At 36.0% G+C, this 72,089-nt stretch overlaps 2 protein-coding genes across 4 annotated transcripts; one reads left to right on the top strand and one right to left on the bottom strand.

Moving 5' to 3' along the window:
• The first annotated feature begins 43,850 nt into the window (after positions 1 to 43,850).
• Positions 43,851 to 48,657, top strand: LOC129870756 (protein STRUBBELIG-RECEPTOR FAMILY 2). 3 transcript variants are annotated; one of them, XM_055945617.1, is made up of 17 exons: positions 43,851 to 43,978; positions 44,137 to 44,238; positions 44,315 to 44,444; positions 44,534 to 44,605; positions 44,684 to 44,749; positions 44,843 to 44,914; positions 44,989 to 45,060; positions 45,248 to 45,319; positions 45,400 to 45,465; positions 45,542 to 45,607; positions 45,698 to 46,026; positions 46,569 to 46,831; positions 46,922 to 47,187; positions 47,391 to 47,538; positions 47,651 to 47,790; positions 47,868 to 48,024; positions 48,238 to 48,657. In XM_055945617.1, exons 2-17 carry the CDS (start codon positions 44,151 to 44,153, stop codon positions 48,439 to 48,441), a joined length of 2,211 nt encoding a protein of 736 aa, XP_055801592.1. In that variant the 5' UTR covers positions 43,851 to 43,978; positions 44,137 to 44,150; the 3' UTR covers positions 48,442 to 48,657. The 3 variants fall into 3 exon arrangements, with proteins under 3 accessions (XP_055801592.1, XP_055801590.1, XP_055801591.1); XM_055945615.1 differs by having other exon boundaries at positions 43,853 to 43,978; positions 44,312 to 44,444; XM_055945616.1 differs by lacking the exon at positions 43,851 to 43,978 and adding an exon at positions 43,986 to 44,029 and having other exon boundaries at positions 44,312 to 44,444.
• Positions 48,658 to 49,217: 560 nt separating this feature from the next.
• Positions 49,218 to 54,067, bottom strand: LOC129870722 (CDK5RAP3-like protein). Its single transcript, XM_055945570.1, has 10 exons — positions 53,922 to 54,067; positions 53,681 to 53,815; positions 52,907 to 53,001; positions 52,723 to 52,817; positions 52,484 to 52,619; positions 52,255 to 52,407; positions 51,567 to 52,121; positions 51,127 to 51,335; positions 50,221 to 50,353; positions 49,218 to 49,520 (listed from the first exon to the last, which is right to left on the bottom strand). Exons 1-10 carry the CDS (start codon positions 53,980 to 53,982, stop codon positions 49,398 to 49,400), a joined length of 1,695 nt encoding a protein of 564 aa, XP_055801545.1. The 5' UTR covers positions 53,983 to 54,067; the 3' UTR covers positions 49,218 to 49,397.
• Positions 54,068 to 72,089: the final 18,022 nt, after the last annotated feature.

Below are 72,089 nucleotides of genomic sequence, written 5' to 3'. Positions count from 1 at the left end.
AAGTTTCGAATAAAGGTTATATGATGACGAAAAGGATGGCTAGTGCAAGGAAATAAAGGGTAATATGGAATTCCTTACGCCCAACCAAAAATGGAAAGGAGTTGAAGGAATAATACAGAAGTTCTAATAGAGGCACTCAAGATAGATGCGATTAATTAAGTATAAGGATCGAACAAAAAGAGAAATAGATAGTTACGAACTGTAAGTATAGTATGATGAAAAAGTAATAAGATAAGGCCCCTACTACCACGAAATTGATATGGTTTTAAGCAGGATTAGAAATGAGCCTTAAAGCACACAACAAAGGTGCAAACTCAGGAGGCGTAAAGAAGTATGGTGTACACGTGACTCTACTCTAATGATTAGTGGTATCCACTGGAATAAAGTTAGTATAATGACGAAGCACAAAACATGAGTCATTAAAGTATAAGTACAGTCGAGTGGGGAATGTGCACCAATTATGAGCCCTCCCTAATTACTGATTGGGATGAATGGAATATGGCTTTGAATGTACTGCTACATTACGGATATTACTCAAATATCAATTGTTAGAGGAGATTTTATACGATACATTGCGAATACTAAATCACCCTATGGGTATGCTAGGATTTCCTAGAAAGGCAACCTAACGTGGGGATGATTTAGCAGAAGATGTAGATATGGTACAGCACGTTAAATATGTTGGAATAGAATCATTCGCGTGTAAATAGCTGAAGATATACGGAGAATGACATAGGTACACCCTAAACGGGAGGAAGTGGACAAAAGAAGTATAAGCGTAAAAGAAAATCAACTGATGCTATCGCATGTAAATGGGGACGCTTAAACGTCAAACGAGACCCCATAAGAGATGGATATGATCATACCCAAACTGATGCACCGGATTCCGTCAAAACTCCGAAGTTAAGCGTGCTTGAATGAGAGTAGAACTGGGATGGGTGACCCCCTGGGAAGTGAGAAAGAGAACAAAACAAGTATGACAAAAAGAGATTATAAAGGCGTTTTGGTACAACGACACATATAGAACAGAGTAAGCCAAGAGCAGAAAAGATTATGACTGAAATACAACGCACCTCGTGAAAATGGCATAAAAATAGTTGTGCAGCTTATGAATATTGGCATACTAAGAGCGAGGTCAAATAATTACTCGATAAAACAAAGTAAGTAATAACAATGTGATTACCATATTTAGAATCTATTGAGGAAAAGTGTAAGATGGTTCGAGGCAGAACTATTCAGATATAATCGGTATTAAGGACAAGAGCCATAGTGGAGCCTTGACCTCGACTAAAGGAGGTAAGCCACTAGTATAGAAACGCTAAGGAATTTTCTGGACTGCTCTATGTCCGTACACACGCTTATGTAAGGATTACAATATGATGTATGGTAAGAAAACTGGAGAAAAGATCTGAGTAAAAGAGAAAGATAGCATACCTAAGGTATTACAAGTTGGATTAAGAGGAGTTGTACAATAGCTTAAGTTAAAAGAAGCATCAGTAGTCTGATAGCCTATCTCAGGGAATGGAAACCCCGAATCTGAGGTAGAAAGCAGTTAATATGTATTATAGTACGAGCTAACCTCACATTCTAAGGAACTGGGAGTTCATACGGGCTATGGTAGATGGGCTGACAGAATCAACCTGTTCCCCTCCAGTTAGAAAGTCATATTCAGCTGAGGGTTCTGCGAAATGACATAGTGGGGAAATAATAAGATTTCATGGAGTCCCCACATCTATTATCTTAGATAGAAAAGTTCAATTTACAGCTAACTGTTGGAAATTATTTCGAAAGGGATTGAGGAACCCAGATGAATCTTAGTATGACATTTTGCCCTTCGATTAAGGGACAGGCCCAGATGTGACCCACTAAATTATTGATGAAGTAAAGCTTATTCCGGAACAAGATATCGATTAGCAGCCTAAAGTCAGCAAGAAGGGGATACATTGATTCTTCGCAGAGCATTTTTAGAATAGATAAAGCTCCCTATGAGTAGGACCTACCGTCCGATTTGAAACAATACATTCAATTTTCACAGATCAATGCTCCGTAAGAATGGGAACGACGCTCCCAGAATATTTCCCGTGGAGGAGGTCCACATAATAGGGAGTTATCCTACGAGGGGCAACCTATATCCATCCGGAATCAGCGGATTAAACGGGTTGCGAACTAAGGACATAGCTTCCGTCAAGGTATTGTGGCGGAATAAGAATCGTGAAGACATAAACTGGGAGATTGAAAAGGACATGAAACACAAGTGTCCGTACCTATTCCCGACGTCTACGGATAGCCCCAGTCTTGGAACTCATATATTAATTACTTGGATGAAAATGTATGTCATTCCAGTAGAAAGGCATCTCCCTATGATCCGTATAAAGTCTTAAGGAAAGTTTTATTCAACATTCGGGGACGAATGTTCTAAAGGGGGGAAGGATGTTACACCCCGCACTCTTGAGCTCGGAACGTCTTCTTAAGTTCCTTAGATACTATCATGTGAGCCGGATAAGCTACGACACCATCAAACAACTCTAAGGAAAGAAGATTGTGATACCTCGCGAGAAGGGAGGTCGGAGATAGAGTCATAAGAATTCGGAAATAGTTGGAGGCTAAGAAATGAGTCGTAGGACTCGATTTACCTACGTAAGATACTAAGTTAAGAGTCTTATACACTTAAGTTGCTTAAGGATATACCAAGCTTACGTAGTGCGGATTACATGAGCTCTTAAAGTAAGACGAGATTACGAACCCGCGAGGAAGGGAAAAAGATGACGCGTGGCAGCCAATGGAGGAGCGACACGTGGCAGCACCTCAAGCAAGCAGGTGATGCACCTACTTAGAGTCAAGTAGGTGATGCAGCTGCTTGGGGGAGGTGGGCCCCACTGCCACGTGGCAGCCCCACCCTTCTTGCATGGACACGGTGGCCCAATAGGGGCTGGACACGTGTCCCTCTTAGGGGCTGACACGTGTCACCCCTTGGGACCACCTATATAAGTTTATATGTATCCAAAAAGCTTCAGTTCATTGAAAAATTTCCAGCAGCAACGTGAGAAAACAGACCCTAAGAGCTAAGGAGAAAATTTCGACGGCTTGGGAGAAAAAAATAGGTAAGTCCCGTTTTCGTTCCGTAAATTAATTAATTAGCGTATACTACGATGATATGGAAGTATTAGTAGTACAAAATTAGGATTTGGTGCAGCAAAAATCGGACAGCAAGCTGCCACGATGTTACAGCATGCTGAAAATATTTCCGAGGCGCGATTTTGGCGAGTTCTAGCCAATTTCGAGAAAGGTAAGTTCTTACCCTCTAATTTGAAGTTTATAATGTTAAATTATGGTGTATTACACACCTTAGGACCTGCTGGAAGTTGGTGAAAAGGTTTGAAAAGTTCGGCATTCGAAATAAACGAATTTAGAATCGCTATAGTTAAGTTGTTGTCGAAATAAGGTGTTGTACGCGTAGGGGCTGCTGCTGGTTGTGTTGTGGCGTGTTGCAGGGTCTAAAATTTATCTAAATGAGGTGTGGGAGCTGCTGGTTGCAGCCACAGGCTTTGCAATTAAAGAATTCGCGAAAGAAAGATTAAAAACTCTAGTTTTGGTATCTTAGTTTCGAGTGAATTGTTGGGGGTTTATATTGTATGATTTTGGTCGTAATATGTATATATATGGTCTGCTGGTTGCATTGTTGGTTGGCTGCAGGTTCTAAGGACATGGTTGGGAATTCGGATAGGGCACATTATAGGGGAGGTGCTGCCCAATTTTCGTTAACGCCTTAACAAACTAAACAACTAATCGAGGAAACGACTAAGGGAATAGATTCCATTACCACTAGGGTGTAACCTAAGATGCTGGAAAATTAAGAAGAGTTGATATGCATATTACTCTCCTGTTTAATAGGTTCAAAGGATGACGAGGCGAACAGGATAAAGAGAAGTCCATACAAGGTATGTGAAGCTTTCCTTTGGCGTGTTTTTGGAATAGATATGTAGAACTATTCTTCTTTTCTTTTGGCATGTCTTAGATATAAGTTATGAATGATATGTATACGATATTTGGGATTTAATCCATTCATAAAGCCCTGAGTATGAGTCGAGACTCTTGTTTACTTCTTGATATTAGAACTCCTATAATAGCTGAGTCATTTCCTTTTAGTCTTCTATGTGATGAAAATTAATATATGTAAAGCCTATTTCTTCTTTCCTTTGGAATGGCTTAACTTTAAGTGAAATGGTATATGATATAGGTTTAGAGGTAATTCCATTTATGAGCTCTGATTGTAACTCGTGACTTGTAGTCACTCCTGAACATCAAGAGTCTGAAAGTAGTCAAACTACTATTCTCGAGCCTGCTATATAATGAATAGTAAGTAGAGGTACTAGCTCCTCTATTTAGAGGCTCTGAAATGATAAATGTCGTTGATTGCATGAGTTGAGTCTTTGACTAGATAAATTGTGTTTCTGATTGCATAGACTATATTTCTGATTGCATGAATTATGTGGCATTATTTTGATGCATGTTTGTGATCCCTGAAGCCCCAACTGATATAAGCCCTAATGACATCTAAAGGGATACCTCAGATAATTACTCCCCCAGTCTTCAGGTGACGGTTCACTTGACTGTTTCATCGAGTCTTAGATAATAACTTAGTTGCATATGGTTTCTCACTACTCTACTCGTGCATACTGTAACCCATCCTTCCTCGAGTCCCACGATGGGCCGGGATATGTTATCGTGCACAGTGTTACTACTTCTTTCACCGCGTCCCGGGCCGGATGTGTATAGTTCCACGCACGAGGAGACGATGCCGTACGTGAGGTGTGATATATGTTATATGTTATGACGATACGATTATTCACCGAGTCCCGGGCCGGCTGTAATATGATTGTATATATGGTGAAATAAGGAAGGAACACCGAGTCCCTCCTTAGAGGGCCGGGTACATATGTATATTATGATGGTACGCTATAGACGTACACCACTCCATTCACCGAGTCCCTCACTAAAGGGCCGGATACTTTATGTAGGCATGCATATGAGATTAAAGCAATACATTGTGACCCTAAGCCCCGCAGTGAACCGGGTTTGATACAATGATATACATGATGAGATGATACCGTATACATTGGTATGATACCGTATACGATGATATGATGAAATAAAATGCATTATGATATGATGATATGTGATTATGAAAAATTGATTATAACACCGAGTTTACTAGAGGGTCGGGCACAACATATGATGATGTGTATGATTTACGTGTCCTAAGGTGCAGGTACAGTAATCCATTTAGTTATTATACTTGTCCCCTGCATCCCTATTTCAGTTATGATCTCAGTTACGATGTGTTATGCTTTACATACTCAGTACATATATCGTACTGACCCCCTTTTCTCGGGGGGCTGCGTTTCATGCCCGCAGGTACAGATGTTTATTCTGGAGATCCATCAGCATAGGAGTTCCTCTCAGCTGAGTCGGAAGTGCTTCACTGTTCTGGAGCCTAAATTTTGATGCTGGTCACTTAATGTATATATTTGTACATTCAGGGGTACGGCGGAGGTCTTGTCCCGCCATATGTTATTGTTACTATTCTTAGAGGTCTGTAGATAGGTGTATATATGGGTTATTTGTGAGTTAGTTTCGATGTTGCCTATTCGATATATTGTGAATGTTTTTGTTATAGCAGCCTTGTCGGCTCGCATGCCCTTTCATGATATGATACAAATGAAAGAGGCTACATATAAATGAGAAAGTTTAAAAAGTTTTAACTCATTGGGGTTTTTTTTTAGTAGTATCCCCTTGTTCATAATTCAGTATGACTTTAACAGATAGGTAGGTATACGGGGGTCCAGGTCGGACCCCAGTCGCGGCCTACGGGGTTGGGTCGTGACAGTGAGCACATACTTTACTTTGTGATAGATATAGTAGACATCATATGATATATCTTAAACGTTGGAAGAGGGACGTTGTACCTTTGTGAAGCGACCATTAAGCATCATAAATTATGTGAGCTATACCATGGAGTCCCGATGTTACCCCTACATCAGAGGAAAGTGGGGGAGACTATATGCCAAAGTAGACTCCATCATGCCTAAGTGGATCCACTAAGCAGTTGTGTGAACTAGGTACTCACCCTTAGTTCTTAAACTTGGGTACTCACCTCCAAGCCTTTATATTTCGAGTACTCACCTCTTTGAGATTTCTATATTCCCTTCTAATCCCTTTATACCTATGGAGGCACATAATTCTGGGACATGGGTATTCGCCCCTAGTCAGACACGGTGCTAGGTAAGATCTCATCATAATAGAAAAATCATAAAATATACAGTCAACTCCACGGGATAGTTTAATACTTCAAAATAGTTCTAACATATAACTTGAGAATTCAAAACATCCCATTCGATAGAATACCTCATTAAAACCTTTCATTTGATTCAAATATGTGAGAATTTTCCTTATCACATAAGAATCCATTCTTTGGAAAAGAAGCCCTTTCATTATCATGCATATCATTTTATTTTATAAGACTTCCTTTAATCAAAACATAGGTATTTACTTCATAAACTTTCATTTGGAGTCAAGCTTTTAATTCAATTTTACTTTAACATAAGGAAAACTAGGTGGGTACATTCCATAAAACTTTCAAATCTATTTAAAGGAATCTTGCATGCATGAGAGTGATAGAAAATGCATCAAATTTCACATCTTAAAACAACCCACCATACACACTTTAAACCCACTTTTAAGCCTTCATATAGGCACTTTAGAAAATCGATCATTTCATGGAATTGAGAGTCAATATATATGAATATAAGTAATTAAACTTCAAATATATCATAATCTATGCATTTTGAATTATCACGTAAAAGCCCATAAGATTTATCATTTAAAATTAAGATGCTAAGTTGAGGAAATATTTGGGCTCCATGGGTGGAAGAACCTATGTATGAAAATCCACATACCTTGGGGGAAACAAAATCCCTAATGAAAGCTTGAGAAGGAGAGGAGACTTGAAGATGCGTTGAGATGAACCCTAGCTTGGCTTAAAACTATTGGGAGAGTTTGAGAAGAGAGAATTTGTGTTCGGGGAGTTGGAGTGAAAGAAAATGAGGCTTTGAAGGGTTTAGGCTCTTTAGTTAGGTGAATGTTTCCCTCAAAATGACACCAGTTTGGGCTAAAATGCTAGAAAAGACCAAAATGTCCCTTTAAAGATTTGGCCAGAACTGGCTTCACAAGAGACTTTCACGGTCCGTGATGCCATCATGGACCGTGGTGGGGTCCCTTGGTAAAAGTCTTGGAAAAATATTTTGGAACATTTTGCAGAGAAGTCTCTGAACTTTCTTCACGGATGGACAGTAGTGAGATTCACGGAAGACCTCCACATGTCATGGTGCTCTCCTCTCAGAGTAGCTTTACTAGAATGGTCATAACGTTTTACTCCAAACTCCAAATGAGGTAACCTTAGTGGATTTTAAAAGAAGACTTAAAGACTTTTAATTAGATAGGTCATAAGCCATCTAACTCTTAATATTCTAAGAGATATGGTCTCTTGAAGTTGACCCTTATACGGACTCATCAAAAAACCTAATCGATAGACATTCTTTGGACTTGGTTGGTGTTAGAGTTCCCTTATGAACCTAAACCTCATCTACTACCCTTCAAATACTTAGGAATTAATTGTAACTCATATGTAAAATTAGCAGTCATCGAGTTTAAGCCTATATACATATGAATAATGGTTCGAATTTTAGCACAGAAATATTTAAGGAGTTATAAATAGCACCTTTAAAATGCATAAACCATGAATTTTTCAACTCAATCACAAAACATAGTTAAAAATTGATTTCCTGAATATGCATGCATATGAAAAGACATGGAAAACTTGAAACATACGGATTCGTAAGAGTAGACGGGAGGAGCCAACACTGCATCTAACATGGAAACTTAACCACTCGAGTTCTAAAGTTAATCATGGCCAAGAGAACATGAAGAAAACCCATACTGAAGATAACATCAAAGCCGAAGAACTTACAATATACCAGATGAAGTACCATATTGAGTTTGTTCACAAATCTCTCTTCCTCTCATAGAACAACAACAACAACAACAATAATAACAACCCAATAAAATCCCACATCATGGGGTCTGGGGAGGGTAGAGTGTACGCAGATCTTACTCTTACAAAGGTAGGATAGCTATTTCCGAGAGACCTTTGGCTCAATACAAATATAATAAAAAGGTCAAATATGGTTAAAAAATTCAAAGAGCTATGAGATAACAGATAACGAAAGCATCACAAATAAAATAGAGTATAAAAAGTATTATATAATAACAAAAATAACAAAAATAATAGAAATCAGAGTGCAAGCGATCATAATACAATACTACACCTACTAATAGGGAAGAATAACAAGACTATAAACTAGCATTCTACCCTAATGTGTGTCCTCCATGCCTTCCTATCTAGGGTCATGTCCTCCGTAAGCTATAACTGTGCCATTTCCTGTCTAATCACCTCTCCCCAATACTTCTTCGGTATACCCCTACCTCTTTTGTAATCATCCATAGACAACCTCTCACACCTCCGCACTGGGTCACCTGAGTCTCTCCTCTTCACATGCCCAAACTATCTCAGTCGCATTTCCCGCATCTTGTCTTCTACTGAGGCTACTCCCACCTTGTCCCGAATAACCTTATTTATAATCATGTCGCTCCTAATATGCCCACACATCCATCTCAACATTCTCATCTCGGCAACTTTCATCTTTTGAATATAAGAGGTCTTAACTGGCCAACACCCCGCCCCATAAAACATAGCCGGTCTAACCACCATTTTGTAGAACTTACCCTTAAGTTGTGGTGGCACCTTCTTGTCAAATAGCATTCCAGAAGCGAGCCTCCATTTCGTCCACCCTGCCCTAATATGATGTGTGACATCATCATCAATCTCCCCGCTGCCTTGCATAATAGACCCAAGATACTTGAAACTACTTCTGTTTTGGATGGCCTAGGCACCAAGCCTAACTTCCACGCCAACCTCCTGGGGTATCCCACTGAACTTTCACTCAAAGTACTCTATTTTGGTCCTACTCAGCTTAAACCCTTTAGACTCCAAGGTACGTTTCCAATCCTCCAGCTTAGTGTTAATACCACTACGAGTCTCATCAACCAGGACTATGTCATCCGTGAATAGCATACACCATGTCACCTCACCTTGAATTTGTCGCATCAATCCATCCATCACCAAGGCAAATAAAAATAGACTAAGAGCTGATCCTTGATGCAACCCCATCATAACTGGAAACTGCTTTGAGTCCCCTCCTACTGTCCTTACCCTAGTTTTATCTCCCTCATACATGTCCTTGATCACCTAATGTACTCCATAGATACTTTAGCCTCTAAATATCTCTATAGTACCTCTCATGGCACTTTATCGTAAGTCTTTTCTAGGTCAATGAATACTATATGCAAGTCCCTCTTCCTCTCCCTATACTGCTCCACCAATCTCCTTATAAGATAGATGGCTTCTGTAGTTGAGCGTCCCAATATAAATCCGAACTGGTTATCTGAAATAGACACGCCTCTCCTCACCCTCATCTCTACCACTCTTTCCCACACTTTCATAGTATGGCTTAGAAGCTTGATACCTTTATAGTTATTGCAACTTTAGATATCCCCCTTATTTTTGTATTGAGGGATTATTACGCTTGACATCCATTCTTTAGGCATCATTGCTGTCTCAAAGATGACATTAAATAACCTAGTCAGCCACTTCAAATCTACCAAGCTCGCACTCTTCCAAAATTCCTCAGGGATCTCGTCGAACCCGGTCACTCTTCCGCAATGCATCCTACGTATAGTACCCTTAACCTCTTCAACCGTAATACTCCCGCAACACCCAAAATCGTGATGCCTCACTGTATGATCCAAATCTTCTAACACAATCTCTGTATCACCTTCTTTATTCAAGAGTTTATGGAAGTATGACTACCATCTCTACTTAATGAGAGTTTTATCTACCAATAATTTTCCATGCTCATCCTTAATGCACTTTACTTGATCCACATTGCGTGCCCTCCTCTCCCGCACCCTGGCTAGCTTGAACAATTTCCTATCCCCTTCTTTCTCTTCTAGTTCAGCGTAAAGACGTTCAAAAGCTGCTATTTTTGCTATCGAAACCGCCGACTTTGCATCCTTCCTCGCTATCTTATAAAGTTCTTTGTTCGTCCACTTCTCCACCTCATCCGTTCTTTCTATCAATTTCGCATACGCCATTTTCTTTACTTCCACCTTCTCTTACACTTCTCCATTCCACCACCAGTCCCCTCGATGCTGACTATGACTACCTGTCGAGACTCCTAACACTTCCCTTGCTACAACCCTAATACAACTAGCTGTCTTATTCCACATACTGGTCGCATCCCCACTACTATCCCAAGCCCCCATGTCCTTCAATTTTTGTCCCATATCTAGGGCACTATCCATGGTCAAACTCCCCCATTAAATCCTAGGTCGATCATCCCCAACCCTCTTCTTCTTTTTCATCCTGATCCCTAAATCCATCACCAAGAGCTTATGTCGGGTTGTAAAGTTGTCTATCGGAATGACCTTACAGTCTTTGCACAGACCTTTATCATCCTTCCTAAGGAGTAAAAAGTCTATCTAAGTCTTAGACACCATACTATGGAAGGTTATCAAGTGGTCCTCCTTCTTTGGGAAACTCGAGTTGACTATCACCAACCCAAAAGCTCTTGTGAATTCCAAAAGTGAAACTTCTCCTCGGTATGCTTTCCACTAACTTATCCAAATTCTCCCAAAAGTGCCTTTTCTCCTCCTTGCCTAGGCCCGCCTCCGGCGCATAGGCACTAATAATGTTCAAAGTTATCCCTTCAATGACCACCTTAATCGCATCATCCTATCATTGATTCTTCTAACCTCTACCACCTGGTATCGTAAATCACTGTCTACTAAAATGCCTACCCCATTCTTATACTTCGATCTACTGGAGAACAAAAGTTTATACCCATCTACCTCCTTAGCTTTAGAACCTACCCATTTGGTCTCTTGGACACAAGCTATATTAATTTTTCTCTTTTTAAGAATCTTAACTAGGTCTATGAACTTTCTCGTTAGCGTGCTAATGTTCCAAGAACCTACTCTTAGTCTAGACGCTCTTTTAATCCACTTACCCCTCCTTACCCTCGTCCCCCTCCTCTCTTAGAAGATGCTAGATAATCCCTCATTTTATGTCCAACTTCTCCCCACCCATAGAAACTATTATTTTTGGTCATGCACTATCCTAGGTGATTCTTACAACATTTTGGACAGGTGGGAAATAGACATCTATCCTTTTTTGAAATTGGGCACTGAATCGCTAACAAAAAATGAACAATTATCTATTTCAGTCCTCTTAGATTCCCCTCTAGACATTTATTTCAACTTCTCGTCTTCTATTTTCTCAGAATATTTCATGAGCCTAGAAATCTCCATCTCGTTGATAAGCATTATGGTTCAACACTCTTTTATCACCAAGTCCTATACTCCCAAAATAAACTTACTCATTTAGGCATGGAGAGTCGGCTACTAAAGAAGGAGCATACTTGGAAAACCATATGAACTTGAGGGCATATTCTCTCACACTCATATTACATTACTTGAGATTGATAAACTCCAACAACTTTTCCTCCCTCAATTCAAGCAAAAAGAAGCAGTCGAGAAATGCAACCTTGAAATTCTCCCAACCTATAGGACCTTTTTAACCTGTTTCAGCCTTCCATTGATTGTACCACCCTTGAGCAACACGCTTAAGTTGGTAGGCAGCCAAATCCACCTTCTCCTGCAAAGACACCCCCATGATAGAAACAATCTTATGAACCTCATCAACAAATTCTTGGGGATCTTCATCAACTTTGGACGCATAAAATTTGGAAGGATTCATCCATGTAAAGTCTCTAACCTTTGAAGCTGTTTAACAACATTTTAAGGAGCCACCACCCCTTGGTTCACTTGAGTATTCATGGCATGGGCTAGCACAGAGATGATGGTTTAATATTTAGCATGAGTAACTTGATCGACTAGAGTATAATTAGGAGCTTGAAGGGCTTGTCCCTCATTAGCATCAACCCCTTTTTGGATTGGATCTCTTCTTGGAAGTATTTTATGAAAATCGCAAAGAACTATTGTTAGAGGGAAAAGACTAAAGGTATAGTCTATCGCAAAAAAAGGATAATGAAAGAAGTAAATATTTCCTGAAATGCCTCATAGCCTCCTACTCATAGATGTCGTGTGCTTCACATCCATGAATAAAACTCTACTTGACGCGGCATGTTGGACTCCTTAGGACACTTCAAAACCTTATGCTTTGATACCAAGTTTTCACGACCCAAGCTAGGCCCTAAATATGACACGACGATTAGAATTCCCAAAGAAACACCAACCAAGCCTCTTAGCATATTATAAGCATACATAGGGTAACAATAAGCAGAAACTCATAAGAATCCAAGTAAATAACATATTTAGATTGAAGGAATACAACATATACTTCATGTACATATTCAACATGCCTGTACATGACTACCTAGGCAGAAACTAGGACATATTCATAGCTCACTCTCAAAGGAAAGAAATGACATAAAATAGAATAGTTGCAATGTACCAACATAGTCTAAGAAAGAGAAAAAGGAAAGATAGACTTGGATTTTACTTGAAGAATGAGGACTCACCACACAATCTTCAACAATCACCAACTAGCCACGAGAAGAGGATGGAGCTTACATCCTTACATTTTTATTTACTATAGGCAATGAATTATGCATTAGTACGTTTGAATGTACAAAGTATGTAGGAAATGTAATGCAAAATAAAAAAATTTGGTGCAAATGAACATTTCAAATAGAATGATATTAGAGGTAGTAAAACCATATGTAGACATGAAGAGGGTCAATGCACAATAAACCATAAGAGTATCATGTAAAAATAACGGACAGGATTAGTCAAGTAAATCTTTATAAGGACCATGCATATATGGGATGTTAAAAGTCATTTTAAGAACCATATGTCTTTTTGAGAGAAACCATTAACCGACGTGAATCATGTGAGCTAAAACTTTGAGTTCAGTGTTTAACTCACACACTGAAAAGAGAGCGACACAAATGGCCAAGGTAAGGACCGTGATGCCTAAGTGGATCAACTAAGATATTAAGGAATGAATCCTCAACTAACGGATGATCCTTCTTGAGGAATCAAGCCTCTACTAATAGGTGATCCTTCTTCCTACGGTGGCATGTAGTTATGGGATAATGATATTTGTACTAACGGTCTCATGCCTTTACTAACGGGTGACCCTCTATTCCAAGGTCCTCTCGGTGCTTGGTTAACTCTCAATGGAATATCATACATCATCATGTATCATACTAGTCATAAATCTTAGTTCATAAGTGTCTTAAAATCATAAACTTGTCATGTGGAAACGCAATCAAAAGCTACCAATCCAATTCATAAAACATGTTCATAGGAGTAGCTCATTACCATGTCATTCATGTAATGTGGGTGTAGGCCTTCCATCATTATGAATATTATTTCATAAAGAGTATCATTAAGGTGTTAAGTAACCATTAAGGATCTTAAGTTACCCTTTTATTAAACTTACTTGAACACTTGAAATTCCATGATCTTGATTTATACTTGAAATTTAGGTGAAAACATGAGTTCACCATTAATTTAATTAGAAATCATTAAATTAAATTGAAAATATGCATAATCATATAATTTATATCAATTCATAAATAATTCAAGAAAAAAATATCAACAAAAAGTATAATTGAAATTACCTATCATCTATATCGTGAACCCTAAAAAATAATGTAGTAAATTCATAGAAACTCTTCAATTGCATGCAATAATCATCAATTCATATTAAAATTGGTTCATAATCATAATTTAAATCATAATTCATTTTATTAAAATTGATAGTCAAACCCATAAAAATACATACTTAAATTGATTAAAAAGAGTTGAGAATCTAAAAGAAACTTAAAGAAATTTTGATTTTTTGATGAATATCTTGAGAGAATTGCTTGAATATCTCCAATGATTATTGGAGAGCTTTTGTAAAGAGAGAATTATTTAAAATAGATGAATTATGAAAGAATGAGGGAGAATAGGAGTTTAGGGTAGTTTATAGGGTCAAATGAAGTCCTAAAAATGTCTAGGTTCATTAACTAATAGTTAGAGAAATGTCTTAATATCCCTTACTTTAAAATTAAATTTGGATAAAAATAGGAACCCAAGTTCGTGACGCGTTCTTGTTTCTTGACAGGTTAATTTTGAGAGAATGAGAATTAGTCTAGATTTTTGACTTGTGGAAAATTTGCATTGTTGGGGAGCTGGTACGCATCGCGCATCCTTTTGGAAATACAATTTCTTGAAAAATTTATATTCTGACATACTTGACCTAAAACTCAATTGAGGTCATTTTTACAGTGATTAACCTTGTTATCTCATATTCCAATCTTCAAACTCCTAGGATATTACATTATATCCCCCTTGCGAACATTCGTCCTCTAATAAGACTCTAACTAGAATGAATAGAGCATAGAAAAAGGACTATCAACCCAACATGAATACAATGACACCTTTAAAATGTACAAGTCATGAAACTTTCAACTCAATCACAAAACATAGTTAGAAAAGATATGGAAAAGTTGAAACGTAGGGATTCAAAAAAGTAGCCGGGAGGAGCCAGAACTTCATGTAACAAGGAAACTCAACCACTCGAGTTCTAAAATTAATCATGGAAAATCAAACATGAAGTCAACCCATACTCAGGATAACATCAACGTCGAAGAATTCACAACATAGCAAATGAAGTACCATACTGAGTTTGTTGATGAATCTCTCTTTCTCTCTTAGAAACCACTAGATAATCCCTCCTCTTATGTCATACTTATCCACACCCATAGAAACCATCCTTTCTAGCCATGAACTCTCCTAGGTGATTTTTACCACATTTTCGACAGGTGGGAAAAGGACTCTATCCTTTTTCAAATTGGGCACCGAATTGCTAGTAAATGATGAACCACTATCGGTTCGAGTCCTCTTAGTTTCCCTTCTAGATCTTTCTTTCAACTTATCTTCCTTTATTTGCTCAGCATATATCATGAGCCTAGAAATGTCCATCTCATTGATAAGCATTGTAGTTTGGCATTCTTTCATCACCAAGTCCGATACTCCCAAAATAAACTTACTTGTCTGGGCATGGGAGCCAGCTACCAAAGAAGAAGTATACTTGGACAACTTTGTGAAATTGAGGGCATATTCCCTCACACTCAATTACCTTATGTGAGATTGATAAACTCCAACCCATTCACCTACCTCAATTTGAGCGGAATGAAGAGGTCAAGAAATGTAACCTTAAAATTCTCCCAACCTATGGGACCTCCTTCAACCCTTTCAGCCTTCAATTAATTGTACCACACTTGAGAAACACCCTTGATTTTTTAGTCCACCTTCTCCTCTGAAGATATCCCCTTGATAGCAACAATCTTATGAGCCTTATAAACAAATCCTTTGGGATCCTCATCAACTTTGGACCCATAAAACTCGGGAGGATTCAACTTTATAAAGTCTCTAACCCTTGAAGCTGGTATAATCATATTTAGAGGAGCCACCACCCCTTGGTTCAATTGAGTAGTCATGGCTTGGGATAACATAGAGATGGTGGTTCGAAATTCGGTATGAGTAAATTGATAGGCTAGAGGATTATTAGGAGTTTGACGGGTTTGACCCTCATTAGCATCAACCCCTCTTTGGATTGGAGATCTTCTTAGGGGCATTTTTTGAAAATTACAAAGAACTATATTTAGTTGGAAAAGACTACAGGTGCACTCTATCACATAACATGGATCATGAAATAAGTAAAGATTTCCTAAAACACTTCATAGCCTCCTACTCTTAGGTGTGGCGCGCTTCACACCCATTAATAGGAATCTACTTGATGTAGCATGTTGGACATCCTAGGACACTTTAAAACCTTGTGTTATGATACCAAGTTTGTCATGACCCAAGCTAGACCTTAGGTGTGATAATGCTATTAGAATTCTCAAAGAAATGCCAACCAAGCCTCATAGCATATCATAAGTATAAAAAAGGTAACAATAAGCGTAAACTCACAAGAATCCAAAGACATAGCATTGCTAGATTGAAAAAAAAACATAGACTCCATACACATATCCAACATGCCTCTTCATGACTACATAGGCGGGGAATAGGATATATTCCTAGCTCACCATTAAAGGGAAAAAATGATATATAATAGAATAGTCTCAATGTACCAACATAGTCTAAGAATGACAAAAAGGAAATATAGACTTGGATTTCCCTCGAAGAATGAGGACTCTCCACACAATCTTCAACAATCACCAACTAGCCACGAGAAAAGAATCAAGTGCCTGTCCCTACATTGTGATATAATATAGGCAATGAAGTATGCATTGGTATATTTGAATGTACCAAGTATGTAGGCAATGTATTGCATAATAAAAATCATTTGGTGCAAATGAACATTTCAAATAGCATGAAAAAAGATGTAGTAAGATCATAAGTAGATATGAGGAGGATCAATACGCAATAAACCATAAGAGTATAATGTAAAAGTGAAGGATAGGAGTAGTCAAGTAAATTATCATAAGGACCATGCATATGTGGGATGTTAAAAGTAATTTTAAGAGCCATAAGTTTTTTTGAGAGATACCGTTAATCGATATAAACCATGTTAGCTATAACATGGAGTGTTTAACGCACACACTGAAAAGAAAGGGTCCATACTTCCCAAGGTAAGGACCATGATGCCTAAGTGGATCCACTAAGCTATTAAGAAATGAAGCCTCAACTAACGGGTGACCCTTCTTCCTACGGTGGCACATAATTATGGGATAATGGGATTTCTACTAACAGTCAAATGCCTCTACTAACGAGTGATCCTCTATCCCAAGTACCACTCGATTCTAGGTTAACTCTCAACAGATTATCATACATCATCTTAAATCATACTTTTCATAAATCTTAGTTCATACTTGTCTTAAATTCATAAACTTGATATGTGGAAAGGAAATCAAAAGCTACCCATCCAATTCATAAAACTTGTTCATAAGAATAGCTCATGATCATGCCATTCATATAATATGGGTGTAGGCCTTCCATCATTATGAATATTATTTCATAAAGAGTATCAATAAGGTATTAAGTCGCCATTAAGGATCTTTAGTCACCCTTTCATTAAACTTATTTGAACAATTGAAATTCCATGATCTTGACTTATACTTGAATTTTAGGCAAAAACATGAGTTCACCATTAATTGACTTAGAAATCATGAAATTGAATTGAAACATGCATAGTCATATAATTTACATCAATCCACACATAATTCATCAAAGTAATATCAATATAAAGTATAATTGAAAATACTCATCATCCATGTCATGAATCCTGAAAATATAATGTAGGAAATTTCATAGAAAACTATTCAATTACATGCAATAATCATCAATTCATATTAAAATAGGTTCATAATCATAATTTAAATCATAATTCATGTAATTAAATTTGAGATCATCAAATCCATAAAAATACATACTTGAATTGATTAAAAAAGTTGAGAATATTTTAGACTCCATGGATGAAAGGTACTCTTGGGTGAATTCCCACATACCTTGAATGAGAATCTAGAAGAAACTTGAAGAAATTTTGAGTTTTTGATGAAGATTTTGAGAGAATTGCTTAAATATCTCCAATGGTGATTTGAGAGCTTTTGTAGAGAGAGAATTATTTGAAATAGATGAATTGTGAAAGAATGGGGGAGAATAGTGTTTAAGGGTAGTTTATAAGGTCAAATTAGGTCCTAAAAATGTCTAGGTACATTAACTAATTGTTAGGAAAGTTTATAAACTAGTCTTACTTATAAACTAAATTTAGACAAATATAGGCACCTAAGTCCGCAATACGAAATTGGTCCTTGTTAGGCCAATTTTATGCAAATAAGAATTTGGCTAGATTTTTTACTTGAGGAAAATTTGCATTGTGGTGGAGAAGATCCGCGATGCGGACTTGTCCTGCACCCTTCTGAAAATGCAATTTTTTACAAAATTAATCTTTCGAGATACTTGAACTAAAAATCCTCTGAGGCCATTTTTGCCATGATTAATCATTTTATATCATATTTCAACCTTCAAACACACCTGGGATATTACACTTCCTAATGGGACTTGTAAGAGCTTAAAAATTATGAAAAATCTTAGGGTTTAGGCTTAGAAAGGATGATAAAATACCAAATAAACCCTCTTAAAAATTTGGGCGGAGCAATCTACGGTAGCCATCAACAGTTTGTAGATGCTTCTACGAGCCGCAGAAGTCATTCTTAGAAGCTTGACTTAAATTTTGGGGTTTTTTGAATTTTGGATTTACGGACCCTTTTACGGTCTGTAAACCCTTCTACAAGTGATACAAGTCATCTGTGGAAAAAGTATTGAGACTAGGTTCCAGGGCTTATGTTTACAGAACCTTCTATTGTCGGTAAACCCTTTTAGTGTCGTAAAGAGTGGTCGTGAAAAATATACTGAGGGGTGAAGTTTTTGTACATTGATATAAGGACCCATTTAAGGTTCGTGGATTGTTCTACGCCTCATAAATAGTCTCTTCCTGTACAGTTGGACATTTCTTAGTTTCAAGACTTGATCAATAGATCAAGTCTATAGCCCCGTAAAAGGTTCTACGGCCCATATACTTGGTCCATAAACCTCAACCCCTTAATTTATTTTCTAAAGTTTGACTCCACAAACCCATCTAGGTCTATGGATGCTTTTACGGGTTGTAGATGGCATCCGTAAAATTCTACTTTAGCAGAAACTAAAGTTTTTTACTAGGCTTTTGGGACTGAACTCAGTTAGAATATTTTTGGGTGTTATAATATCTCCTCCTTGGATTCATTCATCTTCTAATGATGGCCAAGAAAGCAAATTGCAAAAGGCGCAAATACAATGCACAAATTAGAACACTTGAATACACGAATCAATGCAGAATCAGAGATAAGGAGAGGAGTATTACCTTCAACATCAACATTAGGATGAACAAATAGATGAGGATATTTTTCTTTCATATCTTCTTAGGCTTCCCATGTATCCTCTTTAACAAAGTGATTCCTCTATAAAACCTTGATTGATGCAACCTCTTTAGTGTTCAACTTGCGAACCTGAGGATCAAGAATCTAAACTAGAATCTCTTCATAGGACAAGCTATATTTCACACCAATATTTTCTGTAGGAGAATGAGTGAAGAATCTCCTAGGAAATTCTTGATAATATAAATGTGAAACACTGGTTGAAGAGACACTAACACATATCGTAGCTTTAACTCATAAGTGACACTACCAACTCTCTTAGAAATTTGATTGTCCAATTTAACGGGAACCAAGTTTCCCCTTCTTCCCAAATCTCATAACACCATTCATGGGTGAAACCTTCAAATTTACCTAATCATTTTCTTCAAACTCTAAATCTCTTCGTTTATCATCAGTGTAGGACTTTTGGCAACTTTAAGCGGTTTTCAACCATGCTTGGATAATCTCCACCTTTTCTATACCTTGATAAAGTCTAGACCTATCAACTCAACTTCACCAACTTCGAATCAACCAATCGCAAATCTATGTATTCTCCAATAAAGAACCTCATAAGAAGCAATCTAAATATTCAAATGATAATTATTATTGTATGCAAACTCTATAACAGGAAAGTATTCATTCCAATTTCCTTTGAAGTTAATAACACAAGCTCTCAATATGTCCATTAGAGTCTAAATTGTATACTCTACTTGACCATCTATTTGAGGATGAAATGAGGTACTAAGATTCACCTTTTAAACCAAACCTTTCTGACACGAATTCCAAAACTCAACGATGAACTGAGTGCCTCTTTGAAATAATAGACAAGGGAACTCCATAAAGTCTGACTATCTCATGGATGTATAATTTGACATAGTCTTCTACTGAATCTGTAGTCTTAACTAGGAAGAAATGGGTTCATTTAGTAATCCGATCTACAATCACCCAAATTGAGTCATACTATTGGCGAGATCGCGGTAAGCTAGTGATGAAATCCATGTTGATCATCTCCCATTTTCATTCTAGAAGTTATATATTTTGAGTCACACCGAAATGTCCTTTGGTACTCAACTTTGACTTTCTAACAATTTGGCACTTAAAAACAAAATCTGCAGTATCTCTCCTCATGCCACTCTACTGGTAGACTTCTCTCAAGTTATGGTAAATTTTGGTGAAACCTAGATGAATAGAATACCTGAAGTTGTGGGCCTCTACCATGACCGTATCTTGGAGACCATCAATATTTGGATCACACACTCTACCTTCATATTTCAATACACCATCTCCCCCTTCTCCAAAATCCATCACCTTTGCTTATGAACATCTTCTTTTAACTGAAGTAAGATGGGGTCTTTGTCTTTCTTTTCCTTCACTTCTAATAGTAGCAAAGACTCATCCCCATTCTGCATAATAACATCAGCTTTATCTGAGCCCACAAGGCAAACTCCCAAGCGTGCAAGTCTATGCACTTCCTTTGCCAACTCTTTCTTTCCTTCTTCAATATGAGAAGTACTCCCAATAGATAATCTTCTAACAGAATCAGTAACAATATTAGCCTTACCTACATTGTAGAGGATGATCATATCATAATCCTTAAGCAACTCAAGCCATCTCTAATGTCTAAGGTTTAGCTCTTTCTAATTGAAGACATATTAAAGACTCTTGCGGTTAGTGACCATATCCACATGCACCCTATAGAGATAATGATTCCACATCTTAAAGAAAACACCATTGCTGCGAATTTGAGATCATGAGTTAGGTAGTTACTCTCATGGATTTTATGTTTTCTAGAGGCATAAGCTATAACTTTACTATTCTACATCAAAACACAACCAAGCCTAACTCTAAATGCATTGCACTATACCACAAAAGCCTTTGTACCTTGTGGTTGAGGCAACACTAGAGTAGTAGTCAATATGTTTTTCAATTGCTAAAAGCTTTTCTCATAAGCTTTAAACAATTAAAACTTAGTCTTCCTCTAGGTAAATTTAGTCAGTGGAGATTATATGAGTGAGAACCCTTCTACATCTCTTCAATAGTAGCCGGACAAACCCAAAAAATTCCTTATGTTAGTTGGGGATGTGGGTCTGGGCCAATTCCTTACTACCTCTATTTTCAGCAAATAAACTCGGATACCTTCACTGAATACTATGAGGCATAATAATCCCATGGATGGTAGCCAAAACTCAAACTTTCAAACCTACCATGTAACTCCCAATCCTTGAGAGTTTGGAGAACAATTTTAAGATTGTTGGCATGCTCCTCCTCATTTCTGGAGTAGATCAAAATGTCTTCAATAAACACAATAATGAACATACCCAGATACTGCTTAAATTCTATGTTCATGAAATCTATTAATATTGCAGGAGTGTTAGTCAAACCAAAAGACATAACAAAGAACACATAGTGACCATAATGGATTCTGAAAGATGTCTTTGGAATGTCCATTTTTCTCATTTTCAACTAATGCTAACCATATCTGAGGTCTATATTTGAAAAATAAGTGGCATCTGGAAGTTGGTGGAATAGGTCATTATGGCGACCTTACTCAACTAACGGAACCATCTTTCTTTTTTATGAATAAGACTGAAGCATCCCAAGGTGATACACTACATGATGTAACCCTTATCAAGGAGATTTTTCAACTATTATTTTAACTCTTTCAATAAGGTTTGAGTTATTCTATAAAGCATAATAGAAATGGCTTGAGTATCAGGAAGAACATCTATCCCAAAGTCTATCTCCATGTTGAGAGGGACTCCGGGAAGATCAATGTGGAAGATATTTGGAAACTCTTTCACAACTGAAACTAACTCAAGGGATGGTGTCTCAATACTGAAGTCTCTATCTTGGACTATGTGATATATACCTTCCATATAAATTATCTTTTTAGCCTTAATGTATGAGAGGAAATGACCCTTAGGCACAACTGGACTACTCTTCCATTCTAAGACTAGCTTATTAGAAAACTAAAACTTGACTACTCATGTTCTACAATCAATTGAGGAATAAAAACATGAAGTCAATCCATGCCTAGAAAGACATCAAAATACACCATGTCTAACTTGACTAAGTCAGTTATGGTATCATTATGACAAACTAAGATAATGTTATCACGACCCAGACTAGGGCCTAGCCATGACATGGTGATTGGGAACCCGAAGGATTTCAACCAAGCCTCTTAGCATACATCACATTCATATGGTAAGATAAAACATAATAAAAACAAGAAAAACAATAATCTCAAACATGGAAGTCTAGAGATGAAATGAAACTCAGGTCATATGTCCAAACAGACTATATCAACTCTATGTGTAAACATGCCTCTATCATACTAACATAAGTGGGAGAATAGAACAAGCCACTATCTCCCCAAACAAAAAGAGAACGTCAAAAAATAACAACATAGTCTAGAAGTAGCAAGAAAATACTAGCTCGATTAGTAGTTCCCGAAGTATGAGGACTTACCAAATAAAATGAAAAAGTCTTTTATCTAGACACGAGAGTGTATAGGATGATCACCGATCCCTACAAGATAACACAATGTAGGCAAATAAAAGTATGCGTTAGTAATATTAATGTACTAAGTATTTGAGCAATGCAATACATGACATAAAAGCAATGCGGTATGATTAAGGCTAGACCATTAGACCATTTACACATAATAGTGAATCATCAGTAAGGCTAAGGTCATTTTAAACCATAATGCAACCTTATGAAGGGTACTTGCACAATGCATGGATAGTCATGAGTTATAATGAGGAATCATAAAAGATCTTAAAAGTTCAGGTAGTAGTTAGGATCTTAAATCATATTAAGAGTCGTAAAACCATGAGTGAGAGAACATACTTTACATTGTGAGAGACATATTAGCTATAGTAGGAAATACCTTAAACATTGAGATAGGAACCGTGTACCTTTGTGAGAGCAACCATTAACTGACATAAACCATGTGAGCTATAACAAGGAGTCTCAATATTTACCCATACATCAAAGGAAAGGGTGAGACTACTTTCCAAGGTAGACTCATATATTCCTATGTGAATCCAGTAAGCTATATGAAGGATCAAGTCTCAATTACGGGTGACCCTTAAGGAATCAAGCCTCTACTATAGGCAATCCTTTATCCTACGGTGGCACGTAGTTATGGGATAATGGGATAGTACTATAGGTCTCTTGCGTCAACTATGGGAGAGAATGCCTATCCCAAGTTCCACTCGGTGCTAGGTAATCTCTCAATGGAATAGATAAATCATAAGTCAACATCATGTGGGAGAGGCCATATCTACTACCCGTCCAATCTATATAAAGGCATAATCATAGAATAGTTCCTTCATCTTATCTTATGCATGGTGTGTAAATACCTTTCATCATTACATATATTTATTCATAAGAAATATTTAGGGTCTTAACTCACCCTATCATTAACTAGCTTGAAACATCATAAAAACATCATTCATAACCTCATTTGCATAAATCATCGTTAAACTAATTTATATGCCTTGTCAATCATTCATAAAACTTTTATTGTATATAACTTGAAATTTGAGATCACAGCTTGTAAATTTGGATAAAACATACATACATGTTCAATTGACTTGGAAATCATGTAATTTGAGTGAAAACATGCATGACCGTGTACTTTATATCAACTCACAGAAATTTCTTAAAAATGACATCAATTTGAAGCAATATTGAATGTAACCATAATCCATATCATAAACCTAAAGATCAATGGTAAGAAATTCATAGAAAATTATTGAAATCATTATTTATTATCTTCAATAATCTTTTATAAGTCTCAAACATCATTTATAAGATCTTTCATTGAAAAACTCTTTGAAACTAATCATAGTTCATGAAAACCACCATTTAAAATAGTATTATGCATGAAAACTTATAGAATAACTTGAAATTATGAAATTAAGATAGAATCATGCTTACAATAATCATTGGAATCAAGTAAAAACATAATTGACACAGCCCAATGCAATATTATCAATCTAGGATTAAAGAATAATTGAAATTGAAGACCCAAGGATAATTTCCCTCGTACCTTGGGTGGATTCCTTGGCTGAATCTTGAAAATTGATGGAAGAATTGGAAACCTTAATTTATCCATCAATGAAGTCTTGTAGGAGAAGAAGAGAGTTTTAAGAGGATATTATGAGGGGGAAACTAGTTAGTGGAATGATATATTACTTTAAAACACCCAAAAAATAACTACAGATATGGTTAAAAGCCTTGGGAAACGACCAAAATAACCCTAGAAGATGTGCAGGATTTTTTTGAGAATTTGAATTCTTTGCAGAAAACTCTACAGGTCGTAGAGTTGAGTTGTAATCTTTTTTTGGTCTGGCAGCCTCTAGTAAAATGGTCATAACTTTTTACTCCAAGTAGAAATGAGGCAAACTCGGTGGTGTTGGAAATAGGACTCAAAAATATTTAGTTTAATGGGTCATGGAAACCTAATTCGTTATATTCTAGGAGATGTGATCATTTTAAGTTGACCCAAGTAAAATCTTTTACCAAAACTCAATCGGTAAGGAAGCTTTCAACTCATCTTTATGCTAGTGGATACTTGTGAGCTTAAAACATCTCCAAATCTATTATAGGACTTAATAATTGACCTTAATACCTGTGCACAATTAGGAAGCACACATTATGACCCAGCGGATGGCTTCTACGACTCATCATTTAGTGTATGGGTCGTCAATATGAGTCTTCAAAGTAGTGCTCCAAAATTATAAGCTATTGGAATGAAACTTTGTCCCTAAGAATTGTTTCTATGAGTCATTGACACTTACACAAGTTGTACAAATGACTTGTCAAACCTGCCTACACTCAGCCAAAGATTAAAATTTAGGACTCCCTTCTTCATCTCCAAATGATGACTCATCAACTATTCTATGATTCGTCTTGTTGAGTCATTCAAAAAGTACTGAGGCTCATTATTTTACCAAACTCAGACATTGATTCTATGACTCACTCCTACAAATCGTAACCTTTTCTATGAGTTATTCCTCAACTCGTAAACTCCCCTCCAGAGTTGACAAATTTTCCAACCTCAAAGTGGATTCCTACATGCCACTCTTACTACCCATAGTAGTCCCTACAACTCGTAGGAAAAGTTGTAAACTCTGGGACATTTCCTTTTCTTACAAATAATATCTCCGGGGTCTAACAATGTCACAACCCAAACTAGGGCCTAGACATGAAATGATGATCGGTAACCCGAAGGATCCCAACTAAGCCTCTTAGAATATATTTCCTTCCTAAGGTAAGATAAAATATTATAAAAAATATGCAAAAGAATAATCTCAAATATGGAAGTCTAGAGATGAAATAAAACTCAATTCATATGTCCAAATGGACTACATCAACTCTATGTCTAAACATGCTTCTATCATACCAATATATGTAAGGGAATAGAACAATCCACTAGCTCCCCTAACAAGAACAGAACATCTAAAAATGACAACATAGTCTAGAAATAGCAAGAAAATACTAGCTCGATAGGTATAGTCCCTGAAGCATAAGGACTTACCAAATCAAGTGACCAAGTCTTTTATCTAGCCACAAGATTATGTAGGGTGATCGCCGAGCCATACATTATGACACAATATAGGCAAACAAAAGTATGCATTAGTACTTTGAATGTACTACATATGTGAGAAATGCAATACATGATATAAAATCAATAACGTATGATCAAGGCTAGAACATATAATAAGTAGACTATTTACATATAATAGTGAATCATGAGTAAGGCTAATGTCATTTTAAACCATAATGCAACCTTATGAAGAGAACTTGCACAATACATTGATAGTCATGAGTTTTAATGAGGAATCATAAAAGAGCTTGCAAGTTCATAAGTAGTAGTAGTAAGGATCTTAAATCATAGTGAGAGTCGTAAAACCATGAGTGAGAGAAAATACTTTATGTTATGAGAGACATATTAGATATAGTAACAAATACCTTAAATATTGAGAGAGGAATATTGTACCTTTGTGAGAGAAATCGTTAAGCGACATAAACTATGTAAGCTATAACATGGAGTCCGAATGTTTACCCATACATTGGAGGAAAGAGGGAGACTACTTGCCAAGGTAGACTCATATATGCCTATGTGGATCCACTAAGCTACATGAAGGATCAAGCCTCAACTACGGGTGACCCTTAATGAATCTATCCACTACTATGGGCGATCCTTTATCCTATGGTGGTACATAGTTATGAGACAATATGATATTACTATGGGTCTCTAGCCTAAAAAATGAGAGAGAATGTCTATCCCAAGGTCCCACTCGGTACTAAGTAAGCTCTTAACAGAATAGACAAATCATAAGTTAACATCTTGTGGGAGAGGCCATATCTACTACCCGTCCAATCTTTATAAAAGTATAATCATAGAATAGTTCCTTAATCTTATTTCATGTAAGGTGAGTATAGACCTTTCAACATTAAATATATTTATTCGTAAGAAATATTTAGGACCTTAAATCACCATATCACTAACTTCCTTGAAACATCATAAAAACATCATTCATAACCTCCTTTGCATAAAGCACCTTTAAACTCATTCATATTTCTTGTCAATCATTCATAAATCTTTCGTTGGATATAATTTGAAATTTGAGATCATAGCTTATACTTGTAAATTTGTGTAAAACATGCATACATGATCAATTGACTTGGAAATTATGAAATTTGAGTGAAAACATGCATAATTATATACTTTATACCAACCCACACATATTTTGTGAAGATGACATCAATTTGAAGAAATATTGAATCGGCCCATAATCCATATCATAACCCAAAATATCAATGTAGGAAATTCATATAAAATCATTTAAATCATTATTTATAATCTTCACCAATCTTCCATCAGTCTCAAACATCATTTATAAAATCTTACAATGAAAAACCCTTTGAAACTAATCATAGTTCATGAAAATCACCATTTAAAATAGCATTATGAATGGAAACTTATAGAACAACTTGAAATTATGCAACTAAGGTAGAATCATTCTTCAATATTCATTGGAATCAAGTAAAAACTTAATTGAAAATGTCTAATACAATATCATCAATCTAGGGTTAGAAAAAAATTCAAATAAAGAGATCTTTTGAGGAAATCCTTGGGACTCCATAGGTGAAAGGAACCCAAGGATAAATTCCCTCATACCTTGGGTGGATTCCTTTGTTGAAGCTTTAAAATTGTTGGAAAAATTGGAAGGCTTTGGTGATCCTTCAATGAAGTCTTGTAGAAGAAGAAGAGAGTCTTGGAATGATATATTCCTTCAAAACACCCAAAAATAACTTAGAATACGGTTAAAACATAGAAAAATCTACGGGTGGTAGAGTTGAGTCATAATATTTTCGGATCTAGGAGACACTAGTAAAATGGTCATAACTTTTTATTCCAAACTCGACATGAGGCAAAATCGGTGGCGTTGGAAAAAGTACTCAAAGACCTTAAATAAATAAGTGATGAGACACCCAATTCATTATATTCTAAGAGATATGATCATTTTAATTTGACCCAATTAAAATCTTTTATCAAAACTCAATCGGTAAGGAACCTTTCAACTCATCTTTGTGGTAGAGGATTCTTGTGAGCATAAAATATCTCTAAATATATTATCAAACTTAAAAATTGACCTTAAAACCTGTGCACAATTAAGAATCACCCTTTATAACCCTACGAATGGCTTTTGTGACTCGTTAGTTAGTATATGGTCGTCACTATGAGCCATCAAAGTATATGATATAATCATGCATGATTTTATTTCATAAGGCACAGGTACAGCGATTTCTTGAGTATCATACTTTTCTCGTGTATCTCTATTTCAGATGGATCTTATTTATGATATGCTATGTTTTATATACTCAGTACATATATTGTATTGACTCACTTTCTTCGAGGGGGCTGCATTTCATGCCCGCAGGTACAGATATTCATTTTGGAGATCCGCTAGCTTAGGATTTCCACTCATCTATTTTGGAAGTGCTCCATTGTCCCGAAGCCTAGAATTTCGGTGTAGATATTTTAATGTATATATTTATTTATCCATGGGTACGGTGGAGCCCTGTCCCATCATATGTTACTATTGATGTTCTTAGAGGTCTGTAGACATATATGTGGGTGGTATATAGATGTTATCCAGCTGTACTAGTATGACATATATTTTGGAACATTTCTATTCATAGTGGCAGCCTTGTCGGCTTGCATATATACATGTATATTTTGGAATGTAATGTGTAGTGGCAGCCTTGTCGACTTACGTACTATGTTATCTTGTATATATATATATATATACGGCAGTTTTTAGGTGATGTTTTGCCCTTATAAGTCCCCTATCATGTTTAGTTGCTGATTGATTATAGATAATAGGTGTATATACGAGTGTCCAGTTTGGGTACCAGTCACGGCCTATGGGGTTGGGTCGTGACAAAGTGGTATCAGAGCAGTTCATCCTCAGAATGTCTACAGACCGTGTCTAGTAGAGTCTTGTTTATCAATTTGTTGTGCACCACATCTATAAATAGGAGGCTACAGGATATTTAGGATATTATCTTTTCTTTCATATCTAAGATCGTACGATAGAGCTCAGCCATAGGACATGAAATTCCTTTTTCTAACCTTTGATTTCAGCTCAAGAACAACATCGTTAGAAGAAAGCGACTGATGATATTGGAAGCTACACAGTATACAGGTAAGTGATGGGGCGAAAGAGGCATTCTAAATAAGATAAGAATATTAAAATATGGTTGAAATATAAAGTTGAAAATTGAAAGAAAAAGTAGACAGGAAAGTGTAACAGGTGCAGTTCGAGTTGGACATACGAGGTAAGTCCATCATTTTTATACTATTGTTGATATTGGGCGCCCTGTGTGGCTATGATATATATATATATATGTATATATATATGTTGGCCCTATGAGGCATTGATTGTATTTCCTGCGTGTAGGTTTTGAGATAGTAAGAAATACAGAGGAAACTCTGCCAAATTTTGTCTAGAAATAAAGAGAAAATGGGACATAAGTTCATAAGATTTTTTGAAGGTTGATACCGGCAAGGTAAATTTATTATGTTGGAGTAAATAGTTAAGAGATACCCTCCATGTCATCCGTAAGGGGTACTATTATTACTTGGGAAATTGTATTTTGAAAACTCCTATATGAGTAGCAAAGTTTAAAATTTATTTGAACGGACCAAGATACTTTCCATCCACAATTTTGTCTTAAAAGAAACTTATGTTGAAGGGCAAACATGTTCGGTAATTAAGTTTTACTTTTGTTGAAAAGTACAAAGCATGCAGCAAGTACTTTATGAATTAAATAATTCATTAACGATTCAAGAATAATCAATGAGGTGCACCAAGCACTAATAAGTCATGTGGTGCCTATCGGATTCTAGTTTTCTTCTGGTGGTGGTTGGGAAATGCTTCTGGATAATATTTCATTAGTTCTTAACCAACTAGTTGGAGATGGAAATTGTGAAAGGAAAACATAAACTTGTGGGCTATTTAGGACTATGTATTTCATATATTGTTGATAAAATGCTAAGATGATTCGGAAGGACTTGTGATACTAAGAGATGATTTAGAAAAAATTGATAGATCTTGATAGAGTGATATATTAAGGTACCGACTGAATTGATAAGATGGGATAAATTGTGACGAGTTATAGTTAAAAGAAGTAATAGTGTGATTAAGATAAGAGTATACAGGAAAAAGAATTGTGACAGATATGAATGAATTGATAAGACAGTTTGTGAGATATTAAGGATAAGATTGACTAGAAAGGGGAATAAGGTTAAGAAGTGCTATGTCATAGGACGGAATACGAACATGATGTAATGTGAATACCATAAGGATTGTTATAGAAATGAAAGGAGTACTAAAGGAAGCACCCAAGATAAAAATTAATTAAGTATGAGTATGGGACAAAAAGGGAAATAGATAGCTACGAACTGAAGGTGTAGTACGACAGAAAGGTGATAAGATAAAACCACTATTAGAACAAATTTTATATGATTTTAAGTAAGATTAGAAGTTAGTGTTGGATACACGACAAGGGTGAAAGCGCATAAAGCATAAAGGAGTATTGTGTATATATGACTTCACCTCGGAAAAACAGTGAGATCCTTAAAGGACAAAGATTGTAGATTTTCGAAACAACTGATGCATTGTGAACCTATTAGAGTAACAAGTGGTATCCGTTGGGATAAATATAGTGTTATAAGAAAGCTTGAAACACTTATTACTAGAATATAAATGCTACCGAATGGATAATTTGAAATGATTATAAATACTAGCTAATTATTGATTGGAATGAATGGAATATGGCTTTGTATAAATTGCGACATTAATTATATTACTGGAGTACCAATCATTAGACCAGATTTTGTACTATATATCGGGAGTTCTCAGCACCTCATGATTGTGTTAAGGTTTATTACATGGGAAATTTAAGTTATAGATGATATAAAGGAAGATATGGATATGGTGTAGTATACCATATGTATTGGAAAATAATCATATGCATTTGAAAATTTAAAATGGGGGCATGGAGTAGAAAATAAATAGATAATGACATGGGTACACCCTAAAGGGGGAAGTGGATAAGAGAAATGCAAGCGTAAGATAAAATCAAACAACATAACAACACGTTAATGAGACACTTAAACTTCAAGTGAGATCCCATGCTGGAACGAGTTAGCAAGATCCAAAAGCCAACAATAAATGAATAAAAGCCAAGATGATATCTGAGATAGTGCTGAGAAGTATTGGTAAAGACCTTGAACAGTATGACATCAAAGGATGGGTGCATATAAAAAGGAATGAATACGACAAGAGAATAGTAATGAGTAACTTAAAGATATTGTAAAGGATAGCAAGGCTATACTGGATTAAAGGTTAAGATGTTGGCAACAGAGTTATTGGCTACTGATATTGTGACATACAAGTAGCAAAAGACAAAGGATAAGAAATCTCTCCTATGGTAGAATATGAGAAAATTGAATGGTAAGTAAAGGAAGTGGAACAAGTATGACAAAATAGACTGCAAGTGCGTGTTAGTACAATGAAATATGTAGAGAAATCCAAGAGAAGGAAAGACTATGATTAGAATTGAACCCACTTTGTACAAATTGTACAAAAATAGTTATGCAACCTACGAATATTGATATGTTAAGGGTGAGATCAAGTGATTACTTGATAAAAATAATAAGAAGTCAGTAATAGCAATGTGATTGCAATATTTCGAATACATTAAAGAAAAGTATAATATGGTTGAGGCAAAACTATTGAGATATAATTACTATTGAGGGCAAAAGCCATAGTTGAGCCCTAATATCAACTGAAAGAGGTAAGAGAAAATATAGGGTCTGCATAAAGACTAATATGGCGACACTAAGGTATTTTCTGGGCTGATTCTAGTAATGGTAAAGTTTTTATTCGAGGAGTTGCTAAATCCTCTATCATGGAAGAGGTGAAGCAACGCCAGTATGAAGACCCTATTCGGTCACAATACTGGGATGCAACCCTTCAAAATAAAAAGACCCCATTCGAGATCACACCTGACGGAGTGCTAAGATATAGGGGCAGATTATGTGTACTTGAGATTGTAGGGATACGGCAACAGGTTTTGGGAGAGGCACATTATGCTCGCTATTATGTTCATCCAAGGTCGACAAAGATGTATCATGACCTTAGATGTTTATACTGGTGGAATGACATGAAGAAGGACATAGAAGAGTTTGTAGCCCAGTACCCAAATTGTCAACAGGTTAAAATTGAGCATCAGAAGCCTAGCGGACTATGACAAGAGATGGAAATCCCGACTTGGAAGTAAGAAGCAACTAATATGGATTTTATTATAGGCTTACCTCGCACTCTACGAAAGTATGATTCCATATGGGTGATTGTAGATAGGCTGATAAAATCAGCCCACTTTCTTCCAGTTAGAACTACATATTCAGCGGAGGACTATGCAAGGTTATATATCAAAGAGATAGTAAGACTTCATGGGATTCCCACATCTATTATCTCAAACAGAGGAGCTTAATTTACAGCTAGCTTCTGGAGATCATTTCAGAAGGGATTGGGAACACAAATAAATCTTTGTATAGTATTTCACCCTCAGACTGATGGGAAGGCTGAACGTACTATTTAGACGCTAGAAGATATGTTATGGGACTATATTATTGACTTTGTTGGATGATCATTTGCCACTTATTGAGTTTGCCTATAATAATAGCTACCATTCTAGCATCCAAATGGCACTGTATGAGGCTTTATATGGCAAGAAGTGCAGGTCACCTATTGGTTGGTTTAATATTGGTGAGTCTAAGTTAATCGGACTTGATATGATTCAACAAGTTGTTGATAAGGTGAAGCTTATTCGGGAAAGGTTATTAGCAGCCCAGAGTCGACAGAAATCATATATAAATAATCGACGTCGACCCTTAGAGTTTTAGGTTAGTGATTGGGTATTTTTGAAGTTGTCACCCGTGAAGGGAGTAATGAGATTCGGTAAAAAAAGGAAAGCTTAGACCGCGATACATTGGCCCTTATTAGGGTATTCGTAGAATAGGCAAAGTTGCCTATGAGTTGGACCTACCATCTAGTTTGGAAGCAGTACACCCTATCTTTCATGTGTTGATGCTTCGCAAATGTATTGGTGATCCTTCTATAGTATTCCCCGTGGATGATATCCAGGTGATGGAGGAGATGTCTTACGAGGAAAACCCTATAGCTATACTTGATCACCAAGTCAGAAGGTTACGTACTAAGGATGTGGCTTCCGTCAAAGTATTATGGAAAAATAAAAATAGAGAAGAGATGACCTGGAAACCCGATGAGGAGATAAAGGATAAGTATCCTCACTTGTTCTCTACGCCTATAGGTACTCTAAACCTCTAGATTAATTATATTGATTGATAGATGAAACTATATGTTGTTGCAAAAAAATATCCCCCAAGTTCCATATAAGAATTTATGAGGCGGGTTTAACATTCGAGGATGAATGTTCTACAGGAGGGAAGAATGTTTTATTCTATATTTTTGCATTTTGGACTATTCGTGAGCTAACGGATATAAATTCAAGGACTTTTAATTTTGAATTTTAAAATGACATGATTTATTGTAAATGATAAGTTATATGGATAATATATGTTAAGTAAAATACATCTCAAGAAGGACCCTTGATTCAAATCAAAGTAGAAGCCATCAAATATTTTTTCTTAAAGTCACATTTGCGGGTAAGCTGACTTCGGAAGGCAATAACCCCTTTAAAATTTGGTAATTTGGGAACACTCTCAAAATAAAAATTGTAGACAATTGAAATATATTTCCAACCATATATTGTGGGTCTAGAGGAGATATTGGTATAAGGAGATATGTATCTTTTAAGGCAGAAGGGTCAAGCTGAATAGTGGATTCAACCCAACCCGATTCCAACTCGGGTAAGGCCCAATACCCACATTATTTAAGGAATATTTTCATCTTCCTTCTTCATTATCAAACAAATAAATATCTAGAAATTTCCAGAGAGAGAGAGAGGAAGATCTTAGAAAAAAATACCAAATCCGACCAAAATTCGAGTCTCGAAATCCAAAGCTCATGAAGAGAAAAAGTGTTGTACGTCGCGTTGCCTTCAATTTGAGCTAAAACTCAGCCAAAATAACACATGGTTTCTGCACACTTGAGGTAATATTAAATTTCCTTTTTCATTGTTAACAAGTTTATTTAGAGTTGTAACAGATTAGAATGGAGAAAATAGTGTTATAAACTCGTTTGGTGATTTATTGAGATTTATGGGTTAAGGGGTTGTTTTAGGTGGATTAAATGGATGGATTTAGCTTAATGATGATGTATAATAATTGTTGATATTTTTTTGATGTTTTTGATGAGTTGTTGTTCTTGAATTTGGAGGAATAAGATGTATGGAGATTGTAAGTGTTCAAATCCGTTTTTAGAATTGCGTAGCTTGTAGTAATTCTTGAATATCTCATTGTGTAGACCTTTGATTTTAGAAAATAAATATGTTTTGGAAAGATAATACACGTACCTACAACTCTTATGTTTATATTGGATCCTATATCTACTGTTATTATGTCAAAAAAAGAGGATGAATTATAAGACAAGTTATGTCCAGATTCTTGATTGAAACATCCCTCATGTATAGCTGTTAGTGTTTTGATGATATCGTTTTTTACAAAATGAGTTTTGAATTGATTTCTTTTGGATTGAAAACTTACGACATATATATAAAAGTTTAATGAGGTCATCAAGTTCAGTTTTGCCATTTTAAATTTCAAAATTTAGATACAACTTGAGGTACTCGGCTTTCCAAACTTACTGTTTTGGTAACAAAATTCGGGTGGCAACATTCTAGGTTTATTGTCAATAATAAATCTTATTTTATGTCAATAATTTATATTGTTGATTTTACTTGATGATTATATGGTTGTTTTAGAAGTGGGAAAAGTGAGCGGTATAAGGGAGGTGTTGTCCAATTATTTTAAAAATAACCTACTAACGATAGAGTACGTTTTATTCCTATCCATAGCTTAACCATAGTTCTTAACGTTTTAATATAGGTTGAGACAATATTGGGCAGCATATACGTATAAACGCTAAAGGTATGTAAAGACTATCCCTTCTTTCTTTTGGTATGATCCATATGACATCAACGGATGACGAATGCATAAATTCCAAAGAACCTCGTATTCTTAGATACACTAGGATGGCTAATGTTTTTGATTTCCTAAAACTTATATCATTATGACTTGATACATGTGTATGACTCCGGCCATCCTATTTGGTATAATTCATATTTTGGTATACATGATGATTCTTATTAACTCCTTAATGTTAGAACTCTTACAATAATTGAGCTATTGCTTCTCAAGTTTTTTTTCTATACGTTGGGAAGTAGTAAGCATGTAAAGCTAGCCCTTTCTTCTCCTTGGCATGATCTTTATGAAACAAATATACGATTTTTATATGATTCCAAGAAAGTTCCTATTCTTAGAGCCACTTGGATGGCCAATGATCTAGATTTCCAAAAGTAATATTTTGATGCAATCCATAGTGACATTCAAAAGGTACTTGATATGGCTATTCTCTTGATTTTTGAATGATAGCTCATTTTGATTATTCCATTGAGTCTCAAATATGATTCAACTTGCATATGATTGCTCACTACTCTGCTCGTTCATGCCTCAATTTATCTTTCACCGAGTCCTGGGCTGGGTATGTATTCATGCACAGTTTCACTGCATTATTCACCGAGTCCCTCACTAGAGAGCCGGGTACGGTATACATATATATATAATGATATGATATGATGACATGATGATGTGATGATGGCGCTGGGCCCCATGATGGGCCAAATATGATAGATGTATATGACAGATTCATCAAGTTCATAATGGGCCAAATATGATATATGATATAATCATGCATGATTTTATTTCATAAGGCACAGGTACAGCGATTTCTTGAGTATCATACTTGTCTCGTGTATCTCTACTTCAGATGCGATCTCATTTATGATATGTTATGCTTATACTCAGTACATATATCGTATTGACCCCTTTTCTTCGGGGGGAGCTGAGTTTCATGCCCGTAGGTACAAATATTCATTTTATGGATCCGCCAACTTAGGATTTCCACTCAGCTATTTTGGAAGTGCTCCATTGTCCCAGAGCTTAGAATTTCGGTATAGATATTTTGATGTATATATTTATTTATCCATTGGTATGGCGGAGTCTTGTCCCGTCATATGTTACTATTGATGTTCTTAGAGGTCTGTAGACATAATGTGGGTGGTATATAGATGTTATCCAGCTGTACTAGTATGACATATATTTTGGAACGTTCCTATTCATAGTGGCAGCCTTGTTGGCTTGCATATATACATGTATATTTTGGAATATAATGTGTAGTGGCAGCCTTGTCGGCTTACGTACAATGTTATTTTTTGACGATTGTGACTCCCCAAGAGACAGGTGGTTTTGATATATATATATATATATATATATATATATATGGCAGTTTTGAGGCGATGTTCTGCCCGTATAAGTCCTCTATCATGTTTAGTTGTTGATTGATTATAGATAACAAGTGTATATATGAGTGTTCAGTTCGGGCACTAGTCATGGCCCACGGGGTTGGGTCGTGACAGTAACATTCCTCAAAATCCTAACAAATACCATAAGAACCTTGGGAATAGGCCGCTCACATAATGCATTGTCCTTAATCTTTTTCGTAAATTCGAGTCCAGAATATTTATCAAGGGGTCAAAACTTGCGGAAAAAAGGTCTCAATGGATTTTTAGGACACGTATATCAAAACATAGATTTTTCAAAAAAAAAACAACATTGTACAAAAAAAATAATAAAAAATATACCTACTCACCTACACATCCTACATACACACAGACGTACAAATACAGGGAAAAAAAGATGAGAGAATAAAGAAAAAAAGTTAGTTCATCACACCATTCGAGTTCTTGTTCGTTAGCTTCGATTTGGATCTTGTATAAGAGTTTCGCGTTTGCTAACTCTTGAAAATCATTAGAATATAGCAGTTGTTTTTTGTGATAATTAATCTTCGCAAAAGATGACTCTTAATGTTTTGTATAGTTTAATGAAACGATCGTACAAAACTTGATTCTAATGTTATGAAATTCTTCAAATTGCATGTGCTATTATGTGATACCATTTTTTGATGTGTACCATGAGTTGCTTTATGAATTTGCTAATGCTTAAACAAAAACGTAAACGTAATGATTTTTAAGGGCAAAATAAGAAAGCGTAATCACTTTATTGAGTCTAACCTGGTTAATTACCCAGTTGCAAATAATTTATACATTTATTATTATTTTTAATTAAAAATGTCTATATCCAACAATTCCACAAAAGGTCCCCAAACTTAGTTGCAAAATTGTTTAAATGCAGTTTATTAATTTATTTAATCAAGTCATTTATATTAGATACTTGTTGTTTCACATGTCAACCAAAAATGAAAGTTTTTCTTTTGGATGGTCACTGCAAAATATTTTCCACTTTTCAAAATCGAAAGAATTAAAATTACCTCTTTAATTCTTTATTGTTTATGTGCTGATCTTTGTTTCATTTTATTTTTCTTCATGGGATCTAATCAATAGTATACAATTATTTTTTTCTATTTTCTACAATATAAAAAACATTGTGGCAAGGTTAGAAAGTGTTGCTACCAATACACCACACACTAATAAAATAAGATAATTTTAAGCAGTTTTTAATATATCAAAGAAGGCGGGTAATAATTATTATTATTATTTTGTAAAACTCATATGTATAATATATTCAAAATTATTCCAGCCAGATATAAGTCAATCAAGCAATCGTGCTAGAACCACGGAACTCGAGGGGTGCCTAATGCATTCATTTCCTTCAACAGAATTTCTTACCTAGATTTCAAGTTCGCAGACCAATAAAAATAAAGAGTCAACTTTCTTTTGATTAGAAATTTAAATAAGCTGACTTGGAACACCAAAACTCAATTCCAAGTGGCGATTCTGATTTAATAAAATCATCCTTTTTTCAAAATGTAACTTTAATTGGAAAAACTATTTTTCAAAAAACTATGTTCTTCTCTGAAGAGTGGGGTGGTGAAAATGGGGTGTGACAACATCAATTGCTATATTTTTATTTTTTATATATAATTTTATTAATTGACGCGATACACACGTGCAAAACTCTTATATAATAAATACATGAGAAAACATGTCGTAACTAAATATTATTATTTTTCATAAATATTTAAGAAATTTCTGGAAGAAAATTAAAAATTGCATTGATTTCAAATTTAAATTGGATGCCCTTGAACACAAGATCTTACAACAAAATACTCAAATTTAGGCTCATAAGCCTTTAAAATTGGATGAAAGACAATCTTAAACACCCAGAGTGTTACAGGCCGTTCATTAGTCATAGTCATAAAAACTTGGGCAAATTTAGGATTACGCATTTAGGAGGGAGAATAGAGCGCTTTTCACCACCACCCCAACAACTCATCCAATAATATAAAGCAAGCAGTCATACAAATTAAATTATTCTTTTATACGCTAGTAATGTTAAAATATTTTATATTACAGGTTATTCAACAATTAGTTACAAATAAATTGTTTAGAAACACATATGAGTTACTTATTTTTTTATAAAGAAAAGGCCAAACCCATCGGCGGCCCCTTAAAGTTGGCACCAACTTTCACTTAGACACCTAAACCAGGAGATGTTCATTTTAGACACCTTATGTAAGGGTCGAATGTGTCATCTTGGCACTTTTTACACAGCTGGCACCTCGCGTGTTTTTCACCTATCTGAGGCGCGTAGAAGCTGATTTCTAATCTGATGTGGCATTATACTTGGCCTAAAATGATCATATCTCTCTTAACTATATATTTATACCCTTTCTTCTTCAATTTTTCCCTAATTTCTTAGCTTCTTTCTCTGATTTGGAAAAAGAAAAAGGCAAAAATCAATTTTCTCTTTTCTTCTTTATTTTTCTCTCTTTCATGTCACTCTTCTCCTACACTTCCATGTCGAGCTTCTCCAACTCTTCCATGGCCTCTTTGGATGAATGTCGATATTGTAAATTTGGTAATGAAGCACTATTAAAGACTTCTTGGACCCAACTAAATCCAGGTCGTAGATTTTTTACTTGTAAACTTTTAAAGGTAAAGTAATTCTTTATGTTAATATTTTTACTCATATATTGTAACTTTTAGTCAATGTGAATCTTAGATCTCCATTTATTTTCGGTAAGTACAACAAAAGAGGAATAAGTATTTTCTATTAATTGTGGGCTTCTAATTTTATTTTTTCTGATTGATTTTGTAGAAAATGGGTGGCTGTAAAAAATTTTATTGGTATGAAGATTGACACCCTCCTCAAGTAAATAAGTTGATCTGGGGTTTGTTGAAGAAATTCAAGGCTTTTGATAAAAAAAAAATCGAGCAAGAAATATATTTATTGTTGGTGTGATCTCTACTGGGTTGGTAATGTTTGGAATATGGAGATTGAAGCCTAATTGTTAAAATGTGTTATGTTGTTCAGGTATAGGTGGTGGTCTAGTATTATTTTGATGTTGTTGTTGCTATAAAGTTGTCTATGTTTTGGATGAAATGAATCTTCATGTTGTTGTTATTGCTGTAAATTTATAGCTAGGTCATATTTGTATGTATTTTGATGTTATTGTTGTATACAATTCACAATTCACATTTTGTTGAAGTGAATACATATTTCACTTATTAAAAGTTCAAAATCCTATAAATTGTTAGATATTGTGGTAGCTTTTCATTGTCTTCATCAATGATATTCTGCAAAATATTTGAGAAACAAGGCGACAATTGCATTATGTGACATGAAAATTTAATACCAAAAACATTTAATAATATCACAATGTAACTCAAAAAAATAATCCACAATGAACTCAAAGTTAGCATTATGCTAAATATCATAATCAGTGGATTGGTTTAACAAGGTTACAATCCTCAAAAGTGTTTATTACGTTACATAGCAAAAAGTATTCAAAATTGGTGCTGCTGTTACTTCTTCTTTTTGTTTGTCATTTGCTGCAACTAGGAGGTAGTGACAGCATCTCTATTTTTCAATCTCAAGCCTCTAGGCTTAAAACCAAGGTCTATGTCTGTTGAACTTGCATCCTTAAAATTTAAACATGTTGGTAGAATTCTTTGAATTGAAGTCCCTGGCTGTTTTTACAGAAAAAGAGAAATCAAAATTAGTAAGTAAGCTACACTTATTAAGATTAGTATGTAATCAAAGGAGAAAAAAACATACATTGAGTATTTGGGTTCCACTTGCACTTGTGAATATGTCAAATTCAACATTACTTGATCCACCATATGATAGCTTTTTGTCCCCCCTCCAATTGCAACTCCTCCTCTCTTTTTTCCAATAATCTCTTTTCTCCTTTGAGGTAGTTGACTTGTTATTCCTCTTATAAAAGGAATACTTGTATCCACATATGATGGTGGTTCGCTTGAGATTGTATCATTCACCTCTTAACTCTACTTGTATCAACACAAACTGTTATTGAAGAAGCATGCTTGCTTGATGTTGTTGATGCAGGTTGGCTGAATGTTGTTAGTTCAGGTTGGCTGAAGTTTTTTGGTTTAGGTTGGCTGAAGTTTTTTGGTTCAGGTTGGCTATTTCCTTGTGAGATTTGACCAGTAAATTATGAATTATGGGTAGCTACTTCTGAACTTTGACCAGCAATCTGAATATTTAAGCATAAAATATATGTTCTCTAAAAATTCAACAAGTGATTAAAAAAGACACAAGCAAGTATAAATTATGTTACCTTGCAATATCTCTTGTTATGACCTTGTTGTTTACACATGGAACAAGTCTGTTTCACCCCTTGTTTGGACATTTTTCCATACTTCTTTCTTGGTTCATCTTTGCACTTTCTTCTATTTCTTACAGGTCTGCCAGGCATTGATTTAGGTTTAGGAGGTTCAATCCTTGGATTGTTAGTTTCAGGCCACATCTTCATATTTGAAATTGGTTGGATGAAATGACTATAAGACTTTAAGAAGGTATCCTTCTTATACCAGTGCTCCACAAGATGTTCAGGCTCCTGTTTTATGTGGCACAAAGCAGTAATAGCATGTTGGCATGGAATGCCTCTCAGTTGCCAAGTTCTACAACTACAAACTCTGTCAGCAAAGTTAACTGTATGCATGTACTTCCCTTCTCCAATCTCAAACCCAACATCAACATTCCAAAGCACCTTGTATGTCCTAGACTTGTCTGTATTCTTCTTTAAGATAAGTCTAGCCATAGGTGCAATATCAGATATCCAAGTGTTGGCAAACTTAATCATGTCCACAGTTCTTGTCATTATCTTTATCCTAATTTTCTCCAACATGGTTATTATAGATTTGTGTCTACATGATATGATCCATGATTTAAAGGTCTCACACATGTTATTTTCAACTAGATCACATTTGGAATTCTCTTGAAAGAATGCCCTAACCCATGACATTTTTGGATAATGTAATAAGTCAGCACAAATATCCTTACCAAGTTTGCTCATTTTATAAAGCTCATTCTTGAACTTCACTTCAAAACTTGCCTTTGAACATCTCCAGAATTGTTTTCTCCTTTCCTCTCCCTTCCAGGCTTGATTCCAATTAGACAAAATATGTCTAGCACACCTTCTAACTTCAGCATTTGGTAGCAGTTCATCAACAACTACATGAAAACCATGCAAAGAAAATAAAATGCAATTCAATACTTAATAGATAATCTATTAACTTTAGCAAATGTAATAGGTAATTACCTTTGGCATATCTGCCATCACAGTAAGACCCTGTCCAGTACCCAACTGCAGGTCCTCTTTCAAGTAATTGATAAAGAAACTCCAACTATGCTTAGTTTTCTTATCTACAACTGCCCAGGCTATGGAAACATCTAATTGTTTCCATTCTTATCAACTGCTACTAGAAGTTCACCCTTAAGAAACATCCATCAAATCCTATTATTCTTCTACATCCTTCCTTCCACCCCCTTTTCATTGCATCCAAGCACACATAGAAGTATACAAATAAATTATTTCCTGGTGCAGTTTCTCTATCCATTCTTAAAAAAATAGAACTATCAGGATTGGTCTGTTTTATAACCTCAGCATAATCACATAATCTTGCAAATTTCATATTCCAGTCACCCATGGATTCTCTAAGAATCATTAGCTTTGCCTTGTAACAGATGGTCCTACCCACATACAATCCTAACTTCTCCCTGCACAATTCTTGTATTTCCCAAATCTTTTTGGATAATTGTTTAGTTATTTCATCCTTGAATTTGTTTTCTAGGATTTACTTGTACACATTTTTTTCTTATTTGATGGAGAACACTTATGTATAGGATGGTAGTTCTTGATCAAAAAGTTACCAGAATCTCTATCAATTGCACCATAACACAACCATTTGCATTTTTCTTTGAATTTGCATTTTGCCCTCACTCTATGAATTTCATTAGGCCTTAACTTAATCTGATAATTATTTTCTACTGTATAATTTGCCAAAGCCTTTCTAAATTATTTAGCATTTTCAAAATCATTCCAAGTTCAAAAATAGCAACTTCACATTCAGCATCATACCTGATATTTTTACTCTTCCTTCTTCCTGGTTGATCAACACCCCTAACAGCTTCTACATTTACCACATCTGTGTTATTATCACTATCACAGTCTGAGCTATCAATACACTCTTCATCTCCTCCTAATCTGCCAACATATCTATCCTTCTTATTTCTTCCAATATCTTCAAAGCCTCTATCAATACCAGCTTCACCTACTGGTATTTCTTCAGGTACTTTCTTTTTTCTCTTAGGATTAAGATTTCTTTTATTCCTTCTTTCAGATCTAAAGGATCTCAATTCTTCATCAATATCTGAACTATCTTCATTAGGAATGGCATTTATATCTGAGTCACTACTATGCAGATCTGACTCATTCACATTTGAAACATCCTCAGTCTCATTCACCTCTGAAACAGACTCATTCTCCACATTTCCAACATCAACAGAGTCTGGTCATGCTAAAAGATCAGCTGGAGTTGACAATTCCTCTAACTCATCAATTTCATGGACCACATAAACATGAAAGTCATCATCATCTATTAAGTCTTTCACATAGTCTAACAACTGAATATCAGAAGTAACTTGGACAAATTCATTGTCAATTTCATTTTGACAGTAAAAACCCTTCACATTTGTTTACCCAAGGTCTTCAGTGTATGAAAGAAACTCGACAAGGCTAAAATGATCTTTATCAATGGCAGCGGCAAATACTTCTATTTCTCCTCTGTAAATAGGGTTAGGGTCTGCGATAACATGACCCCCATGATGAAAACATGTCAATATATAGTCGTCCATATCTCAAAAAGAAGACCCCAACACAAGGAAATACCCAAAAAGCCCCTTACTTTATCAGTGCAATTTCCAAAAAAAACCTAGTTACAAAATGCTAAAAGAGAGTGGACATAACCAGAACATACACCTTCTTCTTCAAGGATGAAACATGCAAACATAAGAAGTAGTTGATAGAAATGTCAAAACGCCCAATAAAAATGCAATCTCCAACACTTGATTTCAATATTTAAACCTGGAAATTGACAACATAAACTAACATAACAGTTAGTACTAACTAAGAATTGAATGAAAATCAAGAAAGATTGAACTTTCATATTCTTACCTAGGTTTTAATTGGTGAACTTGAAGATGGGTTTCGCCTTTGAACTGAAGAGACAATGGAGAGAAAATGGTGTTGAAGATCAAGATCAACTTTTGACCATTTAATCTTAAAGTTATATGACGTGTAAAGAAGACAGTGTTGACATGATATAATTGGTCAACTAATCCATGTGGACGAAATTGTAATATACGCTCTTGACTCCAACTTTAAATTATTTAAAAAGTGTTAAGATGACATATTCGACCCTTACATAAGTGTCTAAAATGAACATCTCCTGATTTAGGGGTCTAAGTAAAAATTGGTGCCAACTTTAAGAGGTCACCGATGGATTTGGCCAAAAGATAAATATGATAAAGTTAGATGGGTTGTATAGAAGATTTTACATCTAAAGAAAAAGAGAAGTGAAAAGGAAAAAACTTTCCCGGTCTCCCTTGTGGGCACAATTTCTATTTAACTAACTAACTAACCGTTTTACTCTATTGGACTCGAAAGATTCTTCACTGTTATTCAGTTACATTTTCAGAATAGTAATTTCTTTCTTTCTGGGTATGTTTATCTCTTCCTACTTTCTTTAATTTTGTTTTGTGTTCTTCTCTGGTAAGATTTGGAAGTATTATGATATTCACATTAATCTTGCTGAAGAATGTTTTTCTGTATATTTAGTGTGACTGAGTTTGATGATTATCTCTCTTTCCTGTATTAAGTTGGTGGACGGACAATGGCTAAGCAGAGACTTGTAGTGTTTGCAATTATCCTTTTTGGGGTTCTATTTTTTCAAGCTGTTGCCCTCACTGATGACGAGGAAGGTATATTTACTTACTTCATTGGTTGATTTGAGTATTTCTGGAAATTGTTGTTTATGTGATTGTGATTTTGCAGTAGAAGCACTTAGAGATTTGTACAGAGCCCTAAACAGCCCTGCACAACTTAACAATTGGAAATTAGAGGGAGGTGATCCTTGTGAGGAATCATGGACTGGAGTTTCATGCCATCAATCATCAGTCATTGAGATGTACAAATCGTTTTTTCCACTAAATACAATAAAGTACGGTACGCCCTTGTGATTCACTGACTTGCCTCTCTGTTTTTCTTTTCCTGCAGTAAACTTCAAGGATTAAGTCTCACTGGTAATCTTGAAGGTCAACTTGTTAGTCTACTACACTTGAAGCACCTGTAGGTTATTTCATTTTCGTTATATATATATATCCAAGGATTAATTAGTTAGTTATCTCATCTTTTTTCTTTATGTAGAGATCTTAGTTCCAACCATTTCCATGGAGATATACCAAATAGCTTGCCCCATAACCTCACAGATTTGTAAGATGCATATCTTTGTCAATTCCTTCTTTTACCTGTACATTGTTCAATAGATCTCGTGAGCAGCCTCCCTTCTTGTTTTGATGGATATAGAAATTTGTCGAGCAATAATTTTAGTCAAAGCATTCCACATACCGTGACTTCAATGAAACATCTCAGGCACCTGTAAGCAGATTCTGTTCAGCTTCTTTTCATCTGTATTTGATCCTCGAGTCCTAACACTTGTTATTTTGATGCAGAAATCTGAGTCAGAACCTTCTATCTGGACCACTGCCAGATGTCTTTGGTGGCTTCGAAAATCTTATAATGATGTATGATATGTTTCTTGTTTTTTTTTCCTTGTCCAAGTTTGTTTTTGGATGCAAACTTTGACCCTTCAAAATCTTAAATCAGTGGAGTACTTTACTTATATCTAGTGAATCTTTCATCCTTGGAGTAAAACTTGTTCACAAAAAAGTCTATGTTATTGCTAAGTTCTAGTATAATTTTCTTCAACAGGGACCTGTCACACAACAACTTCAGTGGAGATCTACCTGTATCATTTCGAACTTTGATGAACCTTACAAGTTTGTAAGTTTTTCACATCTGACAATATTTCTATCAGCCTCCAGTTGCAAATTTCATTTTAACGATGAGGTATTGTGGCGCAGGTATCTTCAGAGCAACAAATTTACTGGATCAGTAATTTTTCTGGCTGACCTTCATCTACATGGCCTGTGAGTTAGTTATCTGTTTAGTGAGTTTATCAAAGCTTAAACTATCACTCTCAAATTTATTATGTGTCAATTCCAGGAACATTGAAGATAATCATTTTAGTGGTGTTATTCCTGAGAGCTTTCAAAATATAAACAGCTTATGGTAAACTATCTGGATTCAATGTCTACTTGGTATATTTTGCTTTACCTCCTACTTGACATTTGGATAGCTTATGTCTTTCCGAATAATCAGGATTGGAGGTAATCAGTTTCTCACAGGAGTAAACTATCCTCCCTGGAAGTTTCCGACTGATGTTATGCCCAATGAGCAGAATATCTCTAGTCCTCCAACAACAGAATCTAGTGCCATTGAGAAATATCCTTCTCATGAAGCAGGAGAAAACAGAAAGAAAAGACCAGGCTCTGGAGGAATAGTTATTATGGTGGTTGGAGCTGTAATGACTGTAATTGGCGCAGCAGTGTTCATTGCTGTTCGTACTCATCAGTCTCCAAAACAGACACTCGACAGCATAGGAGGCAGCTTAAGTTCATTGCAGTCTCTTCCAATTAGTGCATCCCAAGGTAAGATATAATTCTTCAGAAACACTTCATATACGATTTTTCCTTAATTTGTAAGTGTCAAAGCTTTCGCTAAAATGGTTTCAAGCTGATAATCTCGTAGTGCACTTCTCATTTGTCTGTTCATAGCAGATAGTGAAATACTAGACCAAACCGAGGCTCAAATCTTCTCCCTGCTTGTTCTTCTGGGTTGGTTTTCCAGTAACATGTCATCCGTGAAAGTTTTGTTGATACAAATTATTCCTATGAAACTTTGTTCATGGACAAATATAATGTGGTTGTGTTATCCTTTCCCTGCCTAAAACTGTCAACTCTGCATGTTTCTTGTAGTAATTCATCCAGCATTAACATTTCCCCTCTGCATCTAGTGTGCGTGCTTCTATCAAAGTTGAGGTTTATGAGATTGTATTATCATGAATCACAATCTGGATAATGCCTAATGCACGTAAAATCTATTTTCCAGTGAAATAGCTTCTGTGAAAATGAGCCGCATTTCTCAAGGAGTTCTTCTCTAGTTTGGTTTTTCATTTTACTCGTCATCTCAGGTTCTTTAGTTGCTGAATTCGATAGGCCAGATTCCTCTGACTCTCCTCCACTGATTTCTTCATGGCAATTGCCACCTGCACCAACCATGACTCTTAAAATGTCAAACAGACGAAGTTTCTCCAAGAAGTGCAAAATCCCAATATGTGCCAAACTCTATACAGTGGCAGAGTTGCAGTTGGCCACTAGCAATTTCAGTCCCAATAATCTTCTTGGTGAAGGAACACTTGGTTCGGTTTATAGAGCAGATTTCCCTGATGGACAGGTATCCTAGGAGCTTTATTTAAGAACTTCTCTCATTCAACAAAAAGAAAGTTACAAAGTTTTTTTACTCTTCTTACTTCTTTTGTGCAAGATTCTGGCTGTTAAGAACATAAAGACTGTAGCACTCTCCATAACTGAAGAAGAACAATTTATGGAAGTGATTCGAACTGTATCCCATCTGAGGCACCCTAATATCGTTGCACTTATGGGCTATTCTGTGGGGAATGGAAACCACCTCCTTTTGTATGAGTACATAAGGAAAGTGACACTTGATGATGCCTTGCACAATGTTTTGTGCATCCCTCTGGCTTGGAGCCTCCGACTCCGCATTGCCATTGGCGTTTCTCGGGCATTGAAGTAAGTACTCAATACTTGTTTTGTTTATCCTTTTAACCTTCTATTCATCTGGTTTGGACACCTGAAATAGGTTTTGCACCATGGCTCACTTCTTGTAATTATGACTGCAAATACTGTATGTAAGGTGGATGAGGATAATATTTTACTTACCTCTCGTGTTTTTCATGGTATTTATGGGTTTAATCATCCCGCTTACATTTCAGCTACTTGCACACGTCCTGTGTGCATTACATAACCCATAGCAATCTAAAGGCTACCAACATCTTGCTTGACGAAGATCTCAACCCTCGTCTTTGTGATTGTGGACTAGCTGTCCTAAAACCACTGGCCAGCAACAGTGTTAAAATCAAGGTACATCTTTTTTGCCTTTAACTGCTACGGGAAATGGCAAGTAGACTGGAAACAGCAGAAGTTTTCCCGATACTCACAACCAAATACTGTCATTGTTAATGTTACAAGACAGGCTTCTGAGATTGCTATTGCAGATAGTGGCTATGTTGCACCTGAGCATGTCAAACGTGGAAGTGGCAACCCAAAGGCTGATATCTATTCCTTTGGTGTGCTTCTTCTTGAGATTTTAACTGGAAGGCGGCCTTTTGACAGGTTTGATTTTTTTCTCAACTTGTTCAAAACCATAATTTGTTGCTGATGTTTCCTTCTCCTTATTAATTTTGATGCAGTTCAAAACCAAAAGGAGAGCAATCACTGGTGGAGTGGGCTTCTTCCAAACTTCATGACAGTGAGTCTTTGTTGGAGATGGTTGATCCAACATTAAAAACAATAATTTCCACTCGGGCTCTTTCATCTTATGCTGACATTATCTCCCAATGCATTCAGGTTGTACAGTAGTAATTCAATATGTTACAAACTTCTTTTACTACGTACTACCTATTTTACATTCATGTTGATTGTTGAGTGGCTTCCTAGAGAAGACTACTCTACTGTGCCCCAAATTAACTATGATGATAATTTCTAAAAGATTTTTAAGATAAAGGTTTCACATGAAAATCACTCTGAAATTCTGATTATGCTACTGAAAAAAATGAGCAGCCCCAGAAGGAATTCCGTCCTCAAATGGCTGAAGTTGTTCAGTCACTGGTGTCACTGTTACAGATGTCTGGACAAGAAAAAGCAAAGTCTGGAAAAGATGAAGCCACAGCAGAAGGCGCTGAAGTTGACCCACGTGACCGATCTTTTCGTTCAACCAACAGTCATTTCTTTGCTTCACCAACTGCAAGCTACTTATCCATTTAATCTTCAGCAATGAGTTGCATATATGCTCCACCTTGTACAGTTGTTTTCATACTAGGATTTCTTCACAACCATTTCAATTCTTTTATGTTGACATGATTTCCTAACAATTGTAGCAAGGGTGATCATAGCATAAAGTTGCAACGCTTGTAGCTTATGGAGTTTAATGTGCAAACATTGATTCTTCGGGAAAGTACTATCCTCGTCTTGCTTTTCCCAGTTTCTAAGATTGTTTGTTAAAGACTTGTTTTCTTTGAAAGAAGACCAAAGAGGAGGTATAAGGTCTCTCCCTACCGTTTATCTAACTCGATGTTCATCTTTCTACAATGGGAATGAATAGCAGTTCAAGTGGTACAATCTGAACATTTAACTCTAAACCATGGAATCAGATTCTTGAAGCCTAGACATTACTTCCAAGTTCCAACTTAATATTGACCGAGGGGTTTGGCCTAATGATAAGAGTACAACGTATGATGCAAAAAATAGTCGAGTCGCGAGCTAAAACATGCATTATCGACCGAAAACTTTTAAACCATGTGTCAACTAGCCCTCAAATTTCTAGGTTATAAAAAATATAAAGTAGTTCCACCGCACATATCTCAGCACCTTGGTGCCTTCACAGAACCACCACACAATCTACTTTGCACCAAGCTTAACGATTGAAAAACGTCTAAAACGAGCCTTTGACAACGCTGAACTAGTCTCAATTGTTAGGATTAACATTCCGCGTTTATGAAATTGTAGTTTAGGCAGGAAATTGTCATCCGGGGATAATGGTATTCCATGGGAGCACAAAGCATTGACTTTTTATTTATCTATTAGAGTTCAAAGCAAGAAAAAATGTATTCTGATTATGTTTTTTGCGAACACCAGGTTCAACTGTGTATTTCTAACTTGTACAGTATCTATAAGAATAAAAACTACAGGAGGTATAAGAGTTGCTCCAGCCGCTTCTAACACTAGCTACTAATCAACAATGTATTAATCTGTCCTATGATATTCACCGGCCGGCCGTCAAACATGGATGAAAGTGTACTCTCACAGAGTTTCTTCAGTTCCCTGATCTGGGCAAGAGCTGCTTCCTGCACAAGGAGGAAAAAAAAACAAATACAAAATTAAAGATCCAAGAGAGAAAAAGGAGTCAGGGGGACTTCCTTTTCTTTCTTAGAAACGCATTCTACAAGTAAACAGCAGTAAGCAATGCTTTCAAGATCTGTACATGAGCAGCAAAAAATAACTTAGAAAAAGTCTATCCCTCTAAACCAGTAGTGAAAACTGAGGAGCAAGCAGGGGACTTCTGCTACGCTGTACTTTGCCACTATCTTATTTTCGGATAAATAATAAATATGACCCAGGCTATTTCACAAGGAAGTCATACTGTTTGTCGAAAAGCATTCAAAACAGGTGCCTTTTTATGGGAGAGACAAGTATTAGGGAAAAAAAACTGAAAAGCCAACAGATGTATTTAGTATAAACTTACAGCATTGTGAAGTTCAGAAGATCTAATAGGAATTACTGTGCTCGATAGTACAGGCACAGCAAAGGTTGAAGTTTTAAAAGCATTTTATGTAAAGGTTCGATAATTTACTTGGCCACTTGTCAGAGATCAGAAACGTTTCAAATTCCGAGAAATAATGTTTATGAAATTATGAGAAGCTAATTAATAATTTAATCACAAAGTAGCCAATCTTACTACTCAACGAATAACAAGGTTTCACATATATGCAATTACTGCAAATAACATTAAACAAAATTGGAAGGAAAATAAAATAATAAACTCACATGTTTGGGCCAGGATGAAGACATTGAATTCTGAAGTTCCATACGCCTACTAGACAAGTCCTTCAATCCGTCCTTTAACTTGGCTTCCTGACGCTTTTTCTCCTCCAAAGTGTTGACCAGCCGATCCAAAAATCTGGAATACAAATAATACAGCAGTCAGCATGCTTCAACAAATATAGTTAAGTCTGCAATACACGAACTTCACAGAATAACAATCTGAATAATAGTGCACAATAATATTTCATCACGGTGACAAAAGAAGTGAGCTATTACGCTATCAGATGTCAAATGGCATACCCTTCATCAGTCTTCATCAGCGAATAGATTACTAAACCTATTTACAGTTTAAAACAACGGATAGATTGGGGGCTACCAGATATATTTCACATCCACAGATATAGATAAGGGAAAAATATCATTCATAATAGATTTAATGTAGCACTTGATGTTTGGTAGAACATTCCTTTTTAAAGAAGTAGAACCACTTTGGAACCAAAAAGGAAGTATACAGTGAAAATGTCCTCATTTTTTTTCTCGTAAACCAAATTTCATCACGACATCACGTCAAGCAAAAGAATCTACAGGTTGTCTATATGACTCATAACAAGAACATCACGACATCAAGTCCAGCAAAAGTATCAACAGGTTGTCTTTATGACTCACCACAAGTACCACCAACTCAACATGGTGAAGTTTTTCTTGGGGAAGCAGACACAATATTTTCGCAAAGTTATCACTTCCCTCTTGACAAAGAACAACACTCGTCAAGGTTCGCACATGGGTCAATAAAGAACGCATGTGGCATGCAGATTAAAGAACTTAGATGTCAGAAGGATTTGTAAAAGGAAGAAAATTTGTTAACATGCACAGGAAACATAATTCATGGAATCCATAACTAATAAGTACCTTATGGAGTTGAGGATCATGATCATATCCCTTGTTTTCCTATTTGTAAGCAATGAAATTGTTGAGGAAACATCAGATAGCATTGTCTGAATTATATCAGAAGAGTACTGCTGCAGAACAAGTGGAGCAACTGCCTGGACTTGATGTTGTAAAGACGTAGTATCTTTGTTCCTTAGCTCAATTAACCGTTGATTCAAGAAGGCTTTCACCTAATGGTCAAAGCATCAAACAGAAGTTCAGATGTCAGAAACCGTCAAACCCGCAAGGCAATGACTCAACAGAAGACATTGAAATTAAAAATGGCCGACAACCTAATAATGCCGCGTAAGTAGTAGACCCTATTTCCAGAGCATAAGGTGACAAACTAGTGCCAAACAAAGTAAAAAAACGTCTAAAAGACACTAGTCATGAAAAAAAGGGATGATACCATTCATACAGACCTCAAATAAGTCATCAAGTATCTTATTCCTGTATTCGGTCTCCAGTAGAGGACTCCTGTCATGGATAGTTACTGGGTCGGCAGTTAAATTATTTTGAAGAGAATGAAGTTCCGCAGCATTATTTTGTGAACTGTCCTTTTCAATCACATCAACTTGAGGATTTTCAACACTTATATCCCAAGATATTTCTGATGCAGAGACCTCAGTAGCTAGGAATCCTTCTTCCCTTGAGGTCTCATGAGATTTTACATCATCTTTACGAGGAGATGGGATAATATCGCTAGCATTAACAATCTCATAGGGACCCAAACCATTTCCATTTTCTTCTGTTTCTTCCACAGTGCCAATGTCCCAATCAATTTGAGATCTATCTAAAGTAATATCCCAGTCAATCCCATCAGCCTCAATGTCAGTTTCTACATTCATTTGACTTGAGCCATTATAGCCTGCTTGAGCATTCATAACTTCCAGAACTTCAGTGCTAACGGAGACATCAATCGAGGGGGGCCTTTCACGAGCACTTCTCAGATTTGATAACACAACTGCTACCATTTTCTGCAACCAGAACAAATAACTTAAGTAAAACCATGCTACAGCAAACATTGATGTTGCACTAACAATGGATTTAGGGAAGTATAACAATGGGGGGAGGGGGGGAGGGGGGGGGGACACATAGTTCATCGCTTACATCCTTTTCCGTATGAGCATCTTTAACGAAATCTGAGTAGAACTCAATAGCCCGTGAGACAGAATCACCAGTGAGTACTTCCAAGATTCTGCTAAATATGCTTGGAAGAGATTTAGTGGAAGTTTCCAAAAGTTCTGACCTCACATTTATTCCCTGAATAGATGAGGAAAGTCGATATAAATGGAAGAAAAAGGCCATAAGAAAATAATTGAGTTAAGCAAACTAAAACCTGCAAGCCCAGCTCCTGACAAGCCTCTACATATTTAGATGCCGAAAGAGCTGCATTTCTTTTTATGTCTGTTTCTTTGCGCTCCAATTCAGCTAGTTGCTGCTGTGTCTTCTGAATCTGCTTCTTATGATAGGGGCTACAAAACAATCATATTGCTATTATACATCTTGATCGAAAATTATACAGTCCAATCATAACTCAGTTGTTTTAGCATTGAGTGATAAAGTTAGTTAATTTACATCTCATAGTTAACATTTTGGACCATAATCTGAGCAGCTTCACCAAGAAAAATGTATTCCTTCTCATAGGCACGCACTATTGCTTCCCAAACACCCTATCAAGAGTCAAAATAAAACCTTTATTGAAAACAAACACACATACATGTTGCGCAAGAGAGAGAGAGACAGAGGAAATTGGTCTTACAGCATCACCTGAAAGCCGACCAAAAATATTACGGCTTTCTGGAGTTGACTTCAGAAGAATCTCATATATTGTTTTGGCTTCCAAATAACCGATCCCTGAAAATTAATGTTGAATCAGTAGACATTTTACACTCTGAAAAAGTAGAGTGCAGAAAAGATCCCCTTCAGAACCACAGGGACTTGATGCAACAAAACTGTCACTGGACGGTACGCCAGTAGACGAAATTTCCACCAATTTCTGTTTTTGTTTTCTGACAAGTAAAATTTCCATCAAATATACCATTTAGGCCTATGAAGGGGGCATTTAAAAGGCCAGAAAGGGAACAACAAACATACTTCAAATCCTTCAAATGTCATCCTCCGCCTTGTTTTAATAACACCAAAGAACAAAATAGGTTCTTTAAAAACTTGTAACATTTTGCAGTTCTTAACAAAATAATTTTTCTCAAAGAAAATACACTTACATTTCCTAAGTAGTTTCAGTTTCTCAAAGAACTAACATTGCCTTTTCTTATTGATGTTATAAAATAGATCAAACAAACAAATTATGGGCTTATGTTACCTCAAGTTCTACAGTTGTTCAGGCAGTTTACAGATAAGTTTGGAAGTACACTAATTATAGAAAATTAACGCTAATGATACTATTTAAGGTAGCCGCAACATGATGATTATGATGATGAGCACAAGCACACTTGATTATAGCAGTTCTAGGGCTTAAAAGCATAATTTTACAAGCCTGAATTTTATGCATAAAAACAAAGGAAAAGAAGTAAACCTTCAAAATCAAGAGTGTGGAAGTAAGGATCAATGTCTTTAGGCAGCGAAGCAAACGACGTCGTAATCTTAGATCTTACGGCGGCAAGTCGTTTCCGCCAATCGGCCGGAATTCTCTTCCGATCAACCAACCACTCTTCATGAGAAAATGGATTTAAAGAAAATAAAATAAATAATTTAGATGAGGAGATATCAGAGTGAAAAGACAACTTTATCGAAAGTGTTTATTTGTTGATATTTACCTCCGAGGCGAGCGAAAGCTATGTCGATTGGAAGATTGCCAATATCGTCTTGGTTCTGCATTTCCCCAAAAATATTCACTGTTCAGGGAATCGCCGGAGTTTCGCAAAAAAATGGGTCTCTATGTGTTAACGTGCGCGATGGAGTTGTCAACTCTCACCTAAAATGAGATAATGGGTTGGATAATGCTAATGGGCCTAAACAAAACCCAACAGAAAAAATGTCTTTTTGGGCCTTGCAGACAGATTTACAAGGGTTAAGTTCACATAAGGACGTGTCTTAATATTTTATTCTTCACAAGAAAAGTCTTATAAAAATAGTTTTTGTTCATTTAATGAAAACATTTTGGATAAAATTAGGGATAATATACAAAATGAACTATTTAAACAAACTATTTACCATCTCATATCCCACCCCTAAATAATGGGATAATTACATCACATGGTCATTCAGCAAAAGTAATTACCAAAAAAGTGGTCATTCACTGTATAAATATGTATGGTCGGTGTATATTTCATGTATATACAAGCTATATTCAGTTTTTGACTATATCATAATATTTACTCAGTGTGTAGCTCATGTATAAGTAATCTATATTGTATAGTCAATGTATATTTTTTATGTTTTTGGCTATTTTTTATATAAATAAAACATGGTTATATTTATTGTAAACTAATTAGTTTATTGTGAAATTGTCTCTTTTTATTTCTTTATGTACCCGTTTGACCCAAACCAATTACTCATTGTACCCCATTTATTCTAGGCTCAATTCGCGTTTATAATACCATCACAATATATATATATATATATATATATATATATATGATGGTATCATTCAATATTTGTGCATTTTTTCCTAAATGTTTGATTCCTTAATGATACCATAACATATGTAATATATTGTTATGATATCATTGAGGATTTTAAAAGTATCTCATTAAGGATTTTCAATATTATGATAATATAGGAATATACCGTGGTAGTATTATTTATGTAATATCGAATGACTTAGAAAAACCTTTATGATACCATCACAATATATATATATATATATATATATATACTAATGATATCATTCAACATTTGTGATGGTATCATGTTAGTATATGATATATACTTGAAGGTTTGCTCATTGGTGAGTGATATCATGCTACTATATATGATATTATGTGATGACATCATCGAGAAATTATGAATTCCTCACTTGAAGGACTGCCCATTAATCAATGATACCATGTTATTATATATATAATGTATTTGTATTATTGAGGATTGACTTAGTTGTAGATATGTAGAAAACATTAATAATACCATAATAGTATTATTGTTATGATATTATTAATGAATGAGTAGTTTTGTGAATGAATGAATAAAGGAAACCTTAGTGATAACACAACAGTATATTCACATACTGCGATAATATCATACATGATTTGAACAATGTTACTAATTATATGAAACAATTCTTAATGATACCAATCAAGCATATGATGGTATCGTGGAGCTGTCAGTAAATGATTGAAATAGACATCAATGATACCATGACAGATATAGATATACTGTAGTCGTATCATTGCGGGCTGAAGCAAACCTCAATAATGACATGTCAGTATATTGATATTGCGATGATATCATGGTCACGAGTCACATGTTTTGGGGATATGAATTGTAAATGAGCATTTGTTTGTAATTATTTTACTTTTATGGACATGTACTTAGTTTTTCATGAAATTATTTTTAAATCTAGCAAAATAAAGAAAGTTTGTATTTTAAAAACTAAATAAAACTATAAAGTGATATTTCTTTTCTTTGTCGTTTTTGCTTTTCTTCTTTTCTTTTTTCTTACATTTATTTATTTATGTTCCTCTTTTGTTTCACTGTCTTTTTTCTTACATATCTTTTCCTTCTTCTTTCTTTCTTTTTTCTTACGTTTTTTTCCTTCTTTTTTTGGTCTTTTTTTCCTTTTGGTGCTTATTTTATTTTTATTTTTTCTTTCTTTATTTCTTTTTTCAATTATGAAACTAAAAATATATCTATTTTATACATTTTGTTTTTTTTGAAATAAAATTTATCCTTAGATTCAAAGTGTAAAGTTCAAAATAATTTTTTATTCATATTTAATATTTTAGATTATATATATATATATAAAAATCATTCCAAGGCAGGAACCACGCCTTACCACCACGAGCCGTATTTTCCTTCACGAACCATGATGGATCCCATGGTGGATGATACACCTTTTCAAAAATAAAGTCCAACTTCATGATGGGAACCACAACCCATATTGACCTTCACGAGCCATGGTGATGGTCTATTTTGGGTTTCGGATTAAGTTTTAATGAAGGGTATTTTGGTCATTCCCTATATTTTCATTAATGAATGTGAATGATTTTTAGGACTATATTCCTACCTATTAACTACCCTAAAGTTTTCTAACCCTCTCATTCTCCCCATAATCCCTAAAATCATAAAACCTTCTCCCCCAATTTTTCTTTTTAAGGTCTTGTTCTCCCTCAAGCAATTCAAGGGATTCTTTCGAGTTAAAGCTTCCATCCTTTTCAATTTAGGGTTCATTAAGGTCAAGATATGTGGGACTTCATCCATGCGCTCCTTTCACCCATGGAATCCCAAATATCTCTTCTCAATTTTCTTATGAATTCTTCAAGTAAAAGCCCTAATTTCATGATTTACATTGGGTCTTATTAATTATGATATGTCACGACCCGACCTAGTGTAACATCTCTCAAAAATGCTCACAAGTGTTTTAAGAATGCCTTGGGATTAGGCCACTCATGTAACACATTATTCTTAATCTTTTTGGAAAATCTGAGATCAGAATATCGATCAGGGGGTCAAAACTTGCAGGAAAATAGTTTTGGTCGATTTTTAGGACCCGTAGATCGAAAGATAGATTTCTCAAGAAATTGAACAAAATAGAAAGGTCCGCGACAAGTCCACATCGCGAACCTAGCAAAGGGTTTTCTAGCCGAGTTGTATTTTTAGTGAGGGAGTTTTAGACTTTTCCCAAATTGTTAGCTAATGAACCTAGACATTTTTAGGACCTAATTCAACTCTATAAATTAACCTAAACCTCTAATTCTACTCATTCTCATACAATTGACCTACTCAAATATGTCTCTCTCTACAAAAGACTCTCAAGGACTCCATTGAAGACTTCAAGTAAATTCACTCAAGCTCTCCATCAAAACACTCAAGTTCTTCCAAATTATTTGATCTTCTTACTTAAGGTATGTGGGTATTGATTCATGGATCCTTTCAACCGTGAAGCCCAATCAATTTTTCAAGGTTTTCTATCAAATTAAAGTATGGTATTTTATGGGTTTTATGATCTCTATTCCTATTGCATGAATTTTGATTCAAAGTATGATCATGAGTCTATTTTGATATAAATTGATGGTTATTGCATTAAATTGAAGAGTTTTTCCATAAATTCACCTATTTTGATCTCTAGGATTCATGAAGAAAATTATGTGTATTTTCAATTATACTTTCTAATGATAATATCTATATGAATTATGTATGTGCTGATATAAAGTTTATGATCATGCATGTTTTCAAGTAAATTTCATGGTTTTCAAATCAATTGATTATGCATTCATGTCTTACCCTAATTTCAAGTACAAGCTATGATCATAAATTTTTAAAGTATGAATTATGATTATGTATTTCAATAATGATATGTTCATGTATGTATGATTTGTAATGTGGAAGGACAATATCCGCATTGCACTAATGTTATGAAAATGAGCTACTCTATGATTTCAAACCTATGACAAAGATTATGATATATAAAATTATGATTTCTATGCTATGTATGTATTCCGTGGGATTGATTTAGCACCGAATGTGGACTTAGGTGGGGGTTCGAAATACGGGATCCTTATATAAAGTCTCTTGTCTCACAAATAGCATATGCATGACCCGCTTAGCGGGGTAGAGTCTACTTTGGCAAGTAGATTCCCCTTTTTCTTCGTTGTATGGGGAGACAACGAGATTCCATGTTATAGCTCGCATTATCTTATAGTTGGTTATGGTTCCTATCCAACATATGTATGATCTCTTAGGTATGCTATGATTTTAAATTATGCTTTTTTTTAAATGCGTTGGTCAATATAATTTTCTCATGACTTTACTTATCTCATCTTATCATGTGTTTTACTTGACCATTGCATTCCGTGATTTACGTTGTATGTCACGCCCACCTACTTAGTACATTTCAACGTACCAATGCATATTTTTGCCTACATTGTCTCATAATGTAGGGGTTGAGGTTAAAGATCACACTTATCTACGTGGCTAGTTAAGATTTCCTATCCAGCAGTTGTGGTGAGTCCTCATTTTTCGGGGACTAGTTATCGAGCTAGTTATTATTTTCAAAGACTTTTGCTATATTTCATATTGAGGGTGATCTAGGGACATGTCTTAGTCCCCGCCCATATTCATGAGTAGAGGCATCTAGTTGGACAAATATTTTGAGTTTATGTTGTCATGTATCGTTCTTAAATTTCTATTCATGATTTAGACTCTCTTATGCTGTTTCCGCTTTTGGTTTACCTTATGTATGCTTATGATATGTACAAGAGGCTTGGTTGGAGCCCTACGGGGTTTCGATCGCCATATTACGGCCAGACCCTAGGTCGGGTCGTGACACCTTGCTAACATGTCTCAAGATTCTATAAGGCCCTACATACCTAGGGCTTAATTTTCTTTTCTTACCAAATCGAACCACACCCTTCATGGGTGAAACCTTCAAATACACCCAATCATCCACATTAAACTTGAGATCCCTTCTCCTAATATTGGAATAGGACTTTTGACGATTTTGGACCACTTCAACCTTTCTCTAATGACTCTCACTTTCTCTAGATAATCAAGCACTAAATTGGGGCCCAACAAGGTCATCTCACCTAATTCGAACAAACCGTTCTGTGGTCGTCTTCTTAGAGTTTTGACCGAAGTCAATTATATAAACTCCAAGAGCTCAAAAATAGAAAATGGGCATTAAACCCAAATGAACGATCATGCGACTGAACTATCAGTGCTAGCAAGTCAATTATGGCTTGGGGTCGCTACAGGAATGCTCTAACGTTAGAAAGATAGAAAAAAGGTGAAAATAATCCAGAGGGTCATTACAACATCAATTACTAAAAGGACATTTGTCCTCAAAAGTCAAAGGATGGAAAAGAATCCAAGGGCACAAAAATATTAGAAAGCTAGGCCTGCAATCTCCGTCAGACCTACTGGTACCTTCTTGGGTTGGGCAACGCCAACCCAGAACTCAAGCTAAGAGAACACTTCCAAATTCACTTTTGTCCTACATAACTCAACCTAACTTCCAATTTCTCTCTTTTGATACTAACTTCAACTTACCAAGAACAAACTCAACCAAATGCAGCAGACTCATCCGAGATAAGCCAAAACCACATAGATTTCTCAGAATTAGGCGACCACATGAAAGAGAAGATGTTAAATAACTCCCAAGTCAAATTCTTTGCTTTATACTCCATACTAAGACTCTTTAGTCATCTTGGGTATTCTACCCATCTTAAACCACAATAACAATTCCAAGCACCATCTGAACACTGCCCAAATAACTACAAAGGTAATGCAAGCACCACCTGAGCATCGAAGAGCAGCAAGAACTCAAAATATTCAACATAGCCCTGGGCACAAAACCAAAGTTCTAACCCAATGACACCCAAAACCAATAACTTGAGTCTGAAATCTATTTTTCAAAACTGAAAAGTCTACTCCAAGGGAAGACCAAACTCACAGGTAGAAATATCGCATTGAGACCAACTCCAATGTCGCTCTACTCCCAACGAAACTTTTAGAAGACTGAACCAACATGAGAAACTAACCCCATAAGAAATCAAAACTAATATCATGAGTCCATATACCACTCCACGAGTGCAAATATGAGTAAACCACCAATCTAGTAGTAAATCTAACCTAATAAGCAATTTATTACCATATTAAACCTACCAAAAGTGACCTAATAGAACCGAACCATTGCAGTAAATACCACAAGTCGACTTGCCAGTGAAAGTCTGAGCTGACCACTCAAACTCAAGAAAAGCTAAGCCTGCAGGTAGAGAACAAGCATATAAACCCTTTTCCGAGAGTGATACAAAATAAAACCAAACCACCACAATGAATACCTCAAGGAACATGGCCATCTAACCACAATAACACATGCGAACCTCGCACCCTTAACAAGAGACAAAAAGATGATCCCACGAATTACTTTGACTCCATCGTGAGGCTGAGCTTTCTAAGAGAAATTCCATTCGCTCATGGAAGCCAAAGCCTAAATTAGTCAAAGCACACCAACATAGAAGACCCAATTCAACAATCTGACTCTTTGAACCATTAACATGCCCACTGTAGTTTACCAATAGAACCAAGTCACAACATAGAATCACCGAGATTGAAGGTAGTCCTAGTTGTAAGGTAAAGCAAACTTATGACTGAAATTTTTAAAGTGAATTGACTAACCACCTAAATGTCCATAAGTCACAAGAGCACACCAAGACAATTCTAATAAATCAAGATCATCAATATGAGCGCTTTCGCTCCATAATCACCCTTTTTAAGCTAACTTTGTTCGATCACCACTGTATTACTCTATCTCTTCCATGAATCCTAATAAACCCTTTTCACATAACATTTCAAGCTAAAACATCGACATACTTAGAATAAACAAAGATAATTCTAATTCTAGCCTTCCCAACTCAAATATAACCATCTGACACCGCATCACTCAACTAGCTGAATCGATCACTTAACCATCAAACTTACCATGAATAAATGACCCAGCCAAATTTGAAGGGCCAACCTTAACTTTGCCACTTTAAGAACTAAGAATAGGAAATCACAACAAGAAGGGATCAAAGCACGAAATCCATAGTAGACCACAAGGGCCATAACTACTAGCACACCTTTCTCTCAGCAGTAACCTCATACTAGCTAAGCACACTAAGAGGGACAAGCTAGGAATGAGAAAGGACCAACTCAAGAAAATTCTAGAATGTATAAACAAGAATCCCCTAAAGAAATCAACTAAGATCAACATCCATAAGGTATAACTCTACCACTACTGCCACATATAGTAATACCAATATGATCCACTATTAAAAGAAAGCACCTAGGGGAGATAAACATATAATCATAGTTTCAAACAAAGCCATCATATCAGACAATAGACAAGTAATCAGGCTAAATAAGCATGTTCACATAAGTCCAAGTAAAACAATTACTAGAATCACAAGATGAATCTAACAAGCCAAGTAATCGCCGGTGGGTACGAAGACCTCAACACCCAACCACTACAAGTAGGAAAGGTTCTAAAAACAATTTCATATAAATACGATCAATACTTGGAATCTCATCCTCTATTTGACCTATAGAAGTATGGGATGGAATGCGCCTGGACTTGAACTGAACACTTGAACCACTAACCGCAACATTTGGGGTACCACCTCTAACTAATTTCCTTGAGCCCTACAAACCCGATTCTGTCGAGCCTGTCGCCTGCGATATGTGATGGTAGGAGACTCCCTAGACAGATGGCCAAACTTACTGCACATATAGCACTTTCCACCAAATGCACCCACTGAGATAAACCAGCTAAATTAGTATGATCCCTAAAACCTGAATGCCTAGATAACAAACCTTGAGATGTCTGTCATGAACTCTATCCACCATGGGTACCATAACCTATCACAAGATCGCCTGGAACATGAGGTGCTATCGCCATGGGTCCAGTAGGTCGAGGGTGAGGGTAGCCCTCCCAAGAATAATGTCTACATCGGGTTGAGATGCACCTTTATTGCACTGACGGCGGGATCTTCTATCTCAATCTCTGTAAGTCTCTATACATGCCTACTCCATAGATCTCATATAACTGACCACCTGGGAAAAGCATATGCTACTGCTATCAAGTGCTATGATGCTAGGTGAAGCGGCAAAATCAATCCATCAATAAACCACTGAATTAACTCTCGCTTGGTAGGAAACAATGGGGGAGTCTGTCCGGCTCACTCCAGAAACTTAATCATATACTCAGAAACTGGCGAAGAACCTTATTGAGAACCAATAAATCCAACTCTGGGATGAGAATCGCTTAATGCACACAAAACCACACCTGTCTGCGGTAAATGCTCACCGAGACACAGAATCTCCAACGTTGGCTCCAAAGGAGGTGAGGTAGTCATATATATTATTGAAGCCTGGGTAGTATGTGCTGATGCTCTAGTAGTGTCCATCGTAAAGCTCGTGCTATACATCTAAGGAGGAATGATTTGAAGAAAGCATTTAGAGATCGATCAAAAAAGTTTCACACTACAAGGAATCAAGAATAGAGTTTCCCTAAAACGCCATATAGCCTCACAAAGATAAGATACGAATGTCTCTGCACTGATCCGCAGGACTCTACTTGACACTTGCTCTTATACAACGATATCGGCGAACCTAAGTTCTGATACTACTTTGTCTTGACCCGATTTCTCAAGTCATGATGACACCTACTATCAACCCATAAGTAGGTGATCCTAATCCCACAGTTTGAAAACATAGGCAATGGACCATCACAAGTGGAAGAAAAGAAGCGAATAATAATAACATTAATAACAAGAAAAGAAAATGACAACAATATAACAATAAATCCTCCAAGACCTGGTATCAACTGGTAGGGCTGGGCATAAAATACTGAAAACCAAATTACCGAATCGAACCGGCTATTTTGATATTTTGGTATTCGATATTCAGTAATTCAGTTCGGTATTCAGTACTGAAATATAAAATTCGATATTTCAATTTTGGTATTCGAGAAATACTGAATACCGATTTTTTTTATTAATACAAAAAAACTAGAAAAAAAAGAAGTAAAATTACTAAAAAGAGAAGAGTTTAGTAAGAGAAAACTATCCCAATTTTTCATTTCCCTTATCATTTCCATTTCAACTTTCCCATGTTTACAGCATACTATATGTACACTTTCAAACACGTACATTATGGATAACTGCTAAAATTTAAATTCATGTACATGTAAAAAATATAAATTCTAATTTTAAATTTATGCAATTGGTTAAGAATTCTAATTTCACTTTGCATGATTCATCACGTCAGTTATCTACATAAACTATTTGGTAGTTACATTGAAAATGAAAGATTCCAACTCTTTCATATCTTTGCAGAAACTAATTAATAATTAGTACAGTGATGTAGAATTTTTGGATAATTCAAAGAAAAACATATTTATAAAAATTATGTGTGATATATTAGAGGTTTTTATTTTCACTCTTTTTCATCATTTTTATTACATGGTAATATTTTTTTTATTCTGTATCTATTCATAAATTATTTTCTCTTTGTTTACAATGTATCATTTTTCCTCCGTAGAATGTGGCTTTAGAGCAATTTCAATTTCGGTATTCGGTAAATTAAAATGCATATATTACTTAATTATGATATAGTAATAAAAATATAAGTTAAGATATGTATTCTTTAGGTTAATGTAAATATTAAATGCAGATAAATTTTTATTGTACATTAACTACTAAAAAAATATGGTATTACCGAATACCGTATCGAACCAAAGTTTGATTTACCGATTACCGAATTACCAAACCTAAATTTGAAAGTTCAGTATTTGGTATATACTTTGAATTATCGATTACCAAACACGAACTTTGAAAATACCGAACCGAATATCGAACGCCTAGCCTTATCAACTGGTAGTCGAGTTACTAAACTAAATAAGGAAGTACAAGGTTTATACAAATACAATAATAGTAATAATAACATAGACTCTCTCCGAATACCAAATAAAGACTAGTCCAAGCCAAATTAAAAGGAGATAGGCAATTCTGAATGCCAAGACCGCACCTAAGTCTCCAAAATCCAAGAGTTGCTCCGCATGATATCCAAATCAGTAGTGAAAACCCATACTATGATCTGCAAGGTGCAGAAGTGTAGTATGAGTATCAATAAGTGGAACTCAGTAGGCATCGGTCGAATGAGCTCCAAATATAAAGCAAGTATAAAGAGCATGTAAGCAAGGAGTATATATCATAAGTAACTACCAAGAATAATAAGGAAGCCTGCAATAAGAAGAATAAGATATAAGAAAGAGATATAGGGGAAGAAGCAAGAAAACTAAGGATGTACCTGGTTGCGCCAGCCTAAGACCTAACACTATGACACACTACGAAAGAGGGAACCACTAAGTGACAACCTACTAACCGAAGTAAACATAGATATCACATTAAGGCCCAAGGGACCGTGTCAACTAAATCCCTGTACAAAAATTAGATAAATAAGAACAAGGGAAGTAACTTCCTTCAAACAAGAGACCACCCTTTGCCACAAGTTCACAAAGAGCAAGACAATACCTCCCGAGCCCCTATGTGCCAGGAAGTTTGCTCATAAATAGGTAAACCTGCACGGTATCCCATATTACCGACAGGTATAAACAACTATGTTGGTGATGGGCAATGCATGTATGAATAAAAGACATACAGTAAAATAAGTAATATCATATGTACCAATTTTCTCATACTAAGAAATAAACACCTACTTCTGGTCCCGGCAAGGAAATAGGACACATGCGCCTCTATGGGATCGCCATGAGGAGCTCGGGAATGCCCCTATATATCTGTCTAGTCTCGATCAAGGTCTTATAGCAATCTATATCCGATCATAAAATCTTCTCCATCGCGATGATCAGAGATACATATTCAAATCAGTATAAAAAGTGTTAAAAATCTCTACGACCAGGAAAGTGTCATAAAATGAGTGCATCCTCGATGCCTCTAATTAATGTAATAAAATGAGTGTATCCTTGATGCCTCAAATAAATATCATAAAATGAGCACATCCTCAATGTCTCCGGTCCACTAAAATAGTAGTAATAAAGGTAGTACAACCCCCATTCGAAAATCAGTATAAAAGAGTTTGGGCTACAACCTAACTTTCTCAAGTCAATGCCATAAAGTAATGCATGCACCGAGGTCGACTACATCTGTGAGAAAACTATGATCCAATGCAATGCATGCCATCACCAACACTCAAACAACACGCATAATCACATACGTAACAGGCACCTTACTTGATAGAGCATGAATAACTGGCTAACAAATGCAACGACCTCCAATCAAGGCCTAAAGCTCAACTCTACTCCTCTAACTCAATCACAAGGACTAAAAGGAAATTCAACCCTAACTAGGTAACAAGGAGGAGGAAATGAGGAAACAGATGCTCAACTAGTTAATCAATACCTCCACATCCAACTGGGAAATATACCCTTGAGATTTCGAACATAGCTAGCCCCGAAAAATGATAAAAGAAAATAAGAAAACATACGGAATTATATCTCAAAATCTAGAAATGGGATCCAACAGTAATTTGTAAGCCTAACCGGGTGGACATCTCTACACCAAGGCTTCAAGATAGGTGCTACAATAGTGAAGGACACTAAGTCTCATAAATTTTGACCAATAACGGCTAGATCAACTAAGTTTCATCCACATATGAAGTCTAAGGAACGAATCCGCAAACCATCATAAACACCAAATAAGTCACCTCAAATAGGCTAAACAAAGCCAAACTAAAGCATCATAAAAAATCTCATCAACTAGACTGGATTATGGCACCCGCTATGGGGATTCCAAAAATGACTATGTGTAAATGTTCTAAACGTATTATTAAGCTTGTATACTAAAATGGGGCACAAATTGATGCTAAAAACATGAGAAAACAACTCAACAAATAATTTTACAACTAAATCCCTAACTAAGCTTGGGCAGCCCTTTTGGGGTGGAAATTTACCTCAAATCATCGCCTTGCACGCTCCCCTGAACATACCAACACATGCCCATGATCAATACGAACGCACCAGACATGGAATCACCAAAAATGGAGCTCCATAACTCACAAAATTAAAGAATGAATAGGGGTTGGAGCTGGGTTTGCATCTGTCTTTAACTTAAAGACCAGACGACATTGGCCTTCGTGATTGTAGAGATTGGGTTGCGATCGCGACACTCATGGTGAATGACTATTGTGATCGCGGTGATCAAGCCTCGCGATCATGATGACCACTTGGTCCACCCCCATGGGAAACTCTTCTCGATCACGGCTAGGGTCCTCATCATCGCGAAGATATTTTTTCCTTCCACCAGATATTTGCTGCAACACAGATTTTGGCAAAGTCTAAATTCTTTGACGAGGTGCTCGAGATTCATTCGGAATCTTGTGTGCGTAAATAGACTATGCTGCCCCACCAAATTCAACATTCTGGACTCATGGTGCAGTCAAAAGTTTCATCCGAGGTCGTCTCAAAAAAATATGGAAATCGAATGCCACTAGATAGAATTTCTCAATATGAGAGAGCCCACACCCAAGCATAATTTTTTCCAATTCTACAAGGAGGCTCAAAATGAGATCGAAAGCCTTGAGACACGAACGAAAGGTCATTCTAGATCAAATTCAAAATTTTGAAGCTAACCACACTGGAAATTTCAATCCGAGCATGTTTTCCAAGAAGTTTGGCCAAAGTCAATCTTAGGATAAATTTCAAAGGCTAAAGGCTAAATGACCTCAAACTCGCACCAATTGCCTCGATACTCATGATGACCATGCTACTAGCCTAATTTGACTATTATGTTCTAAGGTCGTCCTCTTAGATTTTTGATCAAATTCAACAATTTAAACTCCAAGAGCTTAAAAATAAGAAAACGAGCATAAAACCCAAACGATTGACCGGTGACCGACCTGTCAATGTGAGCAAGTCATATATGGATTGGGGTCACTACAGGAAAACTCTAAATACTGAATAGATCAAAAAAGGGTGAAAATGAGCAGGAGGATCATTACACAAATCCAGTTGAAATTCATGAGATTTTGAGTAGAAACCTTGGGATTTTACAAGTGAAAGGGACCCATGGATCAATACCTATATATCTTGATTGAAATTGACCTTAGAATCAGAAAAGAAGACTTGTTCTTAAAGAAACCCTAGCCAAACTTGATAAAGAAGATGAACCCTTGAATGATCCTTGAGAGAGAAGTCTTAAAGTTGATTTGGAATTAATGAGATAAAAGAATAGGTTTATGAGTGTTTAGGAGATTTTCATAATGAATCTAGTCCCAAAAACATCCCCATACATTATTGAAAGAATAGGAAAATGACCAAAATGCCCTTATTTAACTGGAACTAAAACTCACCACGGAGGACCCATCATGGTCTATGATGCTCATCACAGTCTGTGGTGGCGTCCGTGATGTTTGACTTGAACTTGAATTTTGGGACCCTTCACTGTCCATGGAGTGCACCACGGTCTATGGACACTGCTCGTAGTGTAGGCTCTGCAGTTTAGTCTGCAGGAGTAACCACCACAGAGCCCACCATAGTCCGTAAAGGGCTACACGACCCATGGTGGTGAGGCATGGTCCTAGCCTTAGGGTTTTTCTCTGAGGTCTAAGGGGAGGGATCACCATAGGGAATTTACAGCCCGTGGTGCTCACCATGATCGGTAGTGCCATGTCGTGGACCTCACCCTATAGGACTGACCCTCAGGTTTACCACCATGGTAACTCACAATGTGGTGCTTACCATGGCCCATGATGGCCTTCCATGGTCATCATCTAGTGCCTAAATATTGCAAGTTTTTAGAATTTTCATGTTTTGATCCTTGTTTTCTGACTTTCCAAATTTTGGGGTCTTACAATATCTTCTCTGTGGGAAAATTCATTCTCGAATGGGACTCAATCTAGCATGAATGAAATAGGAAAGGAACTTAATAGCCCATCATGAATGCAAAACACCTCAAAAATGCATAAAATATGTAATCTTTAATCTCAACTTAAAACATAGTTTTAAAACTCATTTCATGAACATAAATACATATGAAAGTATGAGAACAATTAAAACATATAATTTGGGCTGGTTGGATCATGAAGGAACTAAATACCTCAACTAGGCATGAAAGGAAAGAGATGAGGATATCGAGAAATCATATAGTCTTCGGCCTCCCATGTAGCACCCTCAATCTCTTGATTCCTCCATAACACCTTAACTGAAGCTATTTCTTTGTTTCTTAATTTTCTAACTTGCTGATCTAAAACCTCAAACGAAACCTCTTCATAAGAAAGACTCTTTTTGACCTCAATGCTGTTCAATGGCATAACGGAGCTAGGATCACCAAAAAAAATCCTCAATAATGACACATGGAACACCAGATTCACCTATGCCAAATCTTAGGGCGAATCCAACTTATAAGCCACCTTACCAATTCGCCTCAAAATATGATATGGGCAAACATAATATGGACTTAGCTTCTCTTTCTTACCAAAATGCATCACACCCTTCATGGGTGAAATTTATAAGTAGACCCAATCATTAACCTCAAATTTATGTTCCCTTCTCCTCACATCTGAATAGGACTTTTGCCCGCTTTGGGCTGTTTTCAGTGTTTTTCTAATGAGTCTAATCTTCTCCATGGCCTCAAATACTAACTCAGGTCCTATCAAAGCAACTTCACCTATATCAAACCAACTAATAGGGGATCTACACCGCCTACCATACAAAGCTTCAAATGGAGCCATCTCAATGCTTCAGTGATAACTGTTATTATAAGAAAACTCTATTAATGGCAAATGGTTATCCCAATTTCCTTTAAAATCAATCATGCATGCTCTCAATATATTCTCTAATATCTAAATGGTGCGCTCATCCTGATTATCTGTTTGTGGGTGAAAAGTTGTACTTAGCTACACTTGGGTACCAAGGCCTTTTTGGAAGGATCTCCAAAATTGAGTACCTTGATCCAGAATGATAGATAATAAGACACCATGAAGCTTCACCAACTCTCGAACATATAATTTAGTATAGTACTCAGCTAAATATGAGGTTTTAATTAGGAGAAAATGAGCCGATTTTGTCATTCGGTCAACAATCACTCAAATAGAATCATGTTGCCTACGAGTATAAGACAAACTAGTAATAAAGTCCATATTCAAGGCTTCCCACTTCCATGTAGGAATCTCAATTTCTTGAGCCAAACCTCTTGATTTTTGATGCTCAACTTTTACTTATTAACAATTGGGATACTTAGCCACAAATTCTGCAATACCTCTTTTTATGCCATTCCACCAATACATTTCTCTCAAATCTCGATATATATTTGAAGAACCAGGATGAATATAATATCACAAACTATGAGCCTTGGCCAATATCTTATTTCTAAATCCATCAACATTTGGAGCACACAATTGACCTTGATATCTCAAAACACCATCTCCCTCTTGGGAGAAAACCTTAATGGCCTTTTTTGAAACTTCTTTCTTCAATTTAACCAAGGTGGGATCACTGTTTTGCTATGCCTTTACATCCTCCACAAGATACGACTCAAAACCAATTAGCACAATAATACCACCATCCTTGGAATCAACCAATCGAACACCCAATCGGGCTAATCGATGCACATCCCAAACTAACTCTCACTTTTCCTCTCAATATGAGCAACACTGGTCATGGTCAATCTACTAAGAACATTAGCAATAATATTTTCCATACCCGGATGGTATAACACACTCATGTCATAATCCTTCAATAGTTTAAGCCATCTCCTTTATCAAATATTAAAATCCTTTTGTGTGAACACATATTGCAAACTCTTGTGATCGGTGAAAACATCCAGATGGACACCATAGAGATAATGCCTCTACAACTTCAAAGAAAATACCATCGCCGCCAACTCTAAGTCATGGGTGGGGTAATTCTTCTCATGCATCTTGAGTTGCCTTGAAGCATAAGCTATCATGTTGCCATTTTACATTACCACATAACCAAGACCCACTCGTGAAGCATCATAATACATAATAAAACCATAGGAACCTTTCTATAAAGTCAACACAAGAGTGGAGATAAGTCTATCCTTCAACTCTTAGAAGCTTTTCTTGCATGCCTCGAATAATTGGAATTTCACCTTATTTTTAGTCAAAGAAGTCAAGGGCGATGCAATAGAAGAAAACCCTTTCACAAATTATACTAGCTAAGCTGATGAAAATCCGAATATCAAAAGGACTCAACTGTCTAGGCCAATTCTTAACTGACTCGGTCTTCTTTGGATCAACCATAATTCCTTCTTTGGAAATAATGTGACCAAGGAAAGCGATTGATATTAGCTAAAATTCACATTTGCTAAACTTTGCATACAACTAACGGTCTTTGAGAATTCACAACACAATCCTCAAATGATCGACATGCTCTTTCTCACTCCATGAGTAAATAAAAATATCATCAATATAGACAATCATATACATATCTAAATATTGCCTAAATACTCTGTTCATCAAATCGATAAAAACTGCAGGGGCATTCATTAGTCCAAAAAACATAAACAAAAATTTAAAGTGACCATATTGAGTCCTAAAAGCCATCTTTGGAATGTCACATTCCCTCACTCAGAGTTGATGATAACTTGATCGGAGATCAATCTTTGAAAATTAACTCACCCCTTTCAATTGGTTAAATAAATCATCTATCCTTGGAATTGGATATTTGTTTTTTATGAATCTATACACATTCGAAGTGATCCATAGTTCTTCCTAACAAACAACACGGGAGCACCCCAAGGAGAAATGCTTGGTCTTATGAAACCCTTATCCAACAAGTTCTTCAATTACTCTTTCAACTCTTTAAGTTCTGTCGGAGCCATATGGTAAGGAGGAATGAAAATAGGTTAAGTATCAGGAAGGAGATCTATGCCAAAGTCAATTTTCCTTTTGGGAAGAACACCGGACAAATCATCAGGAAACACGTCGGGAAACTCATTAATTATAGAGAATAACTCATGAGTAAGAGTTTCAGAATCATCATCCCTAACTCGCACTAAATGATAAATGCATCCTTGGAAATTATTTTTCGGGCCTTAAGACATGAGATGAATCGACCCTTGACCACCGAATCATTACCTTTTCATTCAAGAATAGGCTCATTAGGAAACTAAAACTTGACTCTAAGGGTTCTACAATCAATAGTTGCATAAGAGGCATGTAACCAATCCATGCCAAGAATGATGTCGAAATCGGTCATTTCTAGTTCAACGATATCAGAAGAGATAACTTTATGCAAGACCAACATGGGATAATTTCTAAATACTCTTTTAGCCATAACTGACTCACCTACAGGAGTATAAATGGAAAAAGGCTCCATCAATATTCGGGGTTAACATCAAACCTCATAGCCATATAAGGAGTAACAAAAGACAAATTTGCACCTAGATCAAGCAAAGCATAAACATAATAGATAAAGACCCATAACATACCCATAACAACATGAGAGTCTCCTCTACCTCTTGTCTACCATGCAGAGCATAAAACCGGTTCTTGTGTTGACCACTCTTTGGTTGAGCTTGGGCACCATGTTGCACTTGGCCACCTTAGGATACTTATCCTTGAGGACGACCTTCTCTACCCTTGTTAACAATGTGAGGGAACTTGGATTGCCTATGGCACATCTTTCTACATCCAAAGCAAGCACACATTTCTATCAAACATTTCCCTCCATGATTCTTTCTATATTTTGCACACTTGGGAAATGAAGGGCTACTACCATTCACACCTCCTCCTTGAACCTTAGGGTATGACACCTTATCATTCACAAACTTCTTTCCTAAACCTTGGCCTTGTTGAGAATGACCACTATCACTACCAGACCTACCCGCCTTCATACCAAACCCTCTTAGAATCTATCATTCTCATCTTTTTGAGTTACTCTCCCTCAATTTGCTCGGTGAAGGTCATAAGTCGGGGTATGTTAATCTCTTTAATAAGCATGGTGGTATGCTATTCCTTAGCAACAAATTTGGATACCCCCGACATGAATTGACTCATTTGGGCATATGGATTGGTAACCAATGAAAGAGCATACTTGGAGAGCTTGGTGAACTTTAGGGCATAATCCCTCATTCCCATGCTTCCTTGTCAAAAATTTATGAACTCCAACACCTTAGCTTCCCTTAGTCAAGAGGGAAAAAAACAATCAAGGAAAGAAAGTTTGAAGGCTTTCCATTCAATAGGTCCTTCGTCCACCCTCTCTATCTTCCATTGAGTATACCAGACTTGATCAACACTCTTTAGTTGGT

Source organism: Solanum dulcamara, chromosome 10, assembly GCF_947179165.1.
Source record: "Solanum dulcamara chromosome 10, daSolDulc1.2, whole genome shotgun sequence".
NCBI classification, from domain to species: domain Eukaryota; kingdom Viridiplantae; phylum Streptophyta; class Magnoliopsida; order Solanales; family Solanaceae; genus Solanum; species Solanum dulcamara.
This window is presented reverse-complemented; position numbering and strand designations above follow the sequence as displayed.

Coding starts and splice junctions, on each gene's coding strand:
- LOC129870756 (XM_055945615.1), top strand. CDS start 44,151: ATGGCTAAGCAGAGACTTGTAGTGTTTGCAATTATCCTTTTTGGGGTT. Junction 44,750..44,842: donor CCCCATAACCTCACAGATTT/GTAAGATGCATA, acceptor TGATGGATATAG/AAATTTGTCGAGCAATAATT. Junction 45,061..45,247: donor TTCGAAAATCTTATAATGAT/GTATGATATGTT, acceptor TTTCTTCAACAG/GGACCTGTCACACAACAACT.
- LOC129870722 (XM_055945570.1), bottom strand. CDS start 53,982: ATGCAGAACCAAGACGATATTGGCAATCTTCCAATCGACATAGCTTTC. Junction 53,002..53,680: donor CCACACTCTTGATTTTGAAG/GTTTACTTCTTT, acceptor ATTAATTTTCAG/GGATCGGTTATTTGGAAGCC. Junction 51,336..51,566: donor TACTTGATGACTTATTTGAG/GTCTGTATGAAT, acceptor TTTGACCATTAG/GTGAAAGCCTTCTTGAATCA.